Genomic DNA, 72,089 nt, shown 5'->3' with positions numbered 1-72,089 from the left:
GGATGCTCTGAATTTTCAACGCTTATACGCCCAAAGTTTTCAAGCGTTTGCAAATAGCTCCATAAGTTTTCCAGTTTTGCATTTTAATCCTTCTGTTTGGAGCCTTTTGCAAGTATGATCTTCGTCCATCCTAGTCATAGTAAATCTACCACCAGAGTTGTTAATGCAGTTTTCTGACCCCCTAGCAAAATGTTCAGTCCCTTGCCTCACTACCTACAAGGCTACAACACAATAAAATTCAGCTTCAAACGCTCTTAAGATGAAGTTAGTCCTCTTGAAAGCCATAGATAAGCGTATATGATTTGAGAGGAAAGAAAAAAAAGTTCACCAACTCATCAGCTCACTGTTTATCCAACACCCCCACCTGTCGTTACCTTTTTTTGACCTTACCAATCGAAACGTGCGTTTTTAGTCTTCTCCCATTTCAATTCCAAAATTTCCTCTGCCGATTTCGCCCAGCTGCTCCCTGCAAAGCGCAAACAACCCATTACCAGCTCAAAATTTCTTCCTCTCCGTCCCTCCCTGTTCGCAATGCTACAGATTGGTGAAGTTTTCTTCTTCTTCTCTCCCTACTGGCGCAAACTTCTTCCTCTTCGTCATAGCAACATGATCAGACGAATTACAGCAAGAAGAATCACAGCAAAATGATCAGACGTGCTTGCACTCCCCTTACATTGTGTTCACATTCTCAATCTTTATTAATTATTTTTCTATAGGCTCAGGAAAACAAAGCAACCGTTCACTGAGGAGCATCAATTTGGGGTCTAAATTTTTGTGGACAACTTCGGGAATCAAATACGCCATTGTCAACAAAAACCAGAACAACAATTATTCTTACCTTGCGAGATGCAAATCTGTGTCTGTGTTTTCACTAAAATCTTCATTTCCTCACTTCTATCTTCCAAAAAGAAGACTTCTAAACTGAACAAGGGACGTATGCTAGACTTCCCAAATATCTGTATTTGCCTAAATCACAAACAAATGAAGAGACGTGTTTGCCCTAGAATCACAAGCAAAAAATAGATGAACTAAAGAAGGAAAGAGGAGCACGAATTTTGCCCAAAAATGTTGGAGAGCAACGAAGAGCTAGACGGGTAGTGATAGAGTTACCAGTCTATTACAACCCATTTACTACGTGCATTTCAAATTTTTTTATTTTTATTTTATTTTTTTTAAATATTTTTTTAACTTTTTTAATTATTAAAAAAATTTTAAAAAAAATATAATTTTATTAATACTCACTTCCTTAATTATTAAGTAAAATAAAAAATTAAAAAAAATTAAATACAAAAAGAGTTATAAATAAATTGTAGTTTAGTAATAATATTATTTTCTGTCCCGTCAAAATGACCGTTGGTCATAAATTTTTTTTTAATTTTTTTATTTAATAGTTAAGGATGATTTTAAGTGTATTGATATTTTTTTATATTTTTAAAAAATATTTAAATATATTAAAAAAATCTAAAAAATTAAAACATAAAAAAAATTAACCATTCAAAAGGAACGGCGCACTCTGGATAGCAAAGCAGTACCATCTTTTGTTTTTTGGTTAAGGAACGGGTCAGTCACTCGAAAGGTTAAAATATTATTTTTAAAGATTATTATTGTTTTTAAATTTAAAAAAAATTGAATTAGAATTAAAAAAAATTAAATTATTTATTAAATTTTATATAAAATTTTAAAAATTAATAATAGATAAGAATTTTAAATTCAGATAAAAATTTTAAATTGATATATTTTTATCCAATCTGCCGGTATGAGGGTAGAAATAGTGACCCGGCTGATGAGAAAGAATATTTCAAAAAAAAATTAAAATTAAAATAAAAAGGACGTCAAGACCTTTCCCACAGAGGACGGTGGTATTTATAGGCGATTTGATGATGGTGGGGGACCAGGGTCAATACAAAATTATTCATTGCTGCGCCTAACATTGAGGGGATAGCGTTAAATGTCTCTTGGAGACTTATCTCCGGGACACACACCGCCTCAATTAATACTTAAATAATGTTGTTTAATCACATTACGTTATCCTTTCAAAATTATTATTAATGTATTTTATTTTTTAAAAAACTTTATTAAAAATGTTACCATTTGTGTGTTAAGACGACAAATTATATTTTTAGATCATGTTCATGTTGTATGAAGTTATAAACATTCAATTATGTAAGTCAAATTGAACTTGACTTATTAAGTTAAACGTATCAAATTTTCAAATCCTAATTCAACCTATTTAGATAACAGATGATATCACTTATTTTGATATATTTACTAATTAATTAAAAATAGATCAACACAATATGATTAATTTAAACCCGTTTTATGTAAATTAGTTGAACTAACACATATAATCCATTTTATTTTATTAGCATAAGTTCACATAAAAATTAAAATATATATTTATTAGTAGTCACAATATCTTTAAAAAAAGACTACCTACTAACAAAAAGTATCGCTATTTTTCAAAATTTAATATATAAAACCAATATTACAAGCACTACAATAAAAAATATAAGCATTTGTATAAAATTACAATCTCAATAATAAAAATATAAGTATACTCAGAAACACTAAAAGTACAACTCAATAATAATAAAATTATAATTTTGAAATAAAATCTAAATAGATCAAAATGAGTCAATTTTGGACTAAGCGAATTGGCCATTTATTGATCCGTTTTTTAAATCATGTCTTAATGAGTCAATCTGTTTTGACTCAAACTCGTTAATATCAAATCAAAACCTGCTAATTTTGTATCGTGTTCGTGTTAGATTTACAAGTCATATCACATATTGCCACCCCTATTAGTGCATTTGTGTATCTTTTTAACATTTAAAAAAAATATATAAAAAAAAAAAACCTAATTAAAACTAGTGATAATTTTTGTAATGCTCCCGACTCCCAAGTACTGGAACGCGTAAATCGTGACGTCGGAATATTAATAACACGGGTCACACACCCAATGATAAATGCTAAGTGTGTGCACAAGTAACATGTGTAAAATAAAAAATGCAGCGGATAAGTTAAAGTCAACCAACTAAGTATTAGAATTGTAAAATACAAATTTACTTAAATACAAGCGTTTCAAAAAGTATTATAGTTATCTAATGAAAACATAAATAAACCAAAATATAATATCCAAAAGTGAAAAACAAATCCTAATACACGAGCAAGTAACCCCAAATCACTCATGCGGCGGAGCCAAATCCCCATGTTCTACTTTATCATTTGTATTAAAATCTACGGTATTATGAAATGGTACTGTAGGGTATCAAATACCATGAGATTGCGAGTCTTAGCAAGTAATAAACCAAACAACTCAAGAGATGAAAATACATTCATGCAATAATAAATATGCATGCATATGATGAAATATGCATGAGACTCAAAAATCATTCTTTCCCAAAAATAATTATTTCCAACACATGCTAAAATTTCATTTGGGCCCAAAAACCAAATCCATTAAAAAAATAACATCTGTCATTTTCAAAGAAAATAGTGCAGTGTAAAAAAATCCACAATTTTTTCTAAAAAATGGTTCACATAAATCTATTTATCAAAACTAAATATCAAGTTTTAAACCGTATGCATCATGATCTCCCCTAAGGATCATCCGCACACATTGGCTCCTTTCGTCACACCACGAGCAATGACCGTGCGTGTGACTTCGAAATGAGTGATGCCCAGATTCGTGCTCAACGCATTTGTGGCTAAGTATCCTCTAACCCCCACCAGTAGAGGGGACACGAAGTCGGCAATAGAGCGTTACCATCTCATTCAATCTCGTTGTCGCCCAGCAACAATTTAGGGGATATCACTCAGTATATTATGCTCCTGAGGGAGGAATTCCACCAAGATAATGCCTCGGCTTGGGGTCATGATACACACTCACCTAAAAATCATTTTATACATAAAAACCCATTTTTCATTTTCAGCACATAAACATGCATAAACACAATGCAATAAATAACATGACACAATTCTCATCAAACCAAAACCCAACATAATCCAGTTTCACAATAACTCCATCATCTAATCCAACCAATCTCCAAAATCTTCAGACTCAACGTCCGACACAACCAACCAGATTACAAAATAGTGTAAGTACAAAATATATTTAAATCTCAAAAAAGTTCTTTGAAAAATGACTTAAAGTGTTAAAAGGCAAAATCTAGAAGATGATGGATGGAAATGTGGCTCACAGCAAGGGCCAAAAATCAACAAGGAATTCAAAAGTAACTCATAGTTTGGGCTAAAACAGGGGCATGGTTTGGAGTCCAAATCACCCGAAAATCTCAAGAGTTCTACCCAAGCATAAACACAAAAGTGTTAAGGGAAAATAAGAGAGAAACCGAGCATGAAAATGGGCCAAAATAGAACAAGACCCCATAGATTGATCTACAAAAAGAGAGAAAACACAGGAAAAATAATTGCTAAAGAGGAAGAGATCTACACGGTTTTACATCCAAAGAGCAACTGAAAATCAAGGAGATTAAGATGAAACCATTACTAGGCAAGAATGGAGAAATGGGTGATGGCGTCACTGACTTGTAGAGGAAAGGAACTGAAAATAAAATAAAGAGGAAGAAGGAACGCAATAGACGACAACCCAGTGAAAAAACAGAGGAAAGAAATGAAATAAAATGAAGAAAGAGAAGAAGATAAGTAGTAGCCGCACAGCTTAAAGAACAAGATGAAAACTGAAACGGAAAGGAGATGGAGAAGCAATGGTGCAAGAGAAAGAAGGAGAAGAAAAGAGATGAAGAAGACCTAAGGTTGGATGCAAAACAGCGCCGTTTGGGGGGTTTATTGGGCTGGGTTGAAGGTTCATGGGCTGGCTCGAAATCTAAAGGGGTTTTTGCCCAAAAGAGAAGAAAAATCCAATAAAATAAAGCCTAATCCGAAAATAAAGGTATAAGAAATAAAAAAGGTATAATAAAAATAAATAAAAATTAAATAAAAATACTACAACTAAACATTAATAAAATAAAATAATTAAAACCTAACAATAAAATAATTTAAACAAGAGAATAATTTAAATACAAAACAATAATTGATATTAAGAAAACATATAAAAATAAATTATAAAATTTAGAAATTATAAAATAATCTAACAAAAAACATGTTAAATTTTAAATTAAATAATTATTATTTATAATAATTTAAATAATTATTCAATAAAAATATATAGGATATTACAATTTTTTTTATGGAATGAATGAAGAGAATGAATAGCATCACCCCTAATCCTTATCGCTTTAAGCCATCAAAGTCACTTTGGTATTAAATGTCCGGAAAGTTGATAACATGATCCTATCCTATAAGGCTATATAAACCAATTGGACGAATAAAGCAAATTGCGAAAAATCTCAAATTCAATTCAAGGACATGGGGAGTCATTTTTTCTTGAGAAATATTTTTTACATTTAGTAAATATAGTCGGCATGCAGTTGTGAAAAAAAAATGAATTAATACGAGACTTATATAAAAAAAAATATTTTTTTAACTTTTTTTTATTCATGTAGGTCTCCTGAATATAAAAAAAAAATTTTTTTATTCATTCTGTACAGTCGACTGTATTTAGCGAAACAGTTTTTTCTTCTACCCTAAATTGTTTTGATTTTTTAATATAATAATTAACATGACATTTTTTGTGTCATATCACGTTGAATTGATTACGATGCGAGATTAATGTCATACCATGCCACAACCATCTTTCAAACTCAAAAAAACTAATATTAAAATTAAAAATCCAAACAAGAAACGGTGATGTCGGCAAGACATGGATGAACGTATATGGTTTTTATCTATAATTTTAAATAAAAGATTAAAATTTAATAAAATATTATTATTATTTAAAAATTAAAAAAAATAATTAAATTATTTATTATATTTTATATTAAAATTTTAAAAATATTTTTAATAATAAAATAAAATAAGATAAGATACTTGCGAATCCAACTAGTGTGCGCACCTGTCATTTAGCCAGTTCCATTACAGCACGCAACAGATGTGCTTTATGTATCAACGCGTATCTTTCAACTCCACCGTTTACACTCCATTTTTTTTTTTAATATAATGTATATAATTATTTAATTACATATCTGTGTAGATTGGGTTTGCTTTCGAAGATGGGCATGCCAAGACTTTGATGCACGATGCTGATGCCACCATACACGTCGGCAGAGCCCAGCTTGGAAAACTGACGCCATCCCTCTCGTCACCAAAACGACTTCATCTCTCAACGAAACTCCCACCTTACGAGTATCCAAGAACCAAAACCAACCAATCCTCTTCTAGTCTCCTATCTCTCTTTCTCGGGACTTTCTTTCCCTAACAGTGTCTGAAAGCGGAAATTGAAGCTTCCGGTGTCTCCCCTTTCTCTTTTATCTGTTCTTATCTTTCTTTTCGTCATATCTTCGGTCAATTTAGGAAATTTCTCATTCTGATTTTGTGTTGGGGTTTTGAGTTTTTTCTTCGTCAGATAAATCTTGTAGTCTTGTGGTCTTTCAAGTATTTGAGTAGATCTACTTCAGAACTTGCGGAGGTTTTTGTTTAGAACTGAAGTTCAACTATGAATTTCGTGGGATTGAATAAGTGGTGTTTCTGGTTCTTATAAAATACAGAAATCAAAAGATCGGGACCAGAAGTGCATTCCAACTTGTCAGAGTTGAAGTTTTGATAGAACTTGTCATTTTGATAGCATTCCAACGGGGGAGTTGTATCATGTGACTCAATTTCGTGTTTATTGAACTTGTTTCCATGAATCCCGGTTGATATTTTTCTGTTCAATTCAGTTTTTCTGGTAGTTTCCTTTTTCTGGGCTGTGAATAATTAGGGTGTGTATCTGTGTGGATGCGTCTAGGCATATATCGATAGAGTATTTTTCACTTTGTCTTGATGGCCTACTCAACTGAACCATCGTCGTCTTTGAGCTTCACTTCATCTCCCCATTTATCGAATGGCACATTTGGGCAAGCTAAATCACCCTCCTCTGGCGAGTCAGGCCTTGAACAGGGACCTAGCCTCGAAATCATTAGCTTAAACAAGCTCAGCTCTAATTTGGAGCAGCTTGTGATCGATCCAAGTTTTGATTATAGCGATGCGGATATCATTGTTGAGGGAATTGCAGTTGGTGTTAACCGATGTATTTTGGCTGCTAGAAGTAGGTTTTTCCATGATCTTTTTCAGCGAGATAGGGGATCTACTGAGAAGGAAGGAAAACCAAAATATTTGATGAGTGATTTGTTGCCTTTTGGCGAGGTTGGACGTGAGGCGTTCTGGGTTTTCTTGAGCTATTTGTATACGGCGAAATTGAAGCCTTCTCCAATGGAGGTGTCAACTTGTGTTGACGATTCTTGCGTCCACGATGCATGCAGACCGGCTATAAATTTTGCGGTGGAATTGATGTACGCATCTTACATTTTTCAGACGCCAGAGCTGGTTTCACTTTTCCAGGTTAGCACTGTGTACATTCTGATCGCGAGTTAAGCGAATTTTATCAACGGATCTTGTCCTGAACTTTTTGGAGTGTTTTGTAAGGGCAAGCATATACTTTGCTCTTTCATAACTGTTATGTTGCTTGTGCTTCCATTTTTCTTATATTATTGGGGTTTTTAAAGTGCCTAACACACCCAAATCATTTTCTTAATTAACCTACTCAGACCATTGCAAGTGTCATGCTATTTCCCCTTCCTGTATGCGTTCTGTGCAATATGATCCACGTTCTCTGCAACTTAGTCTGTACTACAAACTTAAAATTATTCTTCTAAACTTTTATGTAAGGAGTCTATTGCAATGAACTTATACGTCGTTTATGACAAGTGCTAGATTTGTCATGCCATAAGAGATACATGGTGGGGCGTAAACCGGTACCTACCTTCAGATTACTTGTGTTGAAATCTAAAAATGTTAATATTAGTGCATATTCTTTTATTACATCCAGGTTTGGCCATTGTGATGGAATAGAAAAAAGAGAGCAATTCTTCACCCTATATCTTTTCCCCCCTTTTTGTGATTGGAAATCTGTCCTGGATATGAATTAATTATCCAAGTGAAATTCTGGATGGCAACGACATTACGAATCATATCTTTTTTCCTCCATTGGATGAAAGAAAAAAATGATTCATGGATTTTATGTGGCACACCTTGTCATGAATATTGTCAATGCGACATTAAATTATAGGTTTGGCCTGACTTTCGGCTTTGTTATAGTTAAAAAGAAATCAAAACTCTTGGAATTAAAGGCAAAATTGCAGTTGTTTTTGCATTATTTAATATTTTTAATCAGTTGCCATTACTTTCAAGTATTGACTAAAAGAACACCCAGAGTTTTAGGCCTTTTCTTCTCCATCTTTTATTTTTCTGTGGAGGGTTTAATCTGACTGCAGGAAGATCATTCTGAATGAATACTCTACATGTTGCAGCGTCGTCTTCTTAACTTTGTCGAGAAGGCTTTTGTAGAAGATGTCATCCCAATTCTTGTGGTTGCTTTCAATTGTCAATTGGGTCAGCTTGTCACTCAATGTGTTGATAGAGTAGCAAGATCAGATCTTGACAGCATCTCTCTTGAGAAAGAGCTACCTCATGAAATTGCAGAGAAAATTAGTTTGCTTCGTCTCCACTCTCAGCATGATGATGAAAATAATCAAGCTGTGGACCCCTTGCATGTAAAGAGAATTAGGAGAATTCACAAAGCATTAGACTGTGATGATGTTGAACTGGTGAAACTTCTCTTGACTGAGTCTGATATAACCTTAGACCAAGCCCATGCTCTCCATTATGCTGTAGCCTACTGTGATCCTAAGGTTGTGACCGAGTTGCTTGGTCTGGGTAGGGCAAATGTCAACCTTCAAAATAAACGAGGTTACACTGTACTCCACATAGCCGCAAGGCGAAAAGAGCCATCAATAATAGTGTTGCTTCTGAACAAAAGAGCTAGTGCATTAGAATCAACATTGGATGGTCAGAGTGCAGTTAGTATTTGTCGGAGATTGACGAGGCCAAAGGATTATTATGCAAAAACAGAGCAGGGGCAGGAAGCAAACAAAGACCGGATTTGCATTGATGTTCTAGAGAGAGAAATGCTGAGGAATCCAATGGCTGGGGATGCATCTATTTCTTCCCAAACAGTTGCAGACGATGTGCACATGAAGTTGCTATACCTGGAAAACCGAGGTATTATGTGAATCAATCACCATTAATTCCACTAACCTTGTCTCACCATACTAGTTTTTTAACCAATCTCATCAGCTATGCTATAGTATTTTTGCTCATAAAGGCTTAATTTTGTGATTATTGCATTGATTGGAGAGTTCTTTGCTGATTTGAAACTGTAGGAATTTTTTTTTTGTTTGTTTGTGGTGGGGGGGGGGGGGGGGGGGGGGGGGGAATTTGAGTGCAGTTTACAGGAGTATAGATTCAGCAAGGCTTGATTTTGTGATAATTGCATTGATGAATCTATATTTTGTTACCTGTTGCTTGATTTTCACACTAGAGTTTAAAGGAACCTTTTGGGATTTGAAGATATTCAATCCTCCGAAAATCAGAGTTACTTTCCAGTGTATACATCTAAGATAGTTTGAGATATTTTCTAATTTAATATTGTGATTGTTATATTAGATGAGATGAGATGAGATAAAATTTGAAAGTTGAATAAAATATTGTTATAATATAATTTTTTAATATTATTTTTGTTTTGGGATTTGAAAAAGTTAAATTGTTTATTATATTTTGTGTGAGAGTTTGGGAAAGTTGTAATGATTATCTCATCTCCCAAACCAAATGAGGCCTAAATGTTTAAACATAACTGAATATTATTGCAATTTGAACCATCAGCCATGGTTTTTTTTTTTTTGTGTATAAAATTCAACCACGTTATTTCTGTGTATAAAATATATATGTTTTGGTTCTCTTTCTTTCTACCTGGTAGTATTATTGGCAAATTCTGAACATTTCATTTTGGAAAAATATTGGAATTTATTTCCTAAAGGTATAGCTGAAGGTATACCTCAAGTTTTGCCCCTTCCTTGCTTTAGGATTCAATTTACAGTGCACATGGCTGGACCGAATGTGGTAAATACTTCTAGATAAGCAATTTAGAATGGACGCTAGTCATGCATGCAGGTTAAGGGAACCTTCAATTTATGATGTTCTTTATGTTTGGAGGCTAAGGAAATTTATATTACTCATCGCTGACAAATTTACCAGGATAGACCTGGTCAAACTTAGGCTAGTCTCATCCATACTTATGCTTACACATGCATGGATGAATGATAAGTGTGATGATATTGCAGTGGCATTTGCACGATTATTCTTCCCTACCGAAGCTAAGCTAGCCGGAGACATTGCACATGCTGAGACAACATCTGGGCTTGCCCGTCCTTTGACCTCAAAAGGTTCAAGTGGGAATTTGAGGGAGGTTGATTTGAATGAGACTCCAATTATGCGAAACAAGAGACTGCGAACTCAAATGGAGGCGCTAGTGAAAACAGGTAATGCGGGCTTTCAGTACTATTGTATTCTGATGCCTTGTCTGTTGTTCTATTGTATTGTGACCTATTTTGTAATCCTTGACTCTTTCTCTCTCTCTCTCGCTCTCAAAAAAAAAAAAGGAGAGGAGAGAAAGGGGAAAAAGAATGGTTTATCTGATACTTACTTATTTAAGGCTGTTTTATCAGTTAAGGAACTTTTCTTTCGAGGCTTTGGTTCATCTCATGTCTGGTGGTCACCTTGCGTCTGTAAAATGGTGAAGACAAGATATTAATCTATTTTTGCAAATTAAGATGATGAGAATGTGCTAGTAGTTTAGGATTTGTTGGATAACAATTAGAACAAGTCGAATTATCTTACATAAAAGCATGTCTATTATGCTTCTTTAATGGGTATAAAAAAGTGAGAAATGGAAAATTCACCCACCCACCCGCCCACACACGTGCACAAACACACTTATATAACCAACGCTTGCTTAGGTAAAAGATTGTTGATGGTCTCTCTCCCTCTCTCTCTGTTCTTGTACATGATGTATGTGATGGACTGGTAGTCACTTCTTTTGTGGTGTTTTAGTTTAATTGTTCAGTTGTTCAACTGGGATTGTTTACTGGATCTATGTTGGAAAAATCTTATAATTCTTAGTTTATTAAATCATCCGTAGTTATTATATTGATATTTTTGCCTTCTATCTACCATGCTGACTGAATTTGCTGCAATCATTATACAAACACATTAGGGAGGAATATCTCGAGAAAGATAGTTGTTTGATAGGGTTTGGCTACATGAATCCATTGTTTGTTCAACATTGTTGGTTATGGTGTCTAAGACTATTTGTCACTATTTATTAATCAAGGCAACTGAGACTTGCTTAGTTTTCAAAACAGCAGAGCCTAAGCTAAGATTTTTAAAATGTACACTTGCATTTTGGAGTTGTCACAAATTGACATAGATTAATTAAATTGAACTAATTTACAGTCTGCTCAGTGAAAAAAGTTGTTTTACTTGGTTACTTGCATTGAAACTTTGTGGTGCATGGTGACAGTGGAGATGGGTCGACGCTATTTTCCTCATTGCTCAGAAGTGCTGGACAAGTTCATGGAGGATGACCTCCCCGATTTGTTTTATCTTGAAAAGGGCACCCCAGAAGAGCAGAGAATCAAGAGGAAGCGCTTCATGGAGCTAAAACAGGATGTTCAAAAGGCATTTCATAAGGACAAGGCTGAGTCGAATCGCTCTGGATTGTCTTCCTCACCATTGTCTTCTCTGAAAGATGGTGTAAATCATAAGGTTAGGAGATTGTAAGGGTAAGTAAGTTGTCTCAATAAGCCTGATGATAAAGTGCAAATTTTTTTGCTAAATATACTGTTGAGAGCGTCATAAATGATGGCTCATCTTATTCTTTAAGATCTTGGCATTAGCATGCTCTCTGTTGTACTATTAAGCTAGTGAAATCATTCCACTTTTGAATTTTGCAGAAAGTGTTATTAAGCAGTAGGAGAGAGTGAATGAAATTGTCGCTGACGTTCTTTTTGTCTCATTTGTGCTGCATTTGGTACCATGCGAAAGTAGATCTGTGAACTATTTTTTAGAAGGCATTCACAGGTAATAGTCTATAAATCTGTATAGCAGAAGATTGATACCCGAACGGAAGTAAATCATTATTTCCTCCTGAAACGGATTCACATAAGCTTTCATCATCTCGGAAGTCATTTCAGAAAGTCGGTGAACCCTGGATGTACCGAGAAAGAACATGTCGAGAATTGATTTGCATCTCATCAAATGCTATTGCTCCCATCTTGGTAACTTGCAGATTTTGGCCACTTGATTGAAGACTGTAGTGAACAAGCTATAACGCGCATGGTGAGTTCATTTCTGGGTTACTCTGTCATTTCTAGGATTACAGAATGGAGAAAGACAACCAATTATTATTCACAATAATTGGATCTTCTGCAAGGGGGCTTGTGTGAGTGGTAGCCTGGTAGGATCATCTTAAAATGATTGATAATCAGAACAGGCTATTGAAAAACAACTCTTGTAGTTTATTTCTCGAGTCCCAATTCAACTCTTTTAAAGTTAATTTATATATATATATATATATATATATATATATATGTACATGGCTTGAGCCTTTTTCATTCATTTCAATAATATTTACTCTTACCTATAAAAATATATAATATATATATGTATATATTTAAAAGTAAGAAGAATTTATTAATCCTCATATTTTACATGTATATATAAAATACAAAGAGTAGGAATGAAGGATCTCTCCATATCATGTTATTCGAAATAAATAGAATCCATCCAAATAAATCGTACGGTAATCTGGTTTGCACTAAATGGATACGGTATCACCGTCTTGTAACTGGTATTCAGGTAATTCTCAGAACATATAATATCCATGATCCCAATAACAACTGCACAAAAGGGATCTCTTAGGTCAAAGGAAAATACTAATAAAAAAAAAAAGGCATAGACATCTACACCAATACTAAAACTCATTTACAGCAAGGGAAATGATATATTTGTAGTCATGGAGTATGTAAATATCGTGTATTTTTTTTAAAAAAATAAATAAATATGAGATCAACATGAATAATTTAATTTTTTTAATAATAAATTTTACTAATTTTTAAAAGATATGTACAACGCTTGTGCTTGCATGGTATCCAATGTTACTCTTATAGTAATAAGATCAAACTTTACTTGGGCGCGTGGAAGTAAGACCACGCACCAGACCAGCACATATTCATAGCCTCCCCAACAATAAAATTGACTATTTTCATTCATTCACGGGTCACAAAACCAACTAGCAGTTTGAAGAAAATATACATTCCACATGCCAACTAATACTCGTTTTCGCAATATGCCCTATAATCTATCAAGAAATAAGCAACAGAAAGTGAATTATGAGTGATAATATGTAACACAACCTATGAATTTAATAAGAACACAACATGAAATTAGCGAATTTTATTTTGATATAAATGGGTTCGAATTAAAATGGATTGACTCATTAAGACACCATTAATAAACAAGTCAATTCATTTAATCCGAAATCAACCCGTAATAACCCATTTGTATTTTCTTTCAAAACTACAATTAGTTGAAATATTGACATTTCTTAATATGCTTATATTTTTATTGTTGGGTTTGTAATTTTGAACGTATGCTCATTTTGTTATTGTTAGGTTCATAATATTGGTGTTTTTTTTTTATTTTTTCTTTAGATATTGTAGCTACTAACAAATATAGATTTTAACTTTTATGTGAGATTATATTAATCAATTCAAATAAGTTATGCAGGTTATTTCAACTTATTTTCATGAAATGAGTTGAAATGAATTGTGCCATGGTAACTAATTTATAATTAATTATTAAACGGATCAAAACAGATGACACGACAAAACTCGTTATTTAAATGGGTCGTGTTAGAATTTGAAAGTTTGACTTATTTAGCTTAACAAGTTATGTTCAGGTTGATTCATATAATTAAATGTTCATGAATTGACACGACACCAACATGATTTGCAAATACAAATTGCCACCCCCGGGTCAATGGAGTCATCCCTAATTAAACCGTAAGTTAAGACCTACATGGAAATGGTCATATTCTGAGATGAACTAGCTTAAGTAGCTGGCAGCGTATATGAAGCCCAGAAACTCCATTTATGGAATCAAAATGGCGTTTGCTACTATTTTGCATTCAGAAAGTTCGGATATGCAAATAGCATGAAGATCATTACTCAGAGATTAGGACTGTTTTACACGAGTCAATCTTTTGGATCAAACATAAGAATTAAGGAGAAATGGAAAGGAAAAAATTCTGACATTTTAAACACCCTACATTCCAAACATGTTCTCTTATATAACAGATGCAAAACTGAAGGCAGAAAGATTCTGCAGAAGGTGTAAATGCAGTATGAAAAGAGGACAAAGTACATTCTATATAGTTCTACACGCAAAACCTTTTCAACATCATATCCATCAAAAGTTCCAAACTCCACCCAGTAACTGAGTTAACAACACTACATCCTGAATAGCACAATAGAAACAAGTGGTAAGTTTAGGAATGAAGTTTTTTTTTTTTTTTTTGATAATGGGTGAAATGCGTGGGTTCTCACTTAAATCACAGTTTGATCCCAGGGGGAATCAAAACTATGACATGGGGCTCATGTGCACAAGTTCGCCCTTACCACTTGGGCTACCCCGGGATGGGTTAAAGTCTAGGAAATTCTAGTAAGTGACAATACCAGACAGTTTGACCTTCCCATCAGTAACAACTAAAAAAGCTAAACATAATTTCTCATATGACTCAAAACGCTTTGTTATGTTGGAATTATGCACAAAGTTTCAGTTCACCATGAAATTATTGAACAGATGCATCTTACTAATCATAAATGAAGAATAAGAAAAGAAATAATGAATAGAGATGTAGCTAACATATTAGATATGAAAATTGATACTGAACTAACAGAAATTCTCCACGGCAAGTTTCAATTATCACTATAATCCACTAAGAATATAAATGAAACCTTCATATGCCATGTATGGTAGATGTGGAGCTCAGGTATTACATAGTTCAGATGCTATTCTTTGTTCAATGCCATACATACATCATCCTTTTTATGAAATATATACATAGCGTGCATTGTTACACGCCTCACACACCTTAAAAAGATATCTATTTATGCTTTGTGACCAAAGACACAAGTCTCATGTTAAGACAGACAGGGAATTGGACAAAGCTTTACCAATTTAGGCATGGAGATATGTCTGTCTCATTTTGAAAAGTTGATATATCTTCCCAAATAAAAAATGGGAACTCTAGTTTCTTCTGTTGAAACGAAAAGTTCAATGGTATGAATGGTACCAAAGGGATTATGATACATTGACTTCAAGTACCAGTTCAATTGATAACACACTAATCAGTGACTGAAAAGCTGGAATAAGCAACCCAGCTAGATAGTATTTAATCAAGAAGTGAAGAACAATAGGAGATTGAAATCATGGATGAAAGTGAAAGAAATATGAGCACAACAAACAGACGGGCCATTCATAAAGCATATATTGTTATATAGAATGTGGTGCCTTTTTCATTAGAAAAAAAATCATGAGCAAGGATGAAAATGTTCTCAGCTTTAAGGTTGATGGTCCTTTATACTTTCCCACATGGCCGGACCTTCAAGATGGACATCTACAAAATATCTTACAAAACGTGCATCTGAGCATGCAAGAAGAGTACTCAAGGACAATGTAGGCTTTGCTGCACCTCTCTCCCTCAGCCAAACGTACATCGAAAGTCTTCTTCTGATTCTTTCCATATCATAGCATAAATATGCAGGAAATGCCACCACAGAGTCCAGTGGGTAACCTAAATAGTTTCTTAAGCAATCAATCTTCTTTTCAAGTATGGCTTTCGTCTGGTTAAGAATCATAGGGGCTTGTTTAACAATTTTTGCCACAACATTGCAGTCCAACCCGGCATCCACCAGGCAATCAAACCTCTCCTGTAATTGATCTCCTCTGCCTCGAAATTGCTTCAGAGCTTTCATCATCTCATCTGAATTTTCTGTGTAACCCAATCTCAACAAAAAAGTTGTTTTCTCAATGTGTATACTAGGATATTGAGAAGAAGCCTGCTCACTGTTCTTTGTTTTCGATTTTGATGCCACACTGAACAACTTCAGCGGATCTTCCTTAATAATTTGACATAGGTCGTGCCTTCCAACTTTCAGTTCTTTGCAAACAGTTTTGGGTCCTTTCAGAGGGCACGAACCCAGGAGCTGGATATGGGTAGATATGATACTTGCAATGTATTTTGGCTCCATTCCAACCTCAAGTAGAAAATTCAGTGCTTGCAAAAGATTTTTCAGACGCTTACCTGACAAAATATGAGGATTATGTGTAAAAAGAGAATAGATCTCATCCATCTTGAGACCCAGCTTGAGTAATCGACCAAACAATAAATATATTGTCTTCCCAGAACCTTCAAACAGCAATGAAGGATTTGAGATGAACAAATAATGCATCTGCTCCTCACTATAACCTACCTTATCAAGAAAATCCATTGTATCAAGCATTCTGTTCCAGTTGTACATACTTTTACCAGATAAATACCCTCCAATCCAATTATTTTCAATTCCAAATTTCTTCCATCTCTCAAGAACCTTGACAAATTCATTATTAACACCACCAATCAAAAGTGATGGGCAACAATTAATGAGCTTAATAACTATGGATTTACTCAAACCCAATGTTTCATAAGCTTGAAGTCTCAAAGCCAATATCCCATAATCATATCCAAAAATCTCATTAGCTTCCTTATACAATTTACCAACCCTAGTACGCGGAATTCCATAGTCACATAAAGCATGAAAGTTGTCAAGCATAACATGATCATCATTCAAAAACATCAAGTGCCGTGGGAGAAACATTGGTAGCTCAGATGGCTTCAAACCCAAACTCTCAAGAAATGGTTCAAACTCGTTAATGGGATTGTACCGCAGGAATTTTGTTAAGTTCCGAGCTACATCTTTCTCATTATCAATCCTGGAGAGCAAATTTTGAAGGAAATGTGGTGAGTTCTTGCTTATGTGTTCAGCATCTGTAAAGCTGAAGCCCCTAGTACAATGCAAATAATCAAAGAGCACTTCCTGAGCTTCAGTCCTGGCTATCCGAGAGACTCGGGAAGTGAAATTGGGTAGTTGTGATGACTCAGTAACAGAGACTTTTGCATCATTGGAAAGCCCGTATGTGCTAAAGCATCGAACTTTAAGGGAAATAAAAGACGGGTCTTGCTTTGCTGTACGTTTCACATAGACAATAGGTTCGAAAAGTACATGGTAGTTTAGTTTGGCAATCATTTCAGGCAGTTTAGATAACCTTTTATGGTTTCTGGATAAGAACATGGTGAAAAGAGAAAAAAGAGTGGGGTGAGAGAAATTAACAAGCTGCAGGAGTAGCATAGATCATAGTTTACGTAAGACAGACTTCTACAGAAGTAAAGCAATATATCCAATTAAGAGGGAACTCTTGTACGAAAGAGAGAGGCAGGGTAAAGGTTGAAACCCACGAGAGATTGGTGAAGAAATAACGAGGCTCATTCACATATTTCCACGGAGAGCCGAATCCAAAGCAAAAGACCCTGAGATTGAGGAAAATAAGGGTATAAAAGAATCGCCGTTACACCGATAATCGGAAAGTAAAAAATGCAGGAGTTGCTAAAATTCAGTGAAAAATAAAACCCATTCTTCAGTTCGCCTTCCACCATTAGCATGACATTCGAAGCCTCACATATATCCTAATAAACAAAAAGCCTCATAAATATTACCTCGGAGAACAGGAATTGCTGCTGCTGGCGGTGCGTCTTGGCTGCTTGCTGTTTCCGACACTGCTGCTCTTCGCTCATCGCGGTGAGGCCTTTTTTTGGGTGGTTTGCTTTATGGGTTGTCCAGCAATTTTTCGGAGGCGACCGCCGACTGTTGCTGGCGGACCGAAGTCGTTTCTGAACGGGTAAATCCTTTTTTGAGGTTATTTATTTATTTATTTCAGATATCATAAAACACGGATACACAAACATTGAATAAGAGAAAAATCACTGTTCACGCGAATTTACTGTATGCTTATTTATTTGTTTTTTCATAATTATCTTATTCTTTAATGACATCAGGGCGATAAATGAACCAGTCTCTTCAAAAGTTCGCTCGATACTCGTTCGGTTAAACTCAAATCGAACTCGACTTGCGAAAAAAAAAGCTCATTCGTAAAAACAGATACCCGCTCGATTTATTAATGACACATACCCGACAAACTCGACTCGACTCGGTAGTTCAACTTGACTACAAATCATTTATATATTAATAAATATATACATACACCTATGTATGTATATATATATATATTAGCTAATAATATAAGCATATCATATAAGAAAAATTCTATGTGCAGTCATTTTTGTGCACTCCTTTGTGCACTCCAGTGATATGATTGGTTGTGTATTAAAAAAAAATTAATTCAGTCAATCATATCAGTGGAGTGCGCAGAAAGTACGCAAAAGTGACTGTATGTAGCATTACTCTTTTTATAATTAAATATATAATATGTATTCTAATTACTTATGTCTATATAATAAATATATTTTATAGATATATTTTATAATTTGTATAATAATTAGTCAATAAAATTTAATAATTTCATATACTAGTATGTATGAATCATATATAAAATAGATACATGCTATCATATTAAATGTATGTATTAATAATATATATATGCATATAATATATTGTTATTTTATATAAATATCAACTAGTTATATATTAATTATTTATAAATTTTTTTAAAATTTTATAATTTAATAGAGGTTCTACTTGTTAGTTGTATAAATTCAATATTAGTTCTTTTATTTATTTTATTAATTATTAAATCATATTCCAAAAAAAAAAAAACAATTCAAGCTCGAGCTCGAGCTCAAGTTAAGAGTTTAGCTTATCGAGTCGAGCTCGAACAAAGAATAAAAAAAAATCTTGAACTTAAGTATTTTGAGTCGAGTCGAGTTCGATAAGCCAAAAAGGGGCTCGGCTCAACTCGATTACAACCCTAAATGAGATGTATCGAACAATTTTCTTCCAAACTTTATTTTTCAAATTTTCAAATACTAGTTGACAATTGTGACCAAGAATACAAGATTACATGCCACACCATTATTCACTTTTATAATATTATATTCTATAACCCCCGTGTGAAGCTGTTGTCAATTATGTTGCTTGTACAGTTTCGATAATTTTGAGTTGCTTGCTGCCAAAGCTAGCAGGTCCTTTTTTCTCTCAAGGAAAGTAAGGTGAATCCCTTCCTTAGGCAAGGGTTTAAGTCTCTCCTCATTGAGAGTGTAAAGCAGAGAAGCCTTGACGTTGGATGAGGAAGAGCTGATGAAAAGATGGGAAAGACTGGAACTGACTAATGAAGAAAGTTCAACCTTTCATGCTCCTAATGCAAAGGAAGATAGAATCAGAGGAAAACATTGCATAATTGGTAAAGTTCTAACTGAAAGAACTCTTAACAATGAAAGCTTTTAGGAAAACAATGGCACAAGTATGGAAATTGAAGGGGTGGGTAAGATTCAAAGAATTGTGAGACCAAAAATTTTTAATCAAATTCCAATGGATAGATGATACAAAAAAAGTGCTTAGTGGAAGACTTTGGTGTTTTGATAGGAACCTAGTGACTATACAAGAAGTGAATGAATATGATGTGCTAAATTCAATACAATTCAATCTAGAATTGTTCTGGGTTCAACTTCAAAGCTTGCCTCTTGCAGCTATGACTGAGGAATTGGGAAATCAGTTTGGGAAATCCATTGGTCATGTTATCAGAGTAGATGTAGAATCTGTTGGCTCAGCATGGGGGAGATGCCTTAGGCTGTGTTTGGTTACCAGGTTAAGTTCAACTCAACCCAACTCATCTCATCTAATCGTTATAACTTTCTCAACTTTCAATACAAAATATAATAAACAATTTAACTTTTTTAAATCCTGAAATAATAATATTAAAACATAATATTCTAATAATATTTTATTCAACTTTCAACTTTCAACTCATCTCAACTCAACTCAACTTATCATCTAAACCGGGCCTTAGAGTGAGAGTAACTATTGATATTCATAAGCCTCTTCTGAGAGGACGTTGACTGAGTTTTAAAGGGCATCAATATTGGGTATCCTTCAAATATGAGAGACCACAATCCTTCTGTTTCCACTATAGGATTTTATTCCATCAAGGAAAGGGATGCACAGGGCAAAGGACTGGGCAGACCAGAGAAGGAGAGGTTATTCAACAGTATGGGCCTTGGCTTCGAGCAAAACCTTTAAACACAAATTTTTTCAACCAAAAGAATTATGGAAGTGCTAATATGTATAATCAAAACAAAGAGAGGCAAGAGTCAGAGGATAGAAAGGAGGAAATGAAGGGAATAAAAATAGAAAGAACCGAAGGAGTGGATGTTTATAAGGAGGATATGCAGGAGCCTCTAATAGATCAAGCAACCAAAAAGGGAGAGCAAAGTCTAGAGAAGCTACATCTAGTGGAGACAGAAGAGTTAACAAAAGTTAGTAAGGAAGGCCACATGGAAAAGGGAGCTCACCAACCTGAAGTGAAAAGCCTGAAAATTTCTGAAAGCCTGCCTATAAACAACACACCTGGAGAGACAAATGCAATAATACACATAAATAAGACTATGGAGGGGTCAAAACCAATGGGATCCACTTGGAAAAGAATGGCCAGGGAAGCAAAAAAAAAAAAAAAAAAAAAAACAAATTCACATTGAGAATGAGACACAAAGCAGTAAAAAGAGAGAGGGAAATAAAAAGATGGGTGAGGGTGAAAAAATTGGAAAGAAAAAGAAAATTACTGTTGAGTTGGAAACTAACAATTTTCCAACTGAGTTGGTGGAGTTGTTCAGAGTTGGTGGAGGCTGCTGAGCAGCTCCACCAACAACAATGATGGGCCATAGTTGGAAATGTAGAGGGCTTGGAAACCCTCATACAATTCGAGAACTTCATCTATGGGTGAAAACAAAGTGTCCCAAAGTGGTGTTTATAATGGAAACCAAATGTGGAAGGAGAAAAGTGGAAGAAGTGAGGAACTTAGTGGGCTTTGATAGAAGCTTTGTAGTTGAAAGTAGAGGCAAAAGTGGGGGTATTACTTTTATGTGGAATAACAGTGATGAATTCTCCTTAGAAACTTACTCACAACATCATATATCCTTGTCTTATAAAAAGGATGATAACACTGAAGATATACTGGTAACTGGCTTCTATGGAAATCTTATCACCTCTCAAAGGGAAAACAGTTGGTAGTTGCTAAGATTGCTAAAGCCTAATAATGAAAGACCCTGGATCTGCTTTGGAGACTTTAATGAAGTGATGCACCAACATGAAAATAAAGGAGCAGCCTTAAGGCCTTATACTCAGATTGAAACCTTCAGAGAGGTAGTGGAAAATTGTGGCCTGAGTGATCTAGGGTATGATGGAACAAAATACACTTGGAATAATGGAAGGGAGGGAAGTCAATTTACAAAAGAAAGACTAGATCAAGCTTTTGGAAATCTAGCTTGGATTAACCAGTTCTCTAAAACAAGGGTCAATGCTCTTGCAGCACAATCATTTGACCATTGCCTTCTAGAATTCAACATGGGGAATGGTAGAGAAAGTAACAGGAAAGAAGGGGGAGGAAGAACAAAGATATTTAGATATGAGACCAGCTGGGACCTAAGGGAGGAATGCAGTGGAATCATATATAAGCTAGGTTCATAATTCAGCCAAGCAAGGATCTCTTTTGAAGGGAGTGAAAGATAAGTTAAGAAGTTGTAAGAAATATTTAAGTCAATGGAAAAGGACATCAATAGACAAGCAAAGAAAACAGGCACAAGGCAAACTCAACATGATCTCAAAGATGCAGAAAGCTAATAATGGAGAGTTGATAGCAGCAGTGAAACAAATGCAAAAGGAGGTAGAGGATCTATTAGAGGCAGACAACATAAAGTGGAAACAAAGGGCTAAACAGATGTGCTTAAAAAATGGAGATAGAAATGCAAAATTTTTTCACAGAGCTGCAAGTCAGAGAAAAAAAGAAAATGAAATTTAGAACATTAAAAGGGAATATGGGAGTGTGGCATGCAGCAGGGAAGATATCTCTGACATTTTTAACAGACACTACAAGAGCCTTTTCTCAACCCCTCAACCTGATAAGATAGCTGATTGCTTGAAGTATGTGGAGAAGAGAGTGGATGAACACATGAACAGACATCTAACAAGAGAATTCATTGCAGAAGAGGTAAGGACATCGTTATTTCAAATGAATCCATTAGGATCTTTAGGTCTTGATAGATTCTCAGCTGTATTTTTTCAAAAACACTGGGACATAGTGGGAGAGAATGTAACCAAAGCTATCCTAGAAGCTCTCAATGCTGAGGGGACATGTCCTGCATTAATGAGACTTACATAGTACTCATCCCTAAGGTAAACAAGGCCCAATCAGTGACTGAATTTAGACCAATATCCCTATGCAATGTTATCTACAAGCTAGTCTCTAAAGTCATAGCAAACAAGCTCAAGTTAATCTTGCATCAAATCATTTCCCCTACTCAAAATGCTTTTGTACCAGGAAGGTTAATTCTTGATAATGTAATTGTGGCATTTGAAGCAATGCATTCAATGAGCACAAAAGTTAAGGGGCAATAGGGCCTTATGTGATTGAAACTAGATATGAGTAAAGCCTATGATAGGGTAGAATGGAATTTTTTGAGTGCAGCAATGGAAAAGATGGGATTTAACTCAAGATGGATAGGATTGGTGATGAGATGTATCTCAACAATCTCATATTCAATTCTTATCAATGGCAATCCTCAACCTTGGTTCCAACCAACAAGAGGACTAAGACAGGGAGACCCCTGTCTCCCTCTATTTTCATACTTGTAGCTGAGGTATTAAGCTCACTTCTACACCAAGTTGAAGATTCAAAGCTTATCCATGGGATCCAATTGGGAAGAGGCAGACTAAGTATCAATCATTTATCTTTTGTAGATGATAGTCTGCTGTTTTGCAGTGCAAATGCAATGGAGTGGGCAAAGATAATTGAACTACTTGACCTGTATGAAAGGGGCTCAGGGCAGAAACTCAACAAGAAAAAAACATCTATTTACTTCAGTACAAACACCAAAAGAATGACTAGAGATCACATCCTTGGCATGGCTGGTTTCAGAGCCACTTTAAGCTATGAGAAATATCTAGGATTACTTGCTCTATTAGGTAGATCAAGAGTTCAAGCTTTCAAAGGGATACTGGATAGAGTCAGAAGTCGTGTGAGTAACTGAAAAAATAAATTACTATCACAAGCTGGAAAGGAGGTGTCACTTAAGACAATCATCCAAGCTTTGCCAACATACTACATGGGAGTCTTTAAACTGCCTAAGACTCTTCTAAGAGAACTCAATAGAATAATGCACAATTATTGGTGGGGACAACAACAAGGGGAAAGGAAAACACACTAGGTTTCTTGGCAACAAATGGGAAAGGAAAAAAATGATGGAGGGGTGGGATTCAGAAATTTTGAGAGCTTTAATAATGCTCTATTAGCTAAACAAGCTTGGAGGATTCTACAAGTACCCCATTCACTGGCATCTCAGGTTCTTAGAGCAAAATATTTTCCAAAAATAGATTTCTTGAAGGCTAAAGTGGGTGTCAGACCCTCCTTTATTTGGAGGAGCATTTGCTCAGCAAGACACTTTATTGAAAAGGGCACCATATCAAGGATTGGCAATGGCCATAATACACTCATTTGGAAAGATAGGTGGTTGCCTACTCCCTCAGCTTACAATGTCCAATCTACAATACAGGGCCTGCTAGGTGATGCAAATGTAGCTAGCCTTATAAACAACACAAAAAGGGAATGGAAAATGGAACTGGTGAGGGGGGGTCTTTGGAGAGGAAGAAGCTGAAACAATCCAAAAGATTCCTATTAGTTCAACTAGAGCACAGGATAGGCTAATATGGCAAGGCACTAAAGATGGGGGGTTCACTGGAAAGAGTGCTTACTATCTTCAAAATGAGTTAAATGTAATGATGGGTGAGCAAGCTTCTTTGGTTACCAAAAAGAATACAAATTGGACTAGCTGTTGGAGGTTTAAAATCCCAAATGCAGTGAAAACATTTATTTGGAGAGCTTGCCTGGACTCTTTGCCCACAAGACAAAACCTGGTCAAGAAGGGAATATGTAAATCACCAAAGTGCCCTGTGTGCCTGTGTGAAGATGAAACAGTGATCCATATACTATGGAACTGCCCCTCTGCTATGGATGTGTGGAGCCATGACTCCTCTGGTTTGCAGAAGTGCTTAATCAGACCAGAAACTTTCAATGACTTAGTAGAGGCTCTAAACTCTAGTTATGATATAGAGATAGTTGAATTATTTGCTATTATAGCTAGAGGCATCTGGCAGAGGAGAAACCTTTTTATCTTTGAGAACTCATTCACTCATCCTGATAACCTGGTTTGGGTTGCTAAGAACTCCCTCTTAGAGTCCAAAAATGCACAACAAAAGCCTCAGGCTTCTAATTGGGGGACAACAGAAGGCTTAGGTACATGGAATCCTCTTCCACTAGGTGTGATCAAGGTAAATTGGGATGTAAGCATGGGTGCTAGTTATGGAAGGGCAGGTTTTGGAATAGTGGCTCGTGAGCATCAAGACAAAGTTTTAGCTTACAAAAAATTCTCAAAACCGAGTTTCTTTGATCCCCTACTTGCAGAAGCTCAAGGAGCCCTATATGCTGCCGATTTGGTTATTGAATTAGGTTACAGTTCAATCATTTTAGAAGGGGATTCTTACTCAATAATCAAGGGACTTATGCAAAATCAATCTAGATGGGATAGAGTGGGAATGATTTTTAGTGATACTAAGAGGAAACTTTCCTGTTTAGTTAGCTGGAATGCTACTTTTGTAAAAATAAATGGTAATGCTTATGCACACTTACTTGCAAAAGCAACACTATCTCTTCCTGAGGGCTTAGTTGATCTGGTTGTTAATCCAAATGCCCTACAATCTGTAACCCTTCTTTAAGTTCAATGAAACTTACAAGATTAAAAAAAAAAAAAAAATTACGTTGCTTTCGTCCTTGCAAGTCAATCATTTTGAGCATGCTATTTTCATTCTCCCTTGCCTCTTTGTTACAATGGAAAATAATTTGTATAAGTCTAAAATAGCTAGATGAATTATGTATAAATATTTATAAAAAGAGTAATACTTCTTATTATTTCAATTCTCATCATCCTCTCATCATCTTATATTGTGGTATTAGATTATTTATTAAAAAGTAGATCCTACCTAAAAAAAAGTATAAAAAATATTATTCTTTACTAGTGAGATCTACTTTTTTATAAATTTTTTGTATAAAACTTATTTATTTGAGACTTGTATATAATATTACTCTTACACTATCTTCCCACTAGAAATGTACATATTTAGATGAGAATATGTCTACGAATTAAATAATGTGTTTTGGTGTTTTGGTAAATTATTTTATGGAGCTTTGTGCAGGGTGGGTTTGTGTATGTATACGTACCACATCTTGCTGTGATAGATCTTCGAAAAGTAGAGGAAGTCATTACTTTCGTATTTTATTTCAGTCACCTAGATTATTCTCTCTCAGCCAAAGGTTTTTGTGGTTGCAGAAACTTAACCTTTTAATTTGGCTGGTGCCTAGTTGGTTTAAGAGACTCGTTAATTGAGCTTTTATGGTAGGGTGCTACCCACATGGTATGGACAGGATACTCAATTCCTTCACCTCGTATGGGCTGGGGAGGTTTTGCACCCTAGACACCAAGACCCACACCCTGTGGGCGGGCCACTTGTTTGCATGTCAGGGGTGGATTGACCTTGGTCTGTCCTCCCCCCATTGAGCCTTAATGGGCCCATTAAATCTAGAACTCGTTTCTGGGCTATTTTAGACCTAGATGTCATTCTTTCTTTGTCTAATTCAACAAAAATATAATTTAAAAACAATGAGATACATAATAAAAATTTTTAACTTAAAAGTTAAAAGCATAAAACATAAAATTCAATTATACCTAATAATTCTAAGCTATTACAAATTAATTTAAAACTATTAAATAAATTGAATGAATAAAAATGTTTCTAAAATAATTCTAAGTTTCTAAATTTGAAATATTTCTAAAAAAAAAAAGAAGAAGAAGAAGAGATTTTAAGCTTGTAGTTGTAGGCTTGTAACAACATAAGATCATTGAGATTAGGGGTGGGCAAGTGAGATTCTAAACCTGAAAAAAATAGAAAAAAAAAAGAATTACAAATATTATATACATATGTAAAAAACTACAAATAAATTAAAAAAATAAATTAAGAGATAAAGTTAACAAACCAATGGCAAGATACGATCATATACTTGTAGTTATAAGCCTTTCTATCAAGATGAGATCATTGGGATTAGGGGTGGGCAAGTGAGATTATAAAACCTAAAAAAAAGGAAAAAAAATAGAATTAAAAACATTATATACAAATGTAAAAAACTACAAATAATTACGAGACAAAGTTAACAAACTATTGGCAATGGTGAATCAAAGTCATATTACAGCTGATGTAGATTGAGACGTAACCTCATTTATCGAAATTATCCATGCAACAATTGAATTTAAAATTATGTGTTGTCAAATAAATATAACACAATAAGCAAAAGCATAATAATGAATTAAGAACGATTATCGGATTCAAGTTGATCACCACCCTTCTCCTTGCCGACCCCTTCAAAGTCTATCACATCCAGAATATGAATTGACTTTCCTTTGATCTAATTTTAAGTTCAAATCAAATCCTCCACAGTAGTAGAAGACGATGAACTTCAAAATGGATCCAATCTGTGCCCTCAGTGCTAAAAGCGGATTCTAAGACTATGATAGAAATAAAGATGACCAAAATAATGCTAGGAAAATGCTCATACCTTTCATCCCACCTACGCTTTTTGGCCATCCCGACTTTGGAAAAAGGCGATGTTGTAGGTATAGGTATTGGAATATGAACACTCTTGAATGCGGCAAACTCATCAAATAATCTAATTAGGGTGCTTTCCAAGGCATACACCATGCCATCAATTATGTATTACAGGTCAAGAATAATAGCCAAATATAGGAAAATGTTAATCTTACGGAAATCTCCCCAATACTTCTCATAATTGGTCTTCATGCTCATTGCCATATTCCACAAAGTAGGATCAACACTCCCACACATTTTATCAAATTGTTCTTTCACTTGACAAACTTGCTTATAATATTCATTAGATGTAATGTACAAAGACCCAGAAATAGTGCATGTCACCTCATAGAAAATCCTAAATTATTTTACAAAAACCTATACTACACCCCCATCATCATCCTTAGGCCACCCCAGTCTCCCATCATCTTTAAAGTGTTTGAGATATTGCATGTCCTCATCACCCATGAGGTCAAAGGCCTTTCTATATTACTAAGTCATCTCCAACATCAAAAAGGTTGAGTTCTATCTTGTAGGAATATTAAGACACAACCACTTCTTGCATTCAATACCCGCAACACAACCTCATCGCACTTTTGATTCTTGCAACTGAATTTGATATGTGGTTTCAAAATTAATTCTGGGATCTCAATTTTGAAACCCCAATTTATTTTGTGGTCTCAATTTTGAAACACCAAATCAAATTATGTTAGGGGCTCAAGGTAAGGGGTTTTAGTGTGAGCCCCTAACATAATTTAGGGTTTCAATTCAAAACTCTAAATTAGTTTAGGGGTTGGGATTGAACCCCTAGATAAATTTAGGGAATCGAATTCCTAAAATTATTTCAATCTGAACCCTTAAAGTAATTTAGGGTTTCAAATTGAAACCTTAATTTAGTCCCAAATTGAAAAATTCCAATCAACGATTCAAATCAATACACAAAATCAAATCTTCCACAGTGCACAAAACACAATCCCATCCTCCATAGTCCAATCCATTGCAAAAAAAAAAAAAGATCGAGATTGGTGTTTCAGAATACTTATAGACCAGTTGTGAATACGTCTTACAAAGATACTTAAACAGAGTAGAATGCCTACGCTATGAGTATTTTATTTGCACACCTACCAGAGTTAGGTATTTGTGTCTTTGCTCCGGAGATCTTTTGATCAGATTCGAAACATTTTGATTGTTCTTTATCAACTCAGGGGATTCCATTCCATTTTATACACTCTAAAGTAGACATGAAAGTTCCACTAGGATAATCTCTCATCCTGGCACTTAGTTTGTGACAAAATAAATTTTATGCTTAACATCAAAATTCATGACAGACACTCATGCTTCATGTCATATGTTTATACTTTATGACATATATTCATGTTTCATGTGTTGATGACATGGTGTGCTAGACACCATGTGGCGCCCTCCGATCGGACCATTCTGCACCCGAAATCAAGAAAAATTTTGTTGCACCATAAAATCCTAAGAACTCAATTGCACAAATCCAATGGTGCTATTGCCCAGATAACTAACATAAGAGGAGGGGTGAATTGGGTTATATTTAAAAAATTAACAATTATAAATCAAATACACAATATTAAATAAAAATAAAATATAAAGCAGCAGTAAATATAAAGAGTAAGGGTAAAAGATAAGTAAACTCAGTATGTTAATGAGGTTCGGCCCCACTGCCTACGTCCTCGCCTCAAGCTACCCCTTGAGAATCTCCAAATTCACTATTCAACCTCTTTCAGGTGGAGATAGAAACCTATTACACTTTTGAACAACACCGCTACAAAGGATCCGTATAGAACACCATCTAAACTTACAATCACCTTACAAGTGGTGATTCAACTATTCCTTGTGTAGAACACTTTCTGCATGCACAAGGGTTATACACATCCTTTTACTGATACAAGAGCTGATAGTAGGTAGGTTATCAGAAAATACTCCTCAATGAGTGAAATAAGAATAATACAGCGCAAACTATATCTCTCTCAAAATGAATAAGGTTTAAGGCTCAATACTTAGAGAATAGAGAATGAAAGTTTTGAATGAATGTTGTATGCTCTTGGTGTTGTGAATATGAAGGTCTCAAATGATCTATTTATAGGCATATAAGACTTCATATTCAAATTTAAAAAAATTTACATGTCAAAAACAATATCATTCACATTTTCAAAAAATTCAAATAAAAGTTTCTTCTTTTTCATTTGTCAAAGACAACATCATTCACTTTTCAAAAATTTCAAACCTAATCTTTTTACTTTTTGCATATGACAAAAGGAGCACGCTTTACTTTTCAAAATTTTCAAATAAAATCATCTACCTTTTGCATAAATCAAAAAGAGCATCAATCACTTTTGAAAATATTCAAATAAGGTATGCACATGTGAAGGATGACAATCAATTATCTTTAATATTTTTAAAATTTTCAAACAAAATCATCTATTTTTTACATAAGTCAAAAAGAATATCAATCATTTTTGAAAATATTCAAATAAAGCATACACATGTGAAAGATGACAATCAATCATCTTTAATATTTTCAAAGTTCAAACTTTTAATCATGTCATGCACATGTGAAAGATGACAATCAACCATCTTTCAAAATTTTCAAATTTAATTTTTAAAATATTCATGCACATGTAGAAAATATATTTTAATACTTTATGATAAAATATTAATTTTGAGCCTTAATCCTAATTTCAAATTTTTAAGAGATTTACAACATTACTCTATAACTTTAATGTGAATTTCTTCCCTTCTTGCTCATGCTTGGTTCCTTGATGTGCTTGACTCCATTGTGTAGACAACTTGAGCTTGAGACTCTTTTATTCTTTGAATTCATTTGTTATCATCAAAATCCATGTGTATATATATAATTATATGAAACTTGAAACATTGGGTTTAACAGATGCAATCCATTTTATCTAATAATTCCTCTTTGGGCAAGTCGATCCTATAGATGGTGTTTAATAAACACCAATAGAAAACTGCCACCTTAGCATTTCACAATATTTTTTGTCTACACCTACTCACATCATAGCATTTGGCAGCCTCCTCTCTCTCTCTCTCTCTCTCTCTCTCTCTCTCTCTCTCTCTCTCTCTCTCTCTCTCTCACGAAATCCACTCCCTCTCATGCAACCCCACCACAGCTCCACCCATTCCTGTCGACCCCAACCATCACGCACCCACCTTTCCACAAAATTTACATTAATTTATAAATGAACATCAACAGAAGAAAGAAGAAACATAAAGTTCAATCAATCCCTCGTGAATTGGCACCACTAATTGTCAACATATTCAAGATCAATAATTATATTAAACCTTTAAAAAAACAACAAAACTAGATTGCATAAAAAGAAAAAGAGGGAGGTTATGAATAAAGAAACCTAAGCCCTAACACGAATGTAGCTAGGAGAGGTGGGGGTATTCGAAGATGATGGATGTAGCGGTAATAGAGTCGTAGAAAAGGTGGATATGAATAGCTATAAGGAGCTTCAGGGTCTTCACCGGATCTTCCATGGTGGCTATAACGGCCGCAGAGCTGCCTCTGCAAATGGTGGTGGAGAACACAGTGAAGTTCCTTCCCATGTGCCACAGGGATGGGGTGGCCACGTTTCAGAACTTGTGCCTTGGCAAATGTAGGTTAGGGCTACACTTAGCCGAAGGGTTGAGGCATGCTATGTCAAGTTGTCAACTGTCACGTGTAGTATGGCTATGGCTGCCTTCCTAAATCAACCTCCATCCCTTCCTCCTGTTGACCTCGAGCCTCAGCCACCCACTCCTTCCCACCCTCGTGTCAACCCCCCACCACTCCCTCCCTCATGTCGACCCTCGTTTACAATGACCCCTTCCTTCTTCTACTAATTCTCAGTGGACCAAACAAGGAATTCATCTTCTTAGAAAGCATAAACTTTAGATAGAACATACATCACTGGCTAGCATAGAGAGAGCAAGAGAGAGAAAAAACAAAAATGAAGTAACCTCATGAACCGATGTTAAGGGTGTAAACGAGAAAAACCCATTTTCAAAATCTGATTATGGTTATTAGAAAGCCATAAAATCGTGAGAAACAACTGGGTTTATTCCTTGAACAGTTTCAGAGTGAAGTACCTGAGACCAAAAACCCAAAAAACCTTTTTAGTAATTAACAGAGAGAGAGAGAGAGAGAGAGAGAGAGAGAGAGAGAGAGAGAGAGAGAGAGAGAGGGAGAAGAAGAAAGCTTTTAGTAATTAACATAGAGAGAGAGCAGGAGAATCGATGGGGAGATGATTATGTTTTGGGGTCTTGGAAAGAAAATGAGAGATTGGGAAGGGGCAAGACCAAAGGGAAAGAATAAGTTTTTTCCTCTGCATCGCGTTGCACAACAGATTGGGTGTATGGCCTCCGTGGCATGTTTTCATTCGCGTCTATTATGTGGGGAAAAATGGGTTGGCCTGCGTGAAGTTATTATTAAGGCAGAGGAGAGCTGTTCAATACTAGTGTATCTGCCTTCAGCCCCCCTATAAGCTCGGCTGACATATCAAACCAGCCTTTGTACCCTGCCTTCGTCTCGCACTAAAGCTGAGGAGACCGCTTTTGGGGAGACGGATAAATATAAAATCAATGTTTCCATGCACTAAGGTTGGCTAAGCAATAGAGGGCTAGCCAGATACTCCTTAAGTGCGGTGAATGCTGCATAACACTCTTCGTTCTAGTCTTAGGCCTTTCGTAGCACTTTGAAGAAGGGTAAGCACCTATCCGTTGATCATGACACAAAGAGGTTAAAAACCGTCACTCGGCCAACGAGCTTCTGTACATCATTAATGTTCTGAGGAGGAGGCATGTCTATGATGGCATCCAACTTTTTGGGATTGGCTTCAATCCCCCTTTTCGATACCATGAATCCAATGAATTTTCCTAAACCCACTCCAAGCACACATTTGGCAGGGTTTAGCTTCATCTTGAATAGTCTTAGTACCTCAAAGGCTTCTCAAACGTCGTCCAAGTGTTGCACGGGTCTCCGCTTTTGACTAGCAGGTCATCCACATAGACCTATATATTTCTTCCAATCTGAGCTTTGAACATTTGGTTGACTAGCCATTGGTACGTGGCCCCTGCAGTTTTTAGGCCGAACGACATGGCAAAACAGCAGTAAAGCCCTCGGTCATTGATGAACGATGTCTTTTCCTCGTCGCTTGGATTCATGTGGATCTGATTATACCTGGATTAAGCATGTATAAAACTTAGCATACGATGACCAGCTATCGAATCCATGATAAGGTCAATGCAAGGAAGTGGGAGGAGCATGCTTTGTTTAGATCCATGAGGTTTACTTATCGTTAGGTTTCTTCACACAAACACTACATTGGACAGCCAGCCTGGGTAATGAGCCTCTCGTATAAACCCTACAGCTAGCAAGCGGTCAACCTAAGCTGGTGGCATTCTTTTCAGCACTAAAGCTTTTGCACTTTTGCCTTAATCCCCTGGCTTTGGGATCTACACTAAAAAAATGTTGCATGACTAGTAGAATCAACTTCAAAGGTTCGTTTGCCTCTACTTTCTTGAGCGTGTACTTGTCCCTTGTTCTCTACGTAGAGGCATTTTGAGGCAGGTGGGAGGTTAGGCGGCGTCTTCTCCCCTTGCTGCATGGTGCGGACTCCCCCTCCAGCGTATTCGACTTGGCCGGTCACTTCGCCCTGCATTGTCGCCTGTGTTTCTTCTGATTGCATCCCTTCCCTAGCCGACATCCGCGTAGCTACTTATTTTAGTGTTGTGTCATGCCCTTGAGCCTCCTGAGGGTGGGTTCTCACAAGCGTATGAAGGACACGTTAAAATTTTTTGAATCCCACAAACGGCGCCACTGTTGACAGCATGTTTCGTACACTTTAGGGCCTGGCCCTCGACAATTCAGGTCTTCTACATGAGTCCTGCAAACACAAGGCAATTCCTAAATCCAGTAGCCGAGGTGGCAGCCGAACAAAGCCTCTGATCCCTAAGTTAGTGGAAATAAGGGAAAGGAAGAAAGACTGTAGGTAGTTGGAGTAGACGGAGTCTAAAGAGCCCTATGTTTCTGTGCCTAGGGGCTACTTTTATACCTATGTCCGGGTCAGAGGCCCATGACCTGCAACTGAGTGGAGGAGTTTCTCTTGACAGACCTTAATTAATGCAGCGTGATCTTCTGGTGAAACAATTAATGCAGTGTAGCTTCCTGGCGATGTCTAAGTGTGGAGTCTCATTGAGGTGGTGTGTTCCCTCTCTCTTGTCTAAGGGGCTTCATGTATTCCTCAGACTATAGTTTGTCCCGACCCAGCAACCCTGTCCATGTTATCTGGGTTAAGAGTTCTCAGGTGGGCTGTCGAGAGACCAAGTGGGCTCCAACCTCAAAGTGATGGGCTGGGCTTCTCGAGTTCATCGTGTTTTGTGGGAAATGTTTCTATCCCCTGGGCTAGGCCTATGTTCTATAGCTTGAGATCCCTGGAAAAATTCCCCCAACAGGAGACATCGCATGTCACCCACGAAAGACATGCCAAAGCTAATCTCACCCCCATGCTTACACAAAATGACGTGTGAGTGGGTTCAATGCGATGTAGCAACCGTTGTCAGTAGAAGGGTTGCATTGTTTGCAACACAATTAGGGGAGTTCAAGAGATGTGAGGAGCAGTTGAAAAGATGAGGAACGAAACTAATTAAATTTTCACCGACACGTGTACAGCACGAATTTGCAGGGTAACTATTTGGAAAAAATAGGCAACATCTGGTGGGCCCAGGGGGCCCCCTAAGTAGCCTATCATAGTTGACCCCATAGTCCTTTTGGCCTTGCCTGGCAGGGTATGATTTGAGGGAACCTATACTAGCAAGATGAGCTAGTGATTTAGTCAATAAGAAGGGTCTAGATTGCCCTTACAGCTCGCCTAGGAAGGGTTACCGCATTAAATTTAATGACATGCCCTCTTAAGGGGCATGCCCATGTTAGGCCACGAACGCTGAAGGCCTAAAGAAGATCATCACAGTAAACACAAAGCCAACAAACCAAGCTCCACAAAGCCAACATTCTCCTCCAAAAGAATAACTATTGATTTTGATATCGGAGGCTGGTACCCTTTGGGCAGCCAAAGGTCATTCTATTTGGAGGTAGCACAAAGGCGTTGGCCATACCAAAATTGACATCAACTGTACAAGTGGCTATATGACCAAAATTCCTTGGTGTCTATCATGTCCAAACTGGAATTGGTTCACTTTTTCACTCTCAAGTCAGGCATATGTATGGGTGTTCATCTGGACCTTATCTTTTTAAAAGTACAGACCAGAAACCCAAAATCAGGGTGAATATGGGCGGTTATCCACCTGGATTACACCCTGGCAGTTAAAGAAAACCTGGATCCGGTTTTATAATCTGGTTAACTATACGCCCGCTTTTTTTTTTCTTTGGTTGAAAACGACACCGTTATGTAATGCACGGATTGATTTCCTTTCAAGTCTTCGTCTCTCTAATCCTCTTCACTCTTCAGTCAATCACTCTCTCAACTCTCAACTCTCGTCTCTGGCTCTCATCTCTCAACTCTCGAGTCTCTCGAATCCTCTTCACATTCTCTCAACTCTCATCTCTCAACTCTCAAACTCTCAACTTTTTTGAATCCAAAACCCTAGCCATGCGATTGCAATTGTGAAACCTACAGTATGTTAATCTCTCTCTCGGTTTTGTTTGATTCCTTTTTCTGGATTTGTGTTTGATTTTTGCTTGGGTCTGTTTGGATTTGTGTTTGATTTTCTGAGTGTAGTATTTTTCTAGGTTTATATTATCCTTTATACCTCTTCCCTTTTTTCTATTGTTGGTCTCGCACACATCATTTAGTAAAGTAAAATGCCTGCTGGTGTAATGAACCCATTTGTAATGGGTGATGTGCGTTAGGGACCCCACCAACGGCAAGCTGGAGGACGGTGGGGGTTGCCCTGAGAAGTGCTAGGTAGAGGTTGAAGGTAGATGTCGAGAGAAAGGAAGATCTAGGGACCAACTGAAGTGGAGTGATCTGGAAGTGGCCTTAAGCATCTGCAACTAGCGACGATGTCGTTTGGAGTTCAAGGGGATCAAACGCACCGTTTGAAGATGTGAAGTTAGCAAGCTGGAGTCCTGTGAATGAAGCACTGCGCGTTTGGAAGGCTGTGACCTTTATTTTATCTTTCCATAGTTTATGTCATTTAGTGTTACTTCATCTTCTTTTTCGTATAAGACAATTTCTGTTACAATGCTAGCACTATATGGAAGGGGAAGGAGACGGACGTAGGCCATTAGACAAAAACTGGAATATTCTAGACTACTAGAGGAAGGGTTATCTCGAATAGACCCATGGCTATGAGAATGAATGAATGAGTTTTCCTTTCACATTTCCTTCCCAGCTTTTCATCCCTTCTTCTTGAGTCTTTTATTATCTCGTTCTCTGTGACTTCAATACACTCTCAGTTCCAGTGAGCACTTAACAATGTGATGTAGTGTTGTAATGGGTTCGAGTTTAAAGTAAAAAGGAAAAGATCTCACGGATCAATCTAAGACAATATTCTCTAGTTATGGATATATCTATCGGAAAAAAAAAAGTTATTAGTGGGAGAAGAATGCTTTATAGTGTTTCTGTTCTGATGTTCTTGAGGGGGACAGTAGTAACATTTGGCATGTTTCTTTTGACATTTCTTAAGTTGGCGATGTATTTTTTTTTTTTTTTGTGTCCATCATCTTAAGATTTTATTGTCTTTTTAATATTTTTGCCTTTCGATATAAGCTGTGGTTTTATATATAATTTTAAGGCATGCCTTTAAGACTATCGAAAGGTCGAAACAATGGGTGTTCTTAATACAAAAAATATAGAGGTTCTCATTCATTTGTCTGTCTTGGCCTACATCATTAAGTAGAATGAGAGAGGCTGAACTAATCAAGTTATTATTAATGGTTCTTGGTTTCTATTTTTTCCCTCTTGAATTTTCTTTCTTTTTCCCCCTTCTGGGTCAAATTGCAGCGTACTCCTAACAATGTCACACTTTTGTGAAATTCGTTAAAATTGGTTGTGATTGGAAATTGTTACATCTGTTGCTTTATTGCTTGTTTCTTGGGATCCTTGTTTGTATCTTCTTCTTTTACTTCACCTTGTTGTAAGAGGAACGGCTTTTGTAAAGATAATAATCTAGATTCAGATAGCATTTATATATATCTTGGATGTTTCATTGTTTGTTACCCAGAACCAGAAAAAAGAAAAAGAAAATGAAAAAAATTTAATTGATTGTTGATTAGAGGTGCATAGGTGCAAGCTGCAGCCTCTAGTTTTGCTTTAATATGATCTTTTGGTTTCACCTTTCTTTTGCAACTAACCATAATTAGTTTTTGTCTCAGAGTGGGAGAAGACATTACAAATTATTGGCATTGTTGGCCTTGGACAGGTGCTCATGCTTTTCCCCTGATATGCTTACAGTAATTTCTATTCCAAATAAAGATGGAAAGATTGCCGAAAAATTGAAAGTCTTGATCAAATGTCTTTATTTGTATATTTTCGTATTTGCATGTTTCTGTGTGTGACTGAGAACACGGCCATATCAATGATCATAAATTTGTGCTTTTTACAATGGAAAGGACATGATTTTTTTATTGTTTACATCGTAACATCAAACGTTAGTTTTTTTTTTTTTTGAAAAATCAGTTAGCTGGGCCATGAGGAAGATCTTCTAGTTATATTGCCCATGTTTGCTTATATTAGAAGGTTGCTACCAATATTAGCATTCTTAGTATCATTGAATTAGGCATCAGAAAACTGCATCAGAAAACTGCCTGACTAGTGTTGGTGCCAGTACATCCATTGAGCAGTCACAACAATGTAAGAAGCCATATTAGACTAGGAAACGCCATCATTCACAATCATGCTTCCTTCGATCTGAACAGGGCAAAAACTCATCTTAAGCAAATTTATCATAACTATATTGATGCCTGGGAAAGGAAACAAATGATCATTGAGAAACAATGGGAAGCTCCACCCCCACTTTTTCTAAGTTTCACTTTTGACACCGCAAGTATAAATGCCTTGTCTGTTATCTCGTATTATGTAAAAATCATAAAGGAGGTATCATTGACATCAGAACAAAACAAATCTCATCGTCAAACCCTCTGGCGGCAAAAGCTTTGGTAGCCTTACTAGCTACCCAAATGGTATCAGCACTTCATCATAAAAAAGTCATTTTTGAAGGGGATGATCAGCAGGTAAACCAAGCCATTAAAGATCCATATTTCTCTTTCTTATGGCGAATATCCATAATCATTGAAGAAATACAAAAGCGGTTCCTGAGCAATCTTGAATGGACTCTAACAAAGATTCTTCGATCTCAGAATTGATGTGTGCACTCTGTTGCATAGTAGGCAGCTACCAATCTTGTCTTTGGCAGCATACCCCTAATTTCATTTCTTTCTCTACTTTTATTTTTAATCCTCCCTGAACCTTTGTATTATTTCTATTATTGATAAAGTTGCTTGATTAGAGAGAGAGAGAGAGAGAGAGAGACTAGGAAACGCCAATAATAACATTCTCCATACCCTTCACTTTAACTTGAGGTGGCACAAGTTTTGATAAGAAACTTGCTGTTTTTTATTTATTTATTATTATTTGGGAAAAAAGGAGAGGATGATATGCATACTCAAAAACGTATGCTCTACTTCAAAAAAGTCGAGTGGATCACTCGAAAATTTTCTCTCTTGCAACTAACCCCCCAACCCTTACAAGGGCCGGACTCATTTACATAGAATTACTAATTTCAGAATATCAGTTTAAGCTAGGTGCAACCTCTTCATTTATAAGATCATTTCTGTTAAAAATTATAAAATATCTGGTTGGAGCTTATTTCCAGTTTTCCTTACGAGTCCCTTTCATCTTCAAGTTGGTACTAAGCTTCAGTGGCCTATTCTTCTGCATCTTTAATTTTCGTTTCTTTCCTGCCAACCTTTTAATTTTCATAGTTTATAGTTTATCTGTTCTTGAATACTTGCTGCTCTCTTTCCTCTTCGTTATGCAAGAGAGATTTCTTGGAAGCTCATAGGGCAGAAACTGGTCAATGTTTTATGTTTTATAACCGATTAATTCTCTTGTTCTATAAAGGAATACTGACAGGGTTTTATACTTTCTAAAGGAACAAATAAAAAAAGCATTTGCTATGCTCCCAAAATATAAAAGCACTGCAGACCGTTTTCTTTTACATGTAAAGTGAAAATTTTCTTTTATATTTTACTTCTGTACATTTTTTTCATCTCTTACATGTTATGTACTGCTGATTTTTTACCTTCAGGCAAGATAAATGGAAGGAATGCTGATTCTTTATCTATTAAAATAGATGAACCTAAACCTGATGTGATGGTAAATGAATTGTTCTCAGCGGATCCTACTGGTGGAGGCGGAAATCTTGGAAGTGAGCAAATATTGGGCTTGAATATTGTTTTGACCTCTGATGTTCACCCTGGGATGAATGCAATGTTTAAAATTCAAGATGTGAAGAGTAGTTGCATTGTATTAGTTTAATTAGTTATGATGTATTATTATTTATTTTGTTCTTTGTAAATTTATGTTTTGCATTGTGATGTAAACAACAATATTATGTATTTTGCATTTTTATTTATTTTGTTCTTTAACTTATTTTATTAAAAAACTTTTAAAAAGTGTTTAAATTATTATTATTTTTTAAATCTAGGCAATTTAAACATGATATCAGAATAAAAAAAATTCTTTAAAAAAGTTTTAAAAATAATTATAGTCTATCAAATCCAATTATAACATTTTTTAATCCGGTTAAATTTGGTTATATCAAATCCGGATTTAATCCTGGTTATAATCCAGATATCCGAATTTTAAGTCGAAAATCTGGATATTTGATTACAATCCAGATATCCAGATTGAATCTGGTTATTCGCCTGAATTCAATCCGATGAATCTGGGCAGATAACAATCCAGATTTTAGAATTCAGATCAGGATCCAATTATGGCCGGATATCCGAATCTGGATCCAGATGAACACCCCTCGGAATATGATATATTCCTGATGTGGAAGTGGCTTTTTGTTTCCTTATCAGATACAATGTTGAATTTAGGTTTAAGCTTGAGCATATTTTTGTCTTACAGAAATCAGTGTGCTGCCTGACTGACTCATTGCTAATACAACATCCAGTTAGACTGCACTTTGTAACGTTTAGTAGTTGTATTTAATTTACATATTTATTGTTGGTCAAAGAAATCCATCCTGAATACAAACCCTTGCGGTGTCCTTTTGTTTTGTTTTGTTTTGTAGAGTACTTTGTGTTGATTGGATAAGGAGGGGGTTCAATTTATTAGAGCCTATGGTTCCTTTCTTTCCACAGATCAGCATCTTGCATTTTCACTCCAATGAGGAACGGGGTGGCAAATTTTGGATATGCTCCAGATTTGAAGTAACGTTTCCTACTCTCTTCATGGATTTTGGTATGGTGTAAATTCTGTTTTCTCAGCGGTATAAGACGATCTCTTTGGGACTCCATTAAACAATTGCCAAAAACAATGGCTTTAAAGCAGGTGCGACGAGTATCTCGATTGGTCAGTACAGAAGACAAACACAAGTTGGACACACATACATGAGAAAAGGCCGTATATTTTCTGTCTGTTTTGGCAGTGCCGGTGGGGGTCCTCTACTAGTCACCTGTGATGGAAGAAACAGCGGTGCCTATAAGAGATTAGATTCCTTTCATTTTCTCTTCTCATGAGTTTGAATGGATTGTTAGATTCACATTACGATATTGATCCCTTTGGTATTACTTGCAGGAGAGAGAGTCGGTTTACATTTGTACACAAGTAAAGTTCAATGGGGAGACCACCATGCACATAATTTCCTGCAAGTAATATTCTCTAAACAATTTCTACTGCATGCGCCCATAAAGAGGTTGATAAAACTTCTCCTTTACTTGACCCGGAATTTCCAATCTACTTTATTTTTACAAGTAAAAGAATCAGGTGGAGGACCCAAATTCTTTTTGGAAGCCAAAAACACATAAGCCAATTTTTTTTCCTTTCCACGGTTTCTTTGAGAAAGCTCAATGGAGAAACCAAAAAATAATTAATACAAAAAGGTTCATTCTCTATTCCGGTGATGATTCGAGCGTATGCTTTAGCATAACAAGACAAAAACTAATATCAAGAGGAGAGATAGAGAGAGAGAAAGGGGGGGCCGGAGCGGACAGAGGATGATACTGCTATTTTCCTTTGTCTTCTCAGCAACCAAACAATATTTTAGAACTATCCTAGAGGTAGATGAAAAAACAACTTAATTTCTATGCTAACCTGTTTGGCTTCTCAGAAGATGTGGGAAAAGAAAAATAAATTCATACAAGTGGGTTTCATTATCTGGTAACTAAACCGATAATAGAACAAAATTTCCTCTCCCAACAAACAAACAGAAGTATCCAGAAATTAGTATGATAATAAAAATACAACAAACCCATTTCACGTAGGGATTCCACTAGAATGGAATAAATATGGTTTTTTTTTTTTTTTGACAGGAAAGCATCTTCATATTCATCAAAATTAGACATTACAAAGAATGTTTATCCAGCCATACGGCTTGGGATGCATGAGAAGGAATCACAAACTTCACCAAGAAATCCGCAGCCTGCAACTGCTGTCCAAGACACAAGTGGTGCATCAGATAGTGCACCTTGTGATGGTGCACCTGCTATGATCATAAGAGAAGAATCAAAAAGCAGTAGTGGGCGCATGACACAGCAATTGTTTAATAAAGTTAGCTAGGCATGTAGTGGACAAAATTATTCATTTATGTACAGTGAACAGAACTGGTCTCCTTTTGGTTCCTTTCTATTTTTGGCATTATGCTTTATGTACAGTCTATATAAGAAACTTTGTATTCTGCTGATAGAGTAATGAGAAAAGTAATTCTTCTTTTCACCATTGTTGCCTTGTCTCGAGTGTTTTCTCTCAACTCATCAGTGTGTTTTAATCCCTTCAACATGTTTATCAAGCTTTTCTCATTTCTTCAACAAGAAACATCATCCCACCACATCTCTATATCTACAACATTTCAAGCATGTCTAGCAAACCTATGGGCAGCCTCGTTACCAAGACAATTGATATGTTGAACACTGCAATCCTGGAACAGCTGCATAAGTCTTCTAGTTTCCTGCACCAACACTCTTTGAGGAGCAAAAGAGTCACTATTAGCGTCTGTAGCTCAGAAATTATCATTAAACAATCTTTTTTAAGAATGAGCTTTTGAATCCCCATATTTGCAGACAACTACAACCCCTGAAAGATTGCAAGAATTTCAATAGTAGTAGGATCTGAAACTTCATCTTCCATTTTGCTTGCTGCCATCACAAAATCCCCTCTTATATCTCTGAGAATAATGCCCATCCCAACCTTATTTTGATCATAGAACATGGCACCATCTACATTAAGTTTAAGGAAACCTGCAGGTGGAGGAAGCGATGGCAATCCTGTTGCTTGGAAGTTGGGTTTTGTCTCCTGCTATGCAGCACTTTCTTCAATGAAAAGACAAAATCAATCACTTGAGTAGGTTCCATACATGCCTACTCGTGTATCATTTTGTTTCTTCTAAACCAAAAACTACACGCAATCAATGCAAAGCTAGTCAACTCTTCCACCGTGCCTTCATTCTTTATGCTCAGAGCCTCCTCCCTGAAGGATAAATTCTGATCCACATCATGACGAAGAGGCACATATCTAGTCCAGTGGTCTTTAATGCTAGGACAGTGCAGTAGGGTATGTTGCAGATCCTCCACTTTGTCTTTACAAAAAATGCATTTGTCCTCCACATCAAGTCTCCTTCTTCTCAGATTCTCCAAAGTTGGCAATCCATCCCTACATGCTCTCCATACAGAAACTTTGTTAGGGATCTTCAACTTCCATAGGGTAGACCATAATGAATGTGGAGGCTAGCATTCGAGGGTTCTCCATGAATTTCCCCTTTGCTAGCTTTGAAAACTCTATAGGCACTCTTCACACTAAATCTGCCACCCTTTTTCTTGTCCCAGATCCACCTATTTACTTCATCGCTTGGGCTTGGAACAGTTTTTAAGATCTCTACAGCTAAATTTGGATTGAATAGAGCTCTAATTCTATTGACATCCCACCACCTTGTGTTACCATCAATCAGATCTCCTACCTTGGCTTCAATTGTAGCAGACTCTGCACACACAGTATCCCTTTGTAAAACTTGATGGCCAGGGACCCAACAATCCTTCCAAATCCTGACAGCTTTTCCATTTCCTATACTCCATCTGCCACCTTTACGAAGAAGATGCTTAGCCTCCCAAATTCCTCTCCAAGCATAAGAGGGATTAGCATCTAAAGGAGCATCAAAGAATTGAACTTTTGGAAAATACTTGGCCTTATAGATTTTGTGCAGCAAGGTACATTTCCCTTGCAAAATTCTCCAACTGTGCTTAGCTAGCAAGGTCATGTTAAAAACACGTAGGTCTTTAAAACCCAATCCTCCTCTATATTTGGATTCACACATCTTGGCCCAACTGATCCAATGAATCTTCCTCTCTTCCTTCCTCTAACTCAACCAGAATCTGGCCATCATTGATTCAAGCTCAGTACATAGGTTGCCTGGTAGTTTAAAGCAGCTCATTGCATAGGTTGGGATGGAAAGTGCCACAGTTTTGATCAAAACCTCCCTTCCCCCTTGAGAGAACATCTTTCTTTCCAGCCTTGAAGCTTCAACCAAACCTTATGTTTAATCTTAGAGAAAGCATGGGACTTTGACTTGCCAATCACTGGTGCCAAACTAAGGTACTTCTCATACTGCTGTACTTGACCAACCCCCCACAATGACAAAATTTCTTGTTGGTTTCCCACTAATACATTTCTGCTAAAAACCATTTAAGTTTTCTCCTTATTAATCTGTTGGCCTGAGGCATTCTCATACTACTGCAACAATGATTGTAACCTTCTATTTGTTTCTGTCTCAACTTTGCAGAAGATGACACTATCATCTACAAAGAGTAAATGGTTGAGTCTTGGAGCCCCTTTGCAGATTTGTACCCCTGGGATAGATTTAGAACTTTTAGCTTTCTTCAAAAGGCCAATGAGACCCTTAGTGCAAAAAAGGAACATATATGGTGATAGGGGATCCCCTTGTCTCAAATCTCTAGTGGGAACAACATGACCTTTGGGTTCTCCATTTATTAGAATAGAAGAGAAAACTGTCTAAATACACTTCATGATTAGATGGACCAAACAGGTTTCAAAGCCCAGTTTGTTGATCTCTAGCTCTATGAATCCCCATTCCACCTTGTCATAAGTTTTACTCATATCTAATTTTAAAGACATGAAGCCTCTTTTTCCCTTTGTCTTTTGTCTCAATAAATGAATCAACTCATAAGCAATCAAAACATTATTAGTAATGAGTCTACCATGTACAAAGGCACTTTGGGACTCAGAAATAACATGGGGTAGAACCAGTTTAAGACGATTCGCAATCACTTTTGATATGAGTTTAAAGATAATATTACACCAGCTAATTGGTCTATGGTCAGTCACCTTCAGGGAGGTTTTTTTCTTTGGCACTAGAGTGATGAAAGTGTGATTTATAGACTGAGGTAACTCACCTGAGTTGAGTGCTTAAAGGATTGCAGTTAAGACTGCCTTTCCTACGATCTGCCAGTATCTTTGGAAGAAAATTGGTGACATACCATCTGGACCAGGTTCTTTTGTGGGTTGCATCTACAATAAAGCCATATATACCTCTTCCTCAGTGTAAGCTTTAGTCAGCTCCTCATTCATACTGCTAGTCAACTTACTCTCCAAGTTCTCAATAATGTCCATGGATCCCCTTTGGTCAGAAGTAGAAAATAGAGAACCGAAATAGCTAATGATAAGCCTATCCTGATCCTCCCACTCTATCCATACACCACATTCATTTTGTAACTTCATAATACTGTTCTTTATTCTCCTTTGTGATGCTTTAGCATGAAAGAACTTGGTTTTGGTCACCTTCCTCTAACCGCATGGCTCGTGATCTCTGTTTCTACATGAGCTCCTCTCTTTCTAGCCACAATTGAACATCATCCCTTGCTAAGATGGCAGCTCTCTATCAGCTCCTCTAGGGTCACTCTCCTACAGCATTTTCAGGTTCTGTTTAGCCTTCTGAAGTTGAACACGCACCCTACCAAACTTGTGTTTATTCCACAAATTCGGTTGTTGGCTACACCCTTTTATCATATCAGCTGCTTCACCCATACTATACTCTGTGAGGTCCCATGCTTCCAAGTGTCTTCTACAATCTGTGCACAACCTTCCTCACCAAGCCACATTGCTTTAAATCTGAATGGCTTTTTCATTTTTTTGAAACTATGAACACCATCTAATTCCAACCAAATGGGTAAGTGGTCAGAATAAGCTATTGAGCCATGAATGACAGTGGCTCTTTGATATAATTGACAACAGTTAGCCGCTCACTAATAGTTTATGAACCACCCCTTTTATTGCACCAAGTGAACATAGGGCCTGTAAATCCCAGATCTTTGAGTGCACATGACTCATTTAATTAAAACCTTTCTAAAATCAAGTAGTTGTTGTTTAGGTCTATTTCTAACCCCCCCCCCCCCCCCCCCCCCCCCCCCCCAAAAAAAAAAAATCACTCTGAGCAACAATTTTATTAAATTCACCAAAACCCAGCCAAGGCTGATCCGTTCCTCTCCACAGATTACAAATTAGGTTCCAAGTATCACATCTCTTAGCATCAGAGTGGCCATAAATACCCATGAAATACCATTTTTATTAGGGATAGACTCATCCAACAATACAGCATCAATATGAGATTTCAAATAATTCAACACTAACAAGTTCACCTCTTGTTTCCATAACAAAGCCAGCCCCCCACTACGCACAACACAATCAACAGACAAGCAATTAGCAAATCCTAACTTAAACTTACATTTTTCCATAGCACAAGCAGCAAGATTTGTTTCTTGAATAAACAAAACATTGAGGTCTTCCTTCTTGATGATATCTTAAAAGGTTCAAATACCACGTAGGTTGCCAAGCCCACGGGTATTCCAGCTTAGAAGTTTCATGGTTCCCGGCGGGGCTCGGAACAATCCTCCACCAATATGCATTGTTGATCATCTGAGAGTTCTATCTCCTTTGTTGAGTTTTAAATCACTTGGAGGATCTTCATCGTTCCTCCTCTCCCACCTCCAACTTCTGCTTTCCCAAACTTGTTAAGAGTCGAGTTGGTTGTTCTTGATAAACTCTTAATGGCACTTTCCTTTTCCACCTACAAGACCCTTCTTTGTTATGTGGGACTAGCAGACTTAATATTGGGCCTTCAGAACCCGGCTCATTACTCTAGGCCAACCCAGAAGACCATGGGCCTTCAATCTCCCTCTTTCCATCTCGAAATCCATCCATTGACTTTTCTTCCTATCAGACTTCAACAACATTTTTCTTTCCTTTTCAAACTCCCCAAAGATTCCGCTTCCAGATTTTGGATTGTTTTGAAACACCAAATTTTCCTCCAGAACACCAGCCTAGTGTAACGGTTTAGATATGGATTGAGACCCAACATTCACTCCCTCTAAATATTCCTCCAAAAATCCTTCTAAGTTGAATTTGCCAGATTCCTTCCCAAAGTGATTGCCTCTCGAGACTTGGAGTTGCCACCCGCCATGGAGTCCACCTGCATAGATGGTTGCACCCTTTCTCTTGGCTGATCATGTCTTCTTTTTGGCAAACCACCATTACTCCCTGCACGTAGCCATTGGCCATATGGGAATACATCAACTAGTTGTGATTCCATGTCCACTATCCATAACTCACATTCAAGGTGATTATGATCTAACATCCTGCTTTCATAACAAAAATTTAGAACCCACTCATACGTGAAACTAACCCAAACAAGTTGTGTCATGCCAAGATTGATCTTCTTGCCCCTTAACAAAGGCTTGGTGATATCCATGTTAATGCTAACTGGCATAAACTCCCCCAATCCTATCTCACCCTTTTCCAGGTCAACTTCATCTACCCTCCCTATAGCATTCCCTATAAGGTTGCCCATATATTTATTCCTAGCCATTAGAGGAAGATTATGAAGCCATCAGAGGAAGATTATGGATACAAACCCAAAAAAGTGCCTCTGCTAACCTGATCTGATGAACTTGTTTAAGCCCCTCCACTTCACTCACCAGAACAAAGTGTTTATCAAACATCCACGGCCCATCTCTCTTCATCCTTTCCTTATCTCAAGCATCTTCAAATTCGTCAATAAACATAATCGAATCCAAATCAGTAACATGAATCGGCTTCACAGTCTCCATAACTTTTCATGTTTTGCTTGAAAGCCATCTTGTTATAATGCCTTTTAGTGAGCAGTTTGAAAATCGTACATTTTCTACTCCTAGCGATCGCAACATCTAACTTGGTAGAGTCCACTGTAAGAGAGAGATGCTGATAAAGCCCCTCCAAGTCCATCACCAACTCCACTTCCACCACAATTGAATTCACCCCTAATGAACGACACTATGAATCAGTGTTAGGAACCTACACAGGACAGGAGAAAGAACCCCTGCATCAGCAAGAACCCGCGAGAGGATTTATATTTATAGAATTATCAATGGAATTGGAGTTCCATATGGTACTTGGATGTTAACCGTTTTGTTGTTCTTTGGAGCTATCGAGGTTTATCTAGTTAACAACTCGATTAGGAGCAATTTGGTTACGATAGACCAAAATTAGAATAAGTACCCAAATTAGCCATAGTGAAGAGAAACAGAAAAATATCAGTTTTCATAGAATCTTTAACAGAATTAATAACAGATAGTCAATTCCCAAAAAAATCACGTGGAACAATAAGGGATAATTCATTGTGGATTTAGCTTGTAACAAGGAAAAAAAAATTGTTCTTTTTCAAAAACAACTATTTTCTAATATGCCTGATAATCTTTTTGGACCTCTAGAAAGGTGGTCAATAAAAAAGGTGACTTTCTCTTTTCTTCCATGTTCATAGAATAACAGCAAGCAACCTTTAATCAGAATTGCTCCAGTGAATCTGAAAACATTAGTACACCTTTCAGCACCAATCATCGGTCCATGTAGCACCACCCAAATAACAAAATCATAGATGCATTCTTTCCCCTTCTAAAGAATGCACTTCATCAGTGTACTAAGCATTTTCCTTATTATTTTTTAAGGAGCTGCTAAGGGATCCCACACACTTATGTGGCACACTATTAATGTGTTACATGTCCCCATCCCGTGTGCCTATCTTTAGCCAAAAAGAAGAAATTCTCTCTTCTGCCACACAACACTCAACCCCTCCACTCACCCAATCTCCTCCCTCAAGCAGACCAACCACCGTGCACCGCTACCTACAGCACCGTCACTTGCATCAACCCCACCTCACACCAGCATCCACCCCCATGGACCCAAGTGATTGTCAAAGCCCCCCTGCGGCAGCCCCTTTCTCCCCGCAACTCCCTCTCCTAAATGGGTCTCACACACAAGTTCTCCACCATAGCGTTGTCATATGCCATCCCCACCCCACTGCACCACCACCACTGAGCTCCCCTTCCTCCAGCAACCACCCCCATGGACCTAAGCCACTGTTGGAGCCCCCCTCGTGATAGCCCCCTTCTCCCCGCAACTCCCTCTCCTAAATGGGTTTGGTTCTCCACCATAGTGCCACCGTATGCCGTCCCCATGCCACCACACCACCACCACTGAGCTTCCCTTCCTCCGGCAACCACTCCATGCTCTTCCAGCCACCCCTAGCTCCTCCCCCTTCATGGCCAGCACAGGGAGAGTGCACGGGGGAGGAGAAGGAAAAAAAAGGGGGGGTGAGACCGTGAGCTCCACGTTGCTTGGACCGCTAGCGTCTTCTACCCACCATGAGGTGGTCCCCAACCACCATGGCCAGCATGGGGAGAAGGCTGGGTGGCAGGAACGAGGTGAGGGGGAGAAAGGAAGAGGGAAAAAATAGAGGGAAGGCATGATACACTGGTAGTGTGCCACATCAGTGTGTGGAATCCCTTTACGTCTATAGTGTTTTCCTATTTTTTATTTCCTCAACATTTGCTTATTCAATTCTATGTATCCAAAGTGAGACCTCAGCTGTATTAGACAAAACCCATACTATTACTGTGATTTTCTTTATTATTTTTGCGAGAGTAAGAGATGGAAGACAAATTAAAGTAAAATTACTTTCATCAATCATTTAGACTGTAAACGACATAAATTGTGAAAACCTGTCAAGATGATCTAACAAATATCATGTTAAAAAATGGCAATCAATTTCATAAATAACTGCAAAAGGATAAAGAATCGTTGTATTCTTATGAGGCACTAACACAAGCAAAACTAGGCCCCTAGGAAAGAGGTAAAGATAAGGGAGGAAAGCCCTACATACTATATCAGAAACTCTGCAGTGATATATTTAGAAATCCAACCATTTGGTGAAGTAGACACAGGTCTTTGGGGAAATTATGCCATCCGGTGTACATAAACTTATCTGCGGACAAACTCCGCATGGAATGGAAGCCAAGGCCCCAATCTTCGGTTCCCCAGTATCGCCTCCTTTGCTTGTGCATGTATAACAAACTCTCCCAACGGGAATAGAATCAAACTCCCCTATTCCATTGCTCTTCACCTCCATTATCTCGTTGTCCAAAACCAAAGCATTCACTATCTCTTCCACTTGTTGTGTTGTGAACTCAACATTGAAGGCTCTACTCCTTCTGATTGTGTCCAAGATTCCCTCTAGTGTAGCAACCTTCAGTTCATAAATGATCTTTACACAGTGTTTTTTCAGAAAGTTTATAAACTCCGTATCAAGGTTTCCCTCGGCATACCAAGTCCCACCAGTTATTTCCATTGATGGTTCGAACTCCGTCGCAATATAGTGTTTTCTGCCTTTATTTTGGATGTTCACTACCTCCTTTATCAATTTCTTGGTTTGAAGTGACTTGAGTGATTTGGTAACCACATTATCAGGGAGGTTTGTTTCTCGTTTCATGTCCCTTGTCCATATTGCCATGTCTTGCTTGCTTCGGATCAGATCATAGAGGAGACGTTCATGTTCTGTCAAAGACCCAGAAGGTGTATTTGAGTCTGGCCGTTTGCGCTTCAGGGGTGAGGGCCCTTGTAATCGGCTCATTCCTATCAAAACAAAATCATACCACAAAGGATGCATCATTCACTTGCATTACTTGCACACATTGGAAGCATAATTTACATGCAGAGGAAAATAGAAGACAGTACAACTTGAAAATTTAATAGCTATCCAAACAAGACATTTTTTTCGTTAGTTCAGAATCTACAAAACAAATCATCTTAATCAATTTCACGTAGGGCTTCCACTGAATGGACACATGGTACTTGGATTTAACTGTTTTGTTATTCTTTGGAGCTATTGAAGTATATCTAGTTAAAAACTCGATTAGGAGCAATTTGGTCACGAATAGGTACCCAAATCAGCCACGGTGAAGAGAAACGTTAAAATATAAAACAAACAGAAAAATTTACCCAAGATTATTGCAAAACTGAGAAAAAAAAAAAATCCACAGCAACAGCATGTAGCATGAGTGCAAGACAGAAAAGCAAAACCAACCAAATTTGAAGAAAACTTATGAAGATTATAAAATCCACATCTAGTATCCAATTTTCCTTTTTTCTTTCTTTTTAAACTAAGTATGGGTGTTTTTTATTGAATCTCAAAGAGAGGTGACATCCACGTACACAAAAGAGTGTCCAATAGATGAGATGCTGAAAAAAATCCAATTTTTCCTGAAAAAAATGTAGGAAGGTGCTGAAGTTTCAACATTTGGCATAACATATTGTTGTTACCCACCGAGATACTATGAAAAGATACCTTCAGATGAATGTTCAAATCCTGAGTCCACAATGGCTCAAATAAGATCTGGTTTCAACAGGAAGTCTCTGAATCCTGAAATGTGAATCCCAACATAGACCCTACAACATAAAAGAAATATTTTAGTCGATTAGAAAATTAGAAAATTGACCCCTTTGTTCAAAAAATAGAAAATCTCCCACAGATATGGAATTCAAAAACTTAGATGTATGTGGAGGTTTCCACACCAAAATTGGACCATATAGCACAATAAAATCACAAAATCAACAAGTATTCACAATATGCACATGAAACCCAACTGAAGAAAATATAAAAATTTATTTATTTTTTTCAAATAAAACTAAAAATTTATTTATTTATTTCAAATAAAACTCAACAACCAAGCTGCAGCTACAATACACAACCAAATCAATGACAGATGAATGATTACATTAATAGCATATCAACTAAAACTTCTTAAAGCATTTTCTGGGCAACTGCGGTAATGAAACCACCCTTATAACATCCAAGATCTCAACAATCTAAGCCAGTTAACTAAAGACCTGAAAGACTAAAACATTACTATAAATTCGACCAAAGAGAAAAGATGGCACACCATCTCACCACCAATTTTTTTTTTTTTTTAGGTAAGAAGTCAATTTTATTGAAGCCATGAAAGTAGGCAAAGCCTATGTACACAGGAAATATACAGAAGAAATGCCTAGTACAATCTATGAGGGCTAATTTAAAGAAAAGAAGTCATGAACATTAGTCCCATGAAGCACAATGGCTGAAAACCAGAGCAATAAAGTTTGTAACACACCAAACCTGCACATATAAACACCCTCCACAATGTGGTTGTTACCCTTAAAATTTACACAATAAGAATGTTCCACTACCGCCGATGACTATGCCGCTGAATGATCTGGTTCAGATGGGATTTTTCATTTTTGAAAAGTTGGGAAAAAGACTACAAATACATAAACCACAAAACATTTAGTTTAAATTTTCCAAGTAATAACCCATCACATACATGGTCTATAATGCCCCGTACTTTCCTTGGTTCTCTCATTAGCTAAACAGAGCACAAGCAAGAACTAAGCAGTAATAAACACCAAACACAAAAACCAAACATGATAACAATAAGGAGACCAGTTCATATACAAATCTAGACGTGAATCTCACATTTTACTATTCTTATATTTTCCTTTTCTTTTCTAAACTAGGATTTTCTCAGCAAAATGAATCAAAAAATCAATTATCAATTATAAAGAAGAGAGAGACAGAGACGCATACTGACTTCTTGGTGAAATCACGACAATGCTGGGAATCCGGGTATGGATCCAGGTATCCAGAATACTCGGGTTCGTATACAGGTTTCTAGAAGCAACCCAATCTCCGCCCAGGTAGAACCGATCAAAATCCAGGCGGGTATCCGGTTTTGGCTGTGGATTTAAACTTAGATATCCAGACTACATGGGTTGTAACTGGATATCTGGTTTTTTTAGATATATTGGCCAATTATAGACTGATTGCTAGAAGCTTTTTTGGCACTTTTTGACTTTGGATGCAGGAATGGTGTAGGGTTTTGTTTTTGAGTATTCATGGAGGAAAGCACTAAGAGCATTGGTATTGGATTGGGAAAAGTTAATAGTAAAATTTAGCTAAAATAATCACTTTTACTACTTTGCCTAATCTATATAAAATACAATCTACACTCATTGAGCCATTCTTCATCTACATTATTAAAATATTATTATTTTTTATTTAATGGTAATATAATTTTCTCCAGGTCGTGTAGAAGATCTCTGTAATGTCCACTCTTTCATTCTTGAAAGCTTGGTTAGGAACTGCACGAGCTTCCCAAAAAAACGGATGTTGCATGAAGATTCATATGAAGTTGAGTGCATTGATTGGCCATAATAGTAGAAAAATTTTAGTGATGTTCTTTTGGAAGGTTCAATAGGAAAGCTAGAACGTCCTAGCTTCCTCAAAGCTTGGCATCAAAATCCATACTTGGTAACGGTGGGTACTCTAGTAAACACGATAGAAAAAGATTTGTTGTGAAGAAAAGGTAAAATCACAAGAACTCTCTTCTCTGCCGCTGATTGTTCTCTCTCTCGCTCTCTTAACCATAATCACTAGGCCCCCAAAATTCCAACCCAAAATCGTAATTCCTGGAAGCTCCAAATTTCCAACCTCAAAATCCTAACCCCATGAAGCCTCGAATTTCAAGCTCAAATCTATAACCCCCAATGCCATATCTAACAAATCAATAAATTTTTTGGCAGATCCAATTTCTATAGATGCAAACCCAAATTTATCCGGAGAGACAGAGAGAGGAGACTGTGAGAGCATAGGCATATACGAGAAAGAGGGAGAGAAAAGAGGAATGGAGTTGTGGTTGGCGTACCAGTTACCTACTCTGCGGTGGCGTTGATGAAGATGATGCCGGGGTGAGTGGTTCGGCAAGAGAGCTTCATTGGCAGAGGGAGGGCAAGCATGCAATGAGGCGCACTTGGAGAGAGAGAGAGAGAGAGAGAGAGAGAGAGAGAGAGTGAGTGAGTGAGTGAGTGCCAGAGAGAGAACGTTGCCGTTTAGAGAGAAATAGATTTAAAAAAATAAAAATTTTAATCACACTGGCCCAGCTCCCCTGCACTTTATCTCCCCGAACCCCGATAGATTCCCTCCCGTCAAGCTCCCCCAAAACCCCCGACGCTATTATGCATTTCCTCTACCCTCCAAAACTCCCGACAGATTCATTTTGTATTTCGTCTCCTTCAAGCCCCCCTCCAGTCCCGAAAACCCTCTCCCCTCTCCTTGCATGTTGGTCTGGGTCAAGCCATCTCCTTCCCCCCTAAAACGCTCTCCCCACCACTCCCTTCATTTCGTGTCCTCCAAAACTTCGGTTTATGGGACTGTAGACTCCATTTCAAACTAATTTGCATAAACCCCTACGTAACAAAATGACAGAGAAATTGTGATTTTTACATTGGAATCCTGAAAGAAAAATCATAGAATGGTGCATCATAATTGACGAAACAATGATCAAACAATTGAGATAATGATGAGCACACAAAATAGTAGTAATTGCTGTTCTGTCGAGCACTTGGTGCCCAAAACAGATACAAGCATATTCCGAGCAAAGACCAAAGACATAGGGACGAAATCAGAAAGAAGATCAAAGACCAAGCAAATTCCAGAGAAAAAAAAAAAAAAATGTAGAGAGCGGCCGTTGCTGGGGAAACGGGAAAAAAAATCAATTTACCTTGAAAAAATCTTATGCCAGTAGGAGATGAGGGTCGATGCAGGGAAGACGAAATGCAGGAGGTTCTCGTTGACGACGCCGAAAATGAGTAGGAGATGAGGTTGGAGATGGAGGGGAGGGGAGATGACGAAATGCGGGGCTGTGAAGAGCGGGAGAAATGATTTTGCGAAGAAATGGAGAAGTCGAGCAGTGTGACTCGGTCAACGAGTCTCAGAAAAGAAAGAAAAAAAAAAATAAGGTGGGTTTTCGATAAGAAGAAGAGGGTGATTTCGAGATGCAGAAGAATGTGTTTTCAGAAGGTAGAAGAATGAGTTTTCAGGAAGAAGGGAGAAACAAGGGAGAGAAGAAGGCGTGGCATTTTTTTCTTCTATTAAGTCAGAGACCAAAATGCCACATCAAGCGGGAGCTGAAAACGGGAACAAGCAACGGTAGGACTAGTACCTTCCTTCTTTGAGAAAATCTTAAGACCAGGTGAGGTGAAAATGTAACATTTACACCCTTCAATATACATCAGCGATTTCATATAACTTACTGTAAAATTTTATTATAATTTCAAAATTTCAGTTTCCTCTCCTCAATCTCAGTAAAGGACTCTCTCCTCACTCTTAGCAAGCTCTATCATACCAATTAATGCATTTTCTTTTTTCCTTGAACGTTGAATTTGTAGAAAATTGTTAGACAAATTAAGAAGAACAAATCAAATCCATCAATGATTTCCTCAACAAAAGTATCAAAGACATCACCAACGAAAAAAAATGAGCCATTTATTTTACAGATTGAGTATGGGATGCATCTTGGAAGGTTCAAATCTGCAACAATCCAGACTCCATACCCACTATAAAAATCAAACAAATTAAATTACAAAAAATGAAAAAAGTAAAAAATAAAGAAAGACATATGCATATGTAATCACCAAAAAGACAAAATAGCAGAGGGAGAATAGAGGTAAAAGCAAATGAATAGAAATAGCAGAGACAGATGCATATTGAAATACCAAAAAATGAGAAAAGTTATAAATGAAAATCAACAACAGCAAAAAATCAAAAAGTAAAAAAAATAGATAACACTACAAATCTCTAATCACCAACCATTAGACAAAAAACGACAATTTATTGATAGTAGAACTACTTGGACACTGCCTCATCTGTTGGCGCTTCCTCTTTAACCTCTTATGTGTTGGGAATTTGGACATTCAAATTCACCCCCCCTAAGATTTACCCTTTGCAGGAATAATAAGAAAAATAGAGAAATAATAACAATACAAGAAATTTACGTGGAAACTCCAAAACAGGAGAAAAACCACTAGATCTAGAAAAGAAAATTTACTATGTGAAAAATTGTTACAATCACACAATTTTTCTCCTCACCACACCCACAAAGCTACCCCACTAGCAAATCTTTAACTCTATACCTCTTCCCCTTTTACAAAAGGCTAATAGAGGAATTTAACTAAAGTCAAAAGTTACTAGATAAGCTTTCAACTGGTACACTTAAACTAAGAGGCTAAGCCTCTTATTTATAACCCATGAGTCTTGCCTCTGCCTCACTCACTACCAATGTGGGATTCCAAAGAGCAAAACTCAACAATCTCCACCTTGCGACTTTGACCGATCCCACAGCCAAGCTCCAGCTCAATAAAGATCTTCATAGCTTTCGCTATCATGCTTCACCATAAAAGCATACCCACTCAGAATAAATCAATTCCAAGCATTTCACTTCGGCCCATGTCGAAAAACAATCTTGCTGAAAATTATGGTGTAACTTCCACGTTTGGCTCTCCTGAAAGTTCATCAGCCATCAACATGAATTTTCACTACACACCCTGCATCAATGCCAAACCAATGCCTGTGTACAAACTTGTGGACCCGCTAATATTAACACATCCTCTATCATGACAACTTTGGGAATTAGCGACATGCCATGAGGATGTACATGTCTCTTTTTAAAGATTGAAATCTTCCATGGAGAGAGACACAATATTAGCATCAATATCAGTATCTCCATTTACTGACTTGGAGCCACTTTCCGAACCTGCTCCAGCTCTTGGACAATTTTTCTTGACGTGCCCAGATTGTCCACACCCCTAGCAGACTACTTTCTTCTTCATGGAGTTCTTCATCTTCCCATTTCCAGCTGCTACCATCGCTAAGTTCTCAAGTGGAATATTACTTCCACTACTTAGTCTTCTCTCTTCAGAAAAAATTTTACTGGTAACCTCTGAAAAAATTATTTTCTCCTTCTCATGTATTAAAATAGGTTTCATGTGCTCATAGGAAGGTGGAAGAGACCATATGAGTCTCAAGGCTTGATCCTCATCATCAATTTTAACTCCAATAGCTTCTAGCTCAACGACAATGCCATTGAGAACGCTTAAATAATCTGAAATAGTTATACCTTCACTTATTCGCAGTGTATGAAACTGCTCCTTCAGGTACACGCGATTTGAGACGCCCTTCGTCTGATACAACTCTTCGAGTTTTTCCCAGACTTCCTTTACCGTAGATATTCCATGCACATTTGCAAGAACATTTTTGGCCAGGCACAGATGTATTGCATTTGATGTTCTTAAATCCAGATCCTCTCAATCTTCATCGCTCATTTTAGATCTGCTACTTTCACCAGTCACACTAGTACCAGTGCTGACTTCATGTGTTGGTCTGCCCTTCAATGCCTTATGTAATCCTGATTGAATCAAGACATCCTTGACTTGTACTTGCCACAAGCCAAAATTGATTCTGCCATCAAATTTCTCCACCTCAAATTTGACAAGATTTGAAGGTCTACTTCCTGACATTGCTTTGATAAATTTACTGTAGAAATGAATAGTACCTCACTAAGTCAGTTCCCAGGAAAGATTGGAGGGTCACAATGGACACACTTAAAATTTCTAATCTCCTAGACAGAACCTCTTTAGACTGTACGTATCCACATTACCATACCAAAACTCCACCCCACAAAAAGAGCCTAGTGGCTCTGATACCAATTGTTGGAAATTTGGACATCCAAATTCACCCCCTAGGATCTACCCTTTGCAGGAATAATAAGAAAAATAGAGAAATAATAACAACACAAGAAATTTACGTGGAAACTCCAAAACAGGAGAAAAAGCACCAAACCCAGAGAAGAAAATTCACTATGTGAAAAATTGTTACAATCACACAATTTTTCTCCTCACCACACCCACAAAGCTACCCCACTAGCAAATCTTTAACTCTACACATCTTCCCCTTTTACAAAAGGCTAATAGAGGAATTTAACTAAAGTCAAAAGTTACTAGATAAGCTTTCAACTTGTGCACTTAAACTAAGAGGCTAAGCCTCTTATTTATAACCCATGAGTCTTGCCTCTTCCTCACTCACTACCAATGTGAGACTCCAAAGAGCAAAACTCAACACTATGCAGTCTTCTTCCACTTGGCTCTCATGGTGATTAGGAGGCTATGTTTGTTCACCTCCTTACTTCTAGAAATCTAAAGTAGTCCAAAAAACGGTACGCAAAGAGTAATTTCTGATGAAGCTTATAGTTTGAGAGGGGGGAGAGAGAGAGAGAGAGAGAGAGAGAGAGAGAGAGAGAGAGAGAGGATGGATAGATGGTGGAAACGGAATGAACTCATTTGATCTGATGTAGTTGGGTTCACAATAATAAAATTAGAGGACTGACATGGCCATGCCTCATTGGAGGGTGTAAATTCCTATTATACACCACGTCCGGTATGGAGGTGCTCCCTATTTCTTACGTACTCTACTAGCTGCGTCACCTTTTTTAATAAAAAATAACTAATTTAGCCTATCATATCAATAGAGTATGTAAAAAGTATATAAAAATAAATATATATAACAGATTCAATGATTCATTTAGATGATTTTGATCAAATTGGCTAAACTTTTCATTACAATGGCAAATGGCTAGGCCAATGCCATAACAGAACGATCCATTATAAGATCAAGCTCTTCCTATATAATAACCTTTTGGTACATAAAACAGTGACTTCTCTCTAGTATGGCCCATGTGCATTCTCTTTCCTACTCATACTTCCAACTTTAGCATTACTCCTTACGTATTATTCCTTACAAATGAAATCCAAATAAATGAAATCTCGATTTATTAAGCTCTTAAGTAATAGGTTAGCCGAAATGGTTTTCCTCTACTACTTACGATCATGTATATCCATTCCATTATTATCTAACATTTTTTTTATCAGTAAATAGGAATTTTATTAAATATAAGCAAAGTCAAATACACAGGACATATACAAAACCAAATTGTCACACATCATATATCTACAAGGATGGACTAAAGTCTTTGTGGGCTTTGACTTGGTGCAATAAGGAATTAAAGGGTTGGGTTCAATGGCTTCTATGGGCTCAGATGGCTAATGTTTTTTTTTTTTTAACTTAGTTTTTGTATTTTTCTATATGGGCTAGTTCTGTGATTGTAAGTCCAGTTGCTTTATCCCCATTTATGTTTGTTTTGTTGTAGGACTTAAAAGGCACATGGCCCTTACTTGGCTCTACGTAGGCTTTGTAGGATTTTCATAGGAGTATATATACTCGAATGCTAGATAGTGTAAGACAATATGGAATGATACAAAAACTTCTTTCTCTCTCATATTTTCCCTCTCATTTTCTTGGAGGAGCTCTCCTCGAAGAGAGCAAATCAATGTTATATCATTTTAATTCTTGAGGTGTGTTATAAATAGGTATCAGATAGACACCAATCTCTATGTTATCAATTATGCAATTACTTCTTCAATTGAAACAAAGCTATGAAATGTTTCAGTAGCAGTTAGAAAGATTTGGTGATATAATTTCTACCATGAAAAATGAAACCAATGCAGTCATAGATGCAGCCATGGAGGAGATTTCCACCACAATCGAAAATATGATGCATCAATCGAGGTTGAGACGATTTTTATGTCATCTGCCACGATTATAGCTACAAATGAAAATGAAGCAGAGGAGTTAGGGAGTTTCTTTCCACTGTCAGATAGCCCTCTCCTCCTTCCATCTTTTTCAACAATCAGGATGGATCTCACTAGGAAATCTGCTGTTGTAGAGAAAATTTGCTCCATGGAAGAAACCCCAAACGAACGGCCATGTCTCACATGGCATCCTTCATGGAAGACCTACATGCCTTCCATTTTTCGGCATGCATCTACCACCCATACTCCACCCCTTGACACTCTTAATTCCTAGAGGTCACCGAAATCGACACCACCCTCCTAGACCCTTAGCCAAATATATAATCCCTTGTCGGTAGATTTCCATTTTCTTCTCTTCGAATCGAAATCAAACAAGCATGTTGATGGTTCCACCCATCTTCAAACATCGATCCAACATCCTTGACCCATTCAAGCTTCGTTCTCATTTCGTGGCTATTGTAGATTCAATGGCAACACAAGAGTACAAAATGGAGGAGCCACCAACGGCACTGTCCTTGACGTCGTGGTTCTTACAGTGGTAGAACCGCAGCTACTACTGTTGGAGGAGCAATATCTATGTGTAATCTCTTTTGCCCCGACTATTTCCTTCGGAACAAAAACTATGGTGTGTTACCTCTCTCTCTTTGAACCACTGCACTTGCATCAACTCTAGATTGACATCTGACCATATCATCTTTAATTTCACTCAATTTTCTGATGATTGTGTCTTTACCTCCATGCTTAGATACTACTCTCCTCAGGGTACTCATAATGAAGTGCTTCCCTTGTTTTGTGGCCATCTATTGAATTTGGGTCTTAATTTGGCTTGTTACTCATGCTATACAATCATGGAGATGTATGTGAAATATGGAGTAGTAGAGGTTGATCGAGAGTTATTTTTTATAAAATGTCTAAAGAAACCCTTGCTAATTAGAACTCAATAATTTCTGAGTACTGGAAGTGGGGGGATGAAACTGAAGCAGTTGAAGAATTTGGTGGTACTCTTAGTGGTAAGCACATTTTCCCCATCTTCATTTTCAATTTCTATCGAGATTTGAGTGCAAAGTATAGCATTGAAGGCATTTTTGAGATATTTGAAACCCTTTATGCTTCTCTTGTAATCTTTGGTGGAGAGAAATGGAATAATCTCATAGTCTAGAAGGTTTTAGTAGATAAGAATGTTATTCCTCCATTACTCGATAAATTGTTACATAGGGCTATTTTTGAGTGGTATGGGATTCGTGGTACCGTTGCGCAGATAAGTCCTTTAAGAAATCCATTCCTGAAGTGCTCCAATACCCAAAGCACCATTAATGAAGGAGAAACATTGTTTCTATTTACAAAATACAGATCAAGGTTGAAAGTAGAAATTAGTATAGTTTTCCCTTGCTTGTTCTCTCCGTGTACTTGAGAATGTGCTCCAGCCAAATTTCCAATAGAAAATAATTTTCCAATGGAGAAAGGTGTGCTTGAAAAGAATTTGGAGAGTGAGTTTGATGTGGTACTCGAGATCATCAGGATTTTTCTCTTTAGTATTGCGGTTATAACCACATGCATTGCTACAACTGGACTTACTATAGAGGTGTCCAAGAAGCTCTTGTTGTTCAAAGGAGGACAAACCAATATTGACAATATAGTAATACTACATTAGAGCATTCTCATTGGGTTGGCCAAATTCATTTTCAAATTTAACTAATATCAACACTTCTTTGCGTTTAACTATTCCATCTAAATTCAATCCTCACATTGGATTAGTCATTTATTATTTCTTTAATAATAAAATATTATTAAATTAATATTTTTTTATTTAATTTATTTTATCACATTTTGTAGCTCTACCAATTAAATGTTAATAATAATTATATTCTAATTAAATAAATATTACAAAAAAGTATTATTAAATGTTAATAGTAATTATATTATAATTAAATTAATACTAAAAAAATATTATTAAATGTTATTAATAATTATATATATTAAATTGATATTACAAAAAAGTATTATTAAATGTTAATAGTAATTATATTCTAATTAAATTAATATTAAAAAAAGTATTGTTAAATGTTAATAATAATTATATTATATTAAATTAATATTAAAAAAATATTATTAAATGTTAATAATAATTATATTTTAAATGTTAAATGTTAATTATATTCTAATTAATTTTAGTTATTTGCTTGAAATGATAAATTAATATTTTAATGTTTGATGAATGAATAATGGTTATTTATCTTTGGCCAAGCACTGTAGTTGAAGTCTAAATTATTTTAGATATGCCCAACCCAATGTGGGGTTTTTTTTAACACATATTATTCAAATTTTGGTCAATCTCCTCATTTGGCCAAGCCAATGAGGATGCTCTTAGCTTTCATTACAACAGTCACCAATATTGTTGGCTATCATCAAAATCTCACAAATGCTGATCTATAACTTCTTGTATGCAGTGGTGATCATGACGTTTCAGTTCAAAATATTGACATACATGAATGGGTAAAATCTCTAATTTTGACAACGGATGAAAGCTAGAGAGTGTGGTTTGTTGATGGTCAAACTACTGGGTACACAAAAGAAGTTGATCAATGATTATTTCACTTTGACATATGCTACTGCAAAGGGAGCTCATTGGCCTATTTTTTCCATCAATGTCTTTATAACAATAGCCTATTGGCCATTTGATAGAGGAAAGGGAAAATAACTTGTGGGAAAGCATTTGGTGAACAAAACTTGGGATAATGCATTTCACCTTCTTGGTGTTAATTTTGATTTTAATGGGGTTCTTCATCATGATGGTGAAGAGCTATTTGAGTTCAAGACAGGTGATGGGCAAGTTATTGAGGGGTTGCATAAAGCTATGATGACAATGAAGAAGGGTGAAATAACCTTATTGACTTGCAACAGAATATACATTTAGCTCATCTCAATCTCAGCAGGAGTATAATGTTCGTGAGAGTTCTAGCAGCGACAAGAATTACTTTATCAGTAGACTTGAGACTGGGTTGCCAAATTTTTTGTAGAAGAGAAGTACAGAAAATAAATGGTCTCTCTAAAAAGAAGGTATGCAAGGATGGAAACTTACTAATGCTTTGCTGGAGAAGTATAAGAATAAACCATGTTTATTGGTGGACAGGGCGATCTCAGTACCAAGGTCAGCTGGAAGGTGCACCATCAGCTACTTACTATCTAATAATGATGTAAGGAAAGGAGTTGGATGCTATACTGTTGGTTCTTGGTATAACTTTAACAAAGTTGCACAATACAAGCAACTTACACTAGAGGAAGCAGAAGAAAAGATGAATAACCGAAAGAGGAATGCTGATCATGGATATAACATATGGATGATAAAAGCTGCAAATAATGGATCTATTGCATTTGGCAGGGTGAGAGAGGCCATCAAAGAGTATGTTGATTGTCAGCTTAGAGAATCTAAAGGCAAGAACCTTGTCTCAGCTACAAAGGAAGTGTTGAAGCCAAACTGCACCTTGTGGACAAGGTGCTTTGAAGAGGGAGAGTTTGCCAAACGTCAGTATATCTACAAGGATGGACTGAAGTATTTGTCAGCTTTGACTTGGGGCAAGGAATTAGAGGGTTGGGCTCAGATGGCTAATGTTTTTTCTTTACTTAGTTTATTGTATTTTTCTATATGGGCTAGATCTATGTTAGAAAGCCCAGTTGCTTTATCCCTATTTATATTTATTCTGTTGTAGGACTTAAAAGGCCCATGACCCTTACTTAGCTCTAGATGCTGGATAGCGTTAGGTAATCTAGAATGATATAGAAACTTCTTTGTCTTTCTCCCATTTTTCATTATTTTCCCTTTCATTTTCTTGGATGAGCTCCCCTCAAAGAGAGCAAATCAATGTTATCTTATTTTAATTATTGAGGTGTGTTACACAAATGTTCCAACATTAACAAAACAAAATGATAACATGAACTTACTTCAATAGCGAAAAATGTTCTAAGTCCCAATTATTATCTAACATTAACAGAACATTTAAGTCGCTATATGGTAGAAAAATTAGGGCAGAGATGGTACCTATCCACTGAATCTTGCAGGTTAAGAAATTTGACTCCAAGAAAATGGAAAAATTAGGGCAAATGATAACATGAGCTTATTTCAATTGCAAAAAATGTTCTAAGTCTCCCCTATTGTTTAATATTAACAAAACCAAAATGTTCCAAGTCACTATATGGCAAAAAAACTAGGGCAAAGATAGTCCTTGTCCACTAAGTCTCGCATGTTAGGGAATCTAACTCCAAGAAATGGACAAACGACAACATAGATGGTTGAGATATGACCACTCACCTCAATTTTAAGAATCAATCGGTGTGTCTCGGTTGAGTGTACAATCGCTTCCCTAAAATGCTCCATAACAGAAAATCATGATTCTCACAATTGAGATGGGAGCTTGGGTCTCAAGTGGTTGAGGAAGGGTGTGAAGGTGTTAAACAAAGGGCAGTGCCCCCAGGGGGGAAGTGAGAGAGAGAGAGAGAGAGAGAGAGAGAGAGAGAGAGAGAGCAACTTAGAACCAAAGTTTTGACTTCCATCTGGTTGAGATACTGAAACAGAATATTTCGATACTGGTATATTTCGGGATAATCATTATTTTGAGAGATTCACACTTATATATTTTGAGAAAACAAATACAATGGCAAGACTATTAATATCAATCAAGACACTCGCAACCAACATATTTGAGTCAAATTGAGGAAAAAAAAAAAGCTCAAGCTCACAGTTTAAGCTTTTAATAACATTAAAACAAGCCCATTGTTTCATATTGAGTATTTATTTGACACGGATGAAACCCTAGTGCCGTCATTCTCCCTCTCAAACTTTCTTAGAATTCCTCCAAATCAATGGAGGCTTCCTCCTCCTTCTCATTTCTCTTTCCCCCTCTCATTCCCTCCTTTTTCTTATTTTCTTATTTTATTTTGTTTCCTTCAAGGCTGAAAAGAGGGATCTACAGTTCTCCAATACCTTTTGTGAGACACGAGCAGCACAAGATGATTCCTATGTCGATTGTTGGGAAGATAGTGGCAGATCACCGGATCAAATCATTCAGATCTAACTTTTATAGTTAATTTCAAAGTCAACTGGAGTAGATCTAAATTATAATTTGTCATTTTCACATATATCTTTCTGCTTTCATTGTTGTTTTTTTTTTGTTTAGTTTTTTTTTTTTTTTTAATAGATCATCTCTTGGACATTTTGTTTGTAGAGGTTAGGTCCTCTCTTCCTATAGAGGTTGGGGTATTAGTCTCTGTTTTAGGTAAAATACTGTCTATTAGCTACAACAGTAATTAAAACCATACCAGTCACAAAGGAATTTTTGTACTGGTGGAGTTCCAAAAGTAGTAGTTAGCTTGTGATTTGTGAATTTTCTTGTATGTATTTAGTCATGGATGTAACTTTTATTTACATGAATATATATATATATATATATATATATATATATATATATTGATACAAGTCAGATCCATCAATTTCCAAAGAGCAAACAACAACCAACAATGATTCATGGAACCAATAAGCAGCAAAAAAATACCAACAAGTCTACCACCAACAACCAACCACAATAAAGTCACCAATAACAAGGAACTCCACCAGCAACTCTAACAAGTCCAGTACAATAAAAACTAGCAAGTGCAATACAAAAAACAATACCCAGCCAACCCAAAAGCACAACAAAAAATATGTCACCACTCAGTCAAAAACAATTACAAAATCACCCACATTACATGAATGTACTAGCAAGTCCACCACCAATAAAAAAAAAAAAAAAAAAAAAAAAAAAAAAAAAAAACCAAAACCAGGCATACAGTTATGTACGAGACATGACTTATTCATTTATTCCTCAATGATTTCCATTTGAAGATATCAACAGGAAGTTGTTTGGCCTGTTTTATATGACTGGTTTTTGGTTTATACATTACAATTTATAAATATCAACATCTTCTAAAGGAAAACTCCCTCATGGCCTGATGGAAAACCACCAAAGGAAAGGAAGTTTGATGGTATTTTGAAGAGAGAGAGAGAGAGAGAGAGAGAGAGAGATGTATAATTTAATAGATGTAGTTAAGATAGTATGATGTGGCATTGATTTGTATTTTACATAGATTTGGGTTTTATCTTGCACATGATTTGGTTTGGTATGTGTCAATACCTGAGTTGTAGGATCAAACATAACTTAAAAAAACTTCCTTTTGATCTCATGTGCACAATCTTGAATTGATATGTATGAATAGAATTATCAAATATAACTTTAAAACACTCAGTTGGATTGTTTACATAATTGAGTTTCAGTTTTAGTTTATACAATTTTAATTAATGATTTAGTATGATATTAGAGTAGTGATTTTGAGTTTGAACAGGCCAAATAGCTTTCTACTGAGGCATGTACACGTGGCTTCAATTATTTTATAATGATTTTTTTTGTTGGATTAATTCTTCATAAGTGAAATATTCCCAATCCAAGCTTTAGGTGCATCAAGTCTTAAAGGGATGTTTTAAATTTAACAAAACCTCAAAGCATAAAACATTATAGCTAATACATTTTTTTTTATAAGAAAACAAATTATCATTAGATATTAGAAATATTACAGATATTTATCAAGCCAAATAGCTTGAGAAATAAAGGCTGGAAAACAATCTCACCACATTTCTATGCTTTTAACATTCCAAACATATCGGGCAAGCCTATGGGCTACCACATTTCCTTTTCTATTGACATTTTGAATTTAACACTCACCAAACAATAGTTGGATTTTTTTTGTTTCACTCAACAAAGTACCCAACAGGAGTCGCAAATTTTGCTTCCTCTTGAAGTTCTTTCACAATCAACAAACAATCACTTTCAATTATTAGTTTCCGGGTACCCATATTAGCATAAAGTTGTAAAACTCTAAAACTAGCTAATAACTCAATAGCTTTTGGATCAACAACTTCACTTTCCACCTTACTACCAACCATAACGATGTCTCCCTTATTATTTCTTAGAATAACACCAATTCCAGCTCTATTAAGGTCATAAAACATTACCCCATCCACATTTAGCTTCAAGTAACCTGGAGGTGGAGGTTTCCAGCTGTAGAAATCCTTTGTCTTGGTGTTAGGCAAATACTTGATGTATGTCAATATCCTCTGTAATGATAGAGCATGTTCAATCACCTGTCTTGGTTCAATGAAATCTTTGTCATGCACCATCTTATTTATTCGAAACCAAAAACCCCACGTGATTGAGAAGAGTATAGACGAGTCACTAGCCCTACCTTTTTCTTTCGCCTTCCTTACTACATCCATTATATTCATATCCATTTCCGTCTTTCCCATAATAAGCACATATCTATCCCAATAATCTCTAACTTTAGGACAATAGAATAATACATATGGAAGATCTTCTAACCTTTGATTGCAGAAACAACATGTCCCTCTAGTAGTCACATTCTTCTTTTACAGATTATGTTCAATACGTAGCCCTTCTTTGCAATCTCTCCATGTAAACGCCTTTACTTTATTAGGGACTTTCATATTCCAAAGAGCCTTCGAAAGAGCATGTTGTCTGCTAGCATTTGAGCATTCACTTGAGCCATTGCTAAACTTCTCTTTCATTACTTTGTAAGCATTTATAACACTGAGTTTCACATTCTTCTCATGTGTCTATACCCATTTATTAGGCTGCTCTCCAGGACAGATCATGATTTTTAGAATTTTTGTTGCTACACTTGGATTGAAGAGAGCTCTTATCTTCTCCAAATGCCACCATCTTGTGTTATTATCAATTATGCTAGCCACAATGTTTTCTCTATTTTCATTATGTCTATGCTATCCAGTAATAAAAATTGATGGCCTGGGATCCAATGATCCCTCCAAAATTTGGCAATCTTCCTATCACCAACCTCCATCTACAACCCTCCATCTACATCCATGAATCAGCCATATTTTTACTTCCCAAATTCTTCTCCATGCATATAAAGGATTATTTCCCAATCCAGCTTCCCAGAATTGACTATTTGGAAAATATTATAAATTATGTGTAGCATGGTACCCTCCTCTTACAAAATCCTCCACCCCTGCTTGGCTAACAAGGCTAAGTTGAAAACTCTCAAGTCGTTAAAGCCTAAGTCACCTTTAAACTTTGGTTCACAAATTTTCTTCCAACTGATCTAGTAAATCTTTTTTTCATTATTTTCTAACCCCACCAAGATTTTGCTATCATTGTTTCCAGTTCTGAATATAAAGTACCAGGTAGTAAGAAATAACTCATAGAGTATGTTAGAATTGAAAGAGCTATTGCCTTTATAAGAACTTCTTTCGCACCTTGAGATAGCATTTGTTCTTTCCAACTATGCAACTTTTGCCAAACTTTGTGTTTAAAAAGCCTTGGATTTAGATCTACCTATAACAAGAGGAAAACTTAAATATGTCTCATACCGTTGAGCACTACTGACTCTCCATACTTGCATTATTTCTTCTTGCAACTCAGAATTCACATTCCTACTAAAAACCATAGAGGTTTTGTCCTTATTTCTTTTTTGACCTGAAGCCTTCTCATATTTATCCAGTAATAATTGAACTCTTTTGTTTTCCTCAATATCTGCTTCACAAAAAATAACACTATCATCTGCAAAGAGTAGATGATTTATGTGAGGGGTCCCTCTACAGATTTTGATGCCCGAGATTTCCTGATTCCTCTCAGCTGATTTCAATAAAGATATTAGCCCCTCATTGCATAGCCCCTCAGTTCAATGAAGACAATACATTTAATTGTACATTATAAGCAATTCAAAACAATTACATGAAGCTTTTTGGCTCATTAGAGTACAACAATATTCATATCCAAAGTTGTTAAGAAAAGGCTAAAAAGTAAGCAAGCCACAAGTAAGCAAGCAAGACTGAAATTTATACAACAATAATACATTTAATATACATGGACCAAGCATCCAAAAATCAGATTATACATCCAATAATGACTGATGTTTTTACTAATTATTCAATTTAATATACAAACCTAATCTAAAACCAATAATAGAAAATTGATACGTAATTTAGATTAAGCAAAACCAGAGGAAAAAGTAATAAAATACCACCCACTTTCTCCTACATGTTTACACTAATCAGATGACCCATTTACAAAAATCTAAAAACCGAAACCCTAAATTAATCCCTAAAATCAGTTTAGAAATCAAAACCCTAATCTAAATTAAACAAAGCATTTATACAACAATTACAAAAGGCTAAAATCTATGTAATAAAATCCCTAGGCAAAGCAAAGAAATCAATGTTTCATTTACCCTAGCTAGATATAGAAAACACCAAGCAAGTACGACAACAGTGGTGATTTCCAGGTCCAATCGATGGCGGAAGTGCAGCATCTTCGTGGGAGATCGAATCCCTTGAAATCATCACATGATCAAGGGTTTTGGGAGGGAGAAATAGGGAACCTTCACTCGGCCAGAGAGAGATAATGAAGAAATGAAAAATAGAGAGAGAAAATCATACCTGATTGTTGCAAGATCCGTTGAGAGAGAGAGAGTGGGAGGATGAGAAAAAATTAATAAAATACAATTTGTAGAGTGAACAGTTCATCTGCAAAGATATTGAAGTACTATTCATAGCAACCCAAATATTTACATATGCATAACCAATATAATCAATTTAATGGTCTAGTTATTCAAACATGTGTTTACATTTGCATATAGATAAACTAATGTCAAGGCTCTAGTAATTGGCCCAATATGGGGCACTTTTTCCAAAAAGTTAAAGTTTTCTTCTTAAATTTTAGCAAATGAGCTATGATATAAAGTCAAATGCAAAGCTCGATAAATAGGGTACGAGTAAGGAGAGCAATTCATAAAAATTTTAAATTGGTTATTTTAAAGTTGATAAAAAAAAAAAAGTATTAAAAAGAATGTATAATTCAATTCAAGTATTTATTATCATGTATAAAAGAGTATAAAATAAATTCATTACCTAATTTGAATAAAAATATGATATAATCTTAATAATTTTAATGAACATGTAATTTATGTATTTAACCTCAATTGTCAACATTTCTTGCCTTGAACAAAGAAGATTAAACCATTAATTTATAAGGATATGGCAAATGAAGTATTTTATGCACAACCACAAACTTAACACAAAATACTCATTCATTTCCAAATCTTTTTGTTCAACTAAACAAAATAAAGAATTACATGTTTTATCGTTTGATTTTCATATGATTCTCATTGAATAAAAAGATGCAAAAGTTAATATATGTTTAGTTCTATCACATTTTTGTAAAAGAAATTAAAAAATATCATTTGTTAGACAACTTTAAAATAAATATAGTTTTAAATCGGTTGGAATTGACTCAAATCGATTTAAAATTGACCTAAACTAATCAATTGAAGCAGTTCGATGAACGATTCAATTTTGAATTGGCTAAATCAGCATGAATCAAACCAATCTTTCAATTCTTGTTTGAATGTAAGTGCCCTTATATGACAAGAGAAGGTACTACTAAGATTGTAAATGAACAGAGTGGTTCGAGTTTGGCTTGTATATATTCGATTTGAACTCAATTTATTTAATAAAAGATGTTTGTAAACACTAGTATTGATTTCAAATATTAAACAAGTAAAACTCGCATAAACTTAATTCGACTCAATTTAATTAAAGTGAACAAAACTCATATAAGCTCGTTTGAGCTCGTCTTGAAACTAACAATATATGTTATATATGTATGTGATATATTTATTGCATGTTAGCTTCATTTTATATATTTAACTATATGCTTTTAATTTTTACTGTTTACCTTATTGGTTGTATTTATTATGTTCCCAAAGTGTGTATAGGATCAATGCTTTGGATAATTCTTTTTACAGAAAATATATTACGTAATTAATTATTTATATTTAGTTGTGTATTTTATTCCAATTTATATGACATATTAGCTATTTTAAAATTTCAGTTAATTATGTAATATATTATTAATGTTATATATCAATTTTCTAGCTGTTTTATAGATTATAGCCTATTGACATAGTTGTAAATGAATGAGTGAATGTGCATTTACTTGAAACAATTACCAAATCAATATTAATTGATTAAGTATAATTCGTATAAATATTACATATCATAACGTAAGTTGATGGTATTTATTATTAATAAATGAATCATATCATTAACCTTATACACAAGATGATTTTAGTTATAATTTATAGTAGATAAATGATAACACATACTATAATTTAGAACATTTTCTTCTATTTGCATATTATTATATTTTTTTATAGTGCAATATATATAGCATAACTTATATATTATAATTATATACTTAATACTTATAACATATACTTCTAATACACTTACAAATAATATAATATCTAGCAATGTATGCTATATTAATATATTCATAATTTATATTTAATAATTATATATTATACAACTAAAACTTTTCACTTATTAGGCCATCTATATATATATATATATATATATATATTAAATGGTCTATCTATTGCATTCATCTTATGAATTCATTTTTTAATTTATAACTATTAGTTGATTTATTTTATAGAAAATTATATCATAAAAATATTTTAATCAAAACTATTTTGTTGAATACTTAAATGGTTAACTTGTTTTGTAAAATTTAAATATTTATGTAAAATTTAAACTTTTTTATATAGTAATCAAACAATAAGAATTAAGTTTTTCAAAAATAACAAATCGAGTTCGAGCTCGAGTTACTTGAATGCAGCTTATTCATTTATTTTTAATCAAGCTCAAATTGAATATGAACAATATTAATGATTAGCGAACTGAATTCGAATAAAGAGGTTTTGAATTTTACTGAGTTCGAACTAGTAAATATGCTAATCGAATTAGATTGAACACCTTTTTTTGAATTTGACTAAACTCGATTGATTTGCAGTCCTATGTAGCATATATGGAATGACGGGAAACAACATTTTCCTATACAAAACAACCACAAAATACATTTTTCATATTGCTCAAAAGATAATCGAGATTCAAGATCGTGATTTTAGCAAGATGGACTTCATAGCCTGCTGCAACATTTCTGCATAGTTGCCTCCTTTATTTAGTGCAACATGGAATAAATTAATGCTGGACAGATGATGTGGCCCTCCTCGTTCTTTGTTTGCCAACACATAGATGTACGTGTCCACTCTTATAATACTGGTCATGTGGAAGGATTGATTTATTATTGGCGGATCAATGCAAAGTAAGGTATAACTTAAAATTTAAGTGAGTTAGTCTTAATTATAATATAATAAATATAAATTATTATATAAAATATTTTTAAAGTTTTTAATAAAATGAAATTTTGTTTAAAATTTTTAAATAATGTTTTTTGAATTTATATTTAATATAACAACTTAAAACGAGGCCTCAATGTAAATTTTGTGTCTCTATTTAGCAAGATCTTTATAAAGTTATTTAAAAATATAAATAATTCATTGTATTAAATATTAAATTTAATATTATGGGGTCTTGCATATATTAAAAAATATAAAATTACTTAAAATTTTATTTAATGAAATAATTTTATTTTTAAAAAATAAATAAAAAGAAAAACACCTGACTTTTATTTTTGAGGGCCTTGTATAAAGTAGAGATCTTAGACAATGACCTAAATGACCTTACCATTAAGCCGACCCTGCTTATTCTCCTCTAGCACACCATACATTAATATGTGATTTGTCATTTTTTTTTTCCTTTTATTTAAACTAAAACATATTGTTGTGTAAATATGTTTATTTAAATAGAAAGATAAAAATGATAAATCACATATAGTATGTGGTATGGAGATGAAAAATAGCATTTCTCGTCAAGCATATTCTTTCGTTGGTATTTTAATTCGTCAAATGTGTAAAATGACTGGTTGGACTAAGCATTTTCCAATGCATATATATATATATATCTTCTATATATAAAAAGTGTCTATAAAACAGAATTTCTTGTTTTAACGGAAGTTGTCAAACGGAAATTGTTGTTTTTAACGAAAATTGTTAACGCAGTCAAATTTAATTCATATTGGACTTCTCATTCAATTATGGACGTCCGGCCGTATTCTGTGAAAGAGAAAACTATCAATTAATTATGCACGTCGGTTTATTTATGAGATAGTAAACATTTATGGAGAAGATGAAGCTGGATGCATGCACGGGCAGCGAGTGGTTGGGGAGTTTGAGGAGGAGTCGTGCTTAATGGAAGAAACCGTGCTCTGTTTTTATTGTATAGAAACAGAGCTTACTGTGAGGCTTGGAAGAGTGGAGGAAAAGTGGGTTAGGCGGTGCAACTGATGGCTCATGGTGCATCTGAGTAGGATGAAGGAAGTGGTGAAGAAACTGAGAGAGTGAGGAGGCTTGAAGGAGGCTCAACCATGGTACATGCTCTTGCTGGCGCTTGGGCTACTAAGGGAGAGTTAGGCCAGGAAATTATCTAGATACGGTCAAGTAAACTAAGGGAGATTTAGGCCAGGAAATTAGCCATTTTGGTGTTGTGCGTAAGTCTGGCGCAATATAGCCATATAGAAATTAATAGAGTATCGAGTAGGTTATGTTGAGTTGGCATGTTGGGTGCATGGCATTTGGTACTACGGTCAAATCTGAGTGATTGTCATTCACTCTCCATGCAACAAAGAACATGCATGGTGCATGCACCACCACCTCTATATATATGTACCCCCACTGTACAAGTTCATAGCACGAACTAGGTCAGAGAGCTGGGACTAATTCCCGATCAATCCCCCGCTCCTTCAGTTCATTCCCTTCTTTTTTTCAAAAAATATATAGTGAGATCATAAACCAAGGAAAATGGCCATTTTCTCAACTGACAATCCATGGGTATTTGCATTTGGCATTTTGGGTAGAGATATATACTATAGAAGTTTCTGATATTATTATTTTCTAGCTAATTTTCTTGGTGCAAATATCCAGAAAGTGAAAAAAAAAAGATGTTATTGTTTTATTTCATTAGTGGCGGCTTTGGATCTTAATTTCAATTTTACATACTTAT

The 72,089-nt window shown here is 35.9% G+C and overlaps 3 protein-coding genes and 1 long non-coding RNA gene across 26 annotated transcripts; 2 read left to right on the top strand and 2 right to left on the bottom strand.

Moving 5' to 3' along the window:
• Positions 1 to 6,139: 6,139 nt before the first annotated feature.
• Positions 6,140 to 12,565, top strand: LOC122276115 (BTB/POZ domain and ankyrin repeat-containing protein NPR1-like). 3 transcript variants are annotated; one of them, XM_043085599.1, is made up of 5 exons: positions 6,143 to 7,455; positions 8,424 to 9,174; positions 10,293 to 10,490; positions 11,531 to 11,775; positions 11,964 to 12,565. In XM_043085599.1, exons 1-5 carry the CDS (start codon positions 6,898 to 6,900, stop codon positions 11,991 to 11,993), a joined length of 1,782 nt encoding a protein of 593 aa, XP_042941533.1. In that variant the 5' UTR covers positions 6,143 to 6,897; the 3' UTR covers positions 11,994 to 12,565. The 3 variants fall into 3 exon arrangements, with proteins under 3 accessions (XP_042941535.1, XP_042941533.1, XP_042941534.1); XM_043085600.1 differs by having other exon boundaries at positions 6,145 to 7,455; positions 11,531 to 11,792; XM_043085601.1 differs by lacking the exons at positions 11,531 to 11,775; positions 11,964 to 12,565 and adding an exon at positions 10,677 to 10,777 and having other exon boundaries at positions 6,140 to 7,455.
• A 2,946-nt stretch (positions 12,566 to 15,511) lies between these two features.
• LOC122277557 (transcription termination factor MTEF18, mitochondrial-like) lies at positions 15,512 to 18,034 on the bottom strand. 2 transcript variants are annotated; one of them, XM_043087581.1, is made up of 3 exons: positions 17,825 to 18,034; positions 17,567 to 17,638; positions 15,512 to 17,043 (listed from the first exon to the last, which is right to left on the bottom strand). In XM_043087581.1, the coding sequence occupies exon 3, from the start codon at positions 16,926 to 16,928 to the stop codon at positions 15,633 to 15,635; it is 1,296 nt and encodes a 431-aa protein (XP_042943515.1). In that variant the 5' UTR covers positions 16,929 to 17,043; positions 17,567 to 17,638; positions 17,825 to 18,034; the 3' UTR covers positions 15,512 to 15,632. The 2 variants fall into 2 exon arrangements, with proteins under 2 accessions (XP_042943515.1, XP_042943514.1); XM_043087580.1 differs by having other exon boundaries at positions 15,512 to 17,638.
• A 16,400-nt stretch (positions 18,035 to 34,434) lies between these two features.
• LOC122275980 lies at positions 34,435 to 38,645 on the top strand. Its single transcript, XR_006228728.1, has 3 exons — positions 34,435 to 34,683; positions 36,385 to 36,431; positions 38,319 to 38,645. It is a non-coding gene; the product is annotated as an uncharacterized LOC122275980 (long non-coding RNA).
• A 1,718-nt stretch (positions 38,646 to 40,363) lies between these two features.
• LOC122275978 (DNA-directed RNA polymerase III subunit rpc6) lies at positions 40,364 to 54,256 on the bottom strand. 20 transcript variants are annotated; one of them, XM_043085363.1, is made up of 5 exons: positions 53,146 to 53,621; positions 52,291 to 52,831; positions 49,878 to 49,999; positions 48,478 to 49,186; positions 40,364 to 40,724 (listed from the first exon to the last, which is right to left on the bottom strand). In XM_043085363.1, exons 4-5 carry the CDS (start codon positions 49,182 to 49,184, stop codon positions 40,694 to 40,696), a joined length of 738 nt encoding a protein of 245 aa, XP_042941297.1. In that variant the 5' UTR covers positions 49,185 to 49,186; positions 49,878 to 49,999; positions 52,291 to 52,831; positions 53,146 to 53,621; the 3' UTR covers positions 40,364 to 40,693. The 20 variants fall into 20 exon arrangements, with proteins under 20 accessions (XP_042941297.1, XP_042941300.1, XP_042941304.1 ...); XM_043085366.1 differs by having other exon boundaries at positions 52,298 to 52,831; XM_043085370.1 differs by having other exon boundaries at positions 52,302 to 52,831.
• Between the last annotated feature and the right edge of the window lie 17,833 nt (positions 54,257 to 72,089).

This window comes from Carya illinoinensis, chromosome 9 (genome assembly GCF_018687715.1).
Source record: "Carya illinoinensis cultivar Pawnee chromosome 9, C.illinoinensisPawnee_v1, whole genome shotgun sequence".
Taxonomy (NCBI): Eukaryota; Viridiplantae; Streptophyta; class Magnoliopsida; order Fagales; family Juglandaceae; genus Carya; species Carya illinoinensis.
Note: the sequence above shows the minus strand (reverse complement) of the source record. Positions and strands in the feature narration are given on the sequence as shown.

Excerpts from the sequence above, each read along its gene's own strand:
- LOC122277557 (XM_043087580.1), bottom strand. The coding sequence starts at position 17,459 with ATGCTACTCCTGCAGCTTGTTAATTTCTCTCACCCCACTCTTTTTTCT.
- LOC122275978 (XM_043085372.1), bottom strand. The coding sequence starts at position 49,184 with ATGAGCCGATTACAAGGGCCCTCACCCCTGAAGCGCAAACGGCCAGAC. Across the intron at positions 40,725-48,477 it reads TGTGTCTACTTCACCAAATG|CAGGTGCACCATCACAAGGT; the intron begins GTTGGATTTCTA and ends TTATGATCATAG.
- LOC122276115 (XM_043085599.1), top strand. The coding sequence starts at position 6,898 with ATGGCCTACTCAACTGAACCATCGTCGTCTTTGAGCTTCACTTCATCT. Across the intron at positions 7,456-8,423 it reads AGCTGGTTTCACTTTTCCAG|CGTCGTCTTCTTAACTTTGT; the intron begins GTTAGCACTGTG and ends TACATGTTGCAG. Across the intron at positions 11,776-11,963 it reads AAGATGGTGTAAATCATAAG|AAAGTGTTATTAAGCAGTAG; the intron begins GTTAGGAGATTG and ends TGAATTTTGCAG.